Below are 69542 nucleotides of genomic sequence, written 5' to 3' on the forward strand. Positions count from 1 at the left end.
TACAAGGCTTGTCTGCTATAGGCACAAGGTTTCAGGGATGGAAAGACTCAGTAAAGTTCATTTACTCCAACCACCCTTCCAGGGCCTGAAAAATATCCTTGCTGAGGATGCTCGAATCATTTTGGTGAGAAGGTGTGCATAAAAATACAGAAGTAACCATACTGGCTAACCTTTACCGATCACTTAGAGTGTATTAGGCGCTGTACTAAGGATTTCATGCATTATCTTGTCTCATTCTTGCTCTAGCCCTCAAGATGGGAGCTATTATTATTACTCCTACTTATTTAAAAAAATTTTTAAGTTTATTTATTTTGAGAGAGACAGAGACAGCGCAAGTCAAGGATGGGCTGAGAAAGAGGAGACAGAGAATCCCAAGCAGGCTCTGCTCTGCCAGCACAGAGCCTGATGCGGGGCTTGAACTCACAAAACCGCAAAATCATGACCTGAGCTGAAATCAAGAGTTGGACACTTAGCCGACTGAGCCACTCAGGCACCACATTCTTGCTCCGACTTTACAGGCAAGGAAACGAGCTTGCAAGGATGAAGTGACTCGCTCAAGGTCTCAGAGAGCTTATTTCCTTTGTCTATGAGCTGAACAGGAACCGTGAGCGTCTCCCAGATTGTCCCAGAGCCTCTGAAGCCTTCCCGTCTTCTGCCCTACCCACCCGCCTGTCTTTGCGGAAACAGGCTGTGGGATGACCATATGCTCCTGCTTCCCTCTCCTTAGCTGCCTCAGCCCACTTTTCTCTCCACTCAGCTTCTTAGTGCCGTGCCCTGGGCCTACACCTCGGGGCCTCCATTCCACTCTAGCAGGGAGCCACCTGGAGCAGAGGGGTAAGAACTGCCAGGAAGGTTTAGATGGAGGCTGAAAGTTAAAGGATGAAGGCTGTGCTTAGAATTACGTCAGTGTGAGGAGCCTTTAGGAGATCCCAGACTAGATCACAAGGTTAACTTCAGGGCTGGGGCTGGAGTCAGGGGTGATGGCTAAAGGGGTCAAGGGCAGTTTCTCTCTGCTTGTCTCCTCCCAGTTCTCCAAGGCACCGAGGGCCAGGCAGGAAGCAGGGGTTTCCTCAAAGCTGCTTCCCTCCTGGGGCAGAGTCTCGGTCACAAACAACCACCGCCACCCCACCCCGCCCCTCCTTCCCTCCGCTGTGAGCTCAGAGCTGCAGGACAAAGTGCTTGGGACAAGGACAGAGGCCCGAGAGCAGCCATGGGCGCTGGAGGAGCAGGCCTTCTTGGGGTCCCGTGGCCCCTGCCTCTCCTGCTTCTGCTTGTCACGGGTGAGTGTGGCCCTCCCCTCTCCTAGCCTCTGCTTCCTTGATCCGAGGCCTGGACGGGGAGAGAAGAGGCCCCCTTTCCTCCCTTGCTTCCCTTTTTTAGTGGGGGTACCAGATGTGGTGGTGATGGTGATGATGATGATGATGATGATGATGATGATGATGAGGTATGTGTGAGACAGAGACAGAGATATAGATTGAGCGCCCTGCAGACTCTTGCTTGGATGCCCTGCGTGCCAGCTCTCTCTCCTCCCAGCTAGGTTACTAGTAGATGTTATCTTCAGGCAAGAGAGGGCAGAAGAGATGTTCAGGGATTTGGGGGCCCTGTTGGTAGTCAGACTGGGCTCCGCCCCTCTTTCCCTTCCAGGAGGTATGGCTCAGGACTCCCCTCCCCAGATCCTAGTCCATCCCCAGGACCAGCTGCTCCAGGGCCCTGGCCCCACCAAGATGAGCTGCCGAGCCTCGGGCCAGCCGCCTCCCACCATCCGCTGGCTGCTGAACGGGCAGCCCCTGAGCATGGTGCCCCCAGATATACACCACCTCCTACCAGACGGAACGCTGCTGCTGCTGCGGCCCCCTGCCCGGGGACATGCCCACGACGACCAGGCCCCGTCCACAGATCTGGGTGTCTACGCATGTGAGGCCAGCAACCGGCTGGGCACAGCGGTCAGCCGAGGCGCTCGGCTATCTGTGGCTGGTAAGGCCTGGGAGGGGAGGCCCAGGGCTGGGCACACCCAGGGCCAGATGCCTGTGGTGAGGACGTACAGGCCGGTCTCTATGAGGGAAGGCCTGGGATGGGTGAACCGAGCAGGCTGGGGCTCTGAAGAGTGAACACAAGGCAGCGAAACGGTGGATAAACCAGAATGGGGCGTGTGTGGTAGGAGACGCCAAGGCAGGACCTCTGTGGAGGGGAGCACTGGACGCTCCTCCCTGCTGACCCTCTGTCATCCCTGCAGTCCTTCGCGAGGATTTCCAGACCCAGCCTCAAGATACAGTGGCCACTGTGGGCAAGCAGGTGATTCTGGAGTGTGGGCCGCCCTGGGGCCACCCAGAGCCCACAGTCTCGTGGTGGAAGGATGGAAAACCGCTGGCCCTACAGCCAGGGCAGCGCAAGGTGAGCAGAGCTCCACCCCCTCCCCCACCCCGTACTTTCTCTGGTCCTGAGCATAACTGGGCACACCCCGAGGGAGTCACAGCCCCGTGTCCTCTGCGGAATTTGAGGAAGGAGAGGCCATGAGGCCTTAAGCTTCCCTCCCCAGTCTGAGCCCCTCCCTACATGGGAGACCTCACAAAGCACCTGGCCCTGACAGGTCTCCAGGGGCTCCCTGCAGATAGCAAGAGCAGAGAAGAGCGACGCCGGCACCTATATGTGTGTGGCCACCAACAGCGCAGGACGGCGGGAGAGCCGGGCAGCCAGGGTGTCTGTCCAGGGTAAGTCGAGGCTGGTCGGCTGAAGTTTCAGCCTGGTTCTGGCTGGGGTCAGGTATGTGGGGGTCAACCTGGGATCAAGGTCAGAGTGACACGGACCCTATTTAGAGGCATATTCCCTCATCTTAGAGTGGACATCGGGGAGTTGTGATTGCTCCAAGTCTGGGGGATGTCTCACTCCTCAATCCCATCAGTCTGGCCTGTAGGGCCCAGCCCAGCCCTGTGCTCTCCACAGAGCCCCAGAACTACAAGGAGCCTCTGGAGTTGCTGGCTGTGCACATTCAGCTGGAAAATGTGACCCTGCTGAACCCAGACCCCGCAAAGAGCACCAAACCCGGGCCTGCTGTGTGGCTCAGCTGGAAGGTGAGGCCCAGGACCTAGGGGTGGATTCCAGTCCAAGGCTCAAGAAAGAGCCGGCTGCCAGCTCCTTGACTCCCCCCCTCCTATCTGTCCTCTGCACTCTTTCCCAGGTGAGTGGCCCTGCGGCACCTGCTCAGTCCTACACAGCACTGTTCAGGGTCCAGACGGCCCCAGGAGGCCCGGGAGCTCCATGGGCAGAGGCCCTGCTCACCGGCTGGCAGAGTGCAGAGCTGGGGGGCCTCCTCTGGGGCAAAGACTACGAGTTCAAGGTGAGACCATCCTCCGGCCGGGCTCAAGGTCCTGACAGCAACGTGCTGCTCCTGAGGTTGCCTGAACAAGGTCAGAGACAGATGTCCTCAGGATTCAACAGTGTACTCTCTGACACCTTCTTGTCTGTGGGCCCCTGGACTGTCCCACTCCAGCCTGGAGGGATGGTGGGCCTTACTCCTGGACTTCCCTCTGCCATGGCCAGGCGAGCAGAGCTGCAAGAATCTCCTGTTCTTGCCAGTGTGGCCTCTGACCGTGTCCCCGTCCTACATCTTGTTCCTAGAGTCCCCTCCTTCAGCATCCCTTACAGCCTCTCTTCCTCCCCTCCAGTGCCCAATGCCCCTCCCCGGGAGGTGACCTTAAAACCTGGGAATGGCAGCGTTCTTGTAAGCTGGGTCCCACCACCTGCTGAGAACCACAATGGCATCATCCGTGGCTACCAGGTACCCCTCCACACCTTCCTAGTGGTGCCAGGACATCCTCTCGCCTGGCATCCTGAGTACCCTTGCTCCGGGCACTGGGAAACAGCACCTGTGCAGAGAAACCAGGAACATGTGCCGTTGCTGAGCAAGTGTCTGCCAGACGCTGCCAGGCCCTTTCCTATGTGATTTCATTTCACCTCCCAGTCCGTCCTGGGTTATCGGCCCTAATGTATGGAAATGGAGAGTGAGGCCAAGGCCACAGGTACAGGAAACAGAACAGGAATCAAGCCAGGCCACTTCTGACTGTCAACTTCTAAGGCAGTGTTATCGGAATGTGGCTCTTGGACCAGCAACACCAGCATCACCCAACAACTTGTTAGAAATGCAAAGCCTTGGGTCCTTCCCAGGCTTCATGAATCAGAAACTCAGGGATGGGCCTAGCAACCTGGGTTGGTAACAAATCCTCCCAGTGACCCCAAAGCATAGTCAAGTTTGAGAGCCGTGGTCTAGCATCTATTTTAGCAGATCGCTTCCCCCACCGGTGTTCTGTCAGCCTAGACAGAAGGCTGTCTCATTCTAGGGAGAAGGGAATAGGAAGTGTGGCTACATCGGGTAAGGGAGTGTTCCCCCCGGGGAACAGCGGGGCAGGATGATCACATGCCCAGAGATGGAGGTTTCAGCCTCCGGGAAGGTGCAGGGGGACAGGTGGTGAGTGCTCACTTCCGCTTGTGCCTCAGGTCTGGACCCTGGGCAACACTTCATTGCCCCCAGCCAACTGGACTGTGGCGGCTGAGCAGACCCAGCTGGAGATGGCCACCCGAATGCCAGGTTCCTACTGCATACAGGTGGCTGCAGTCACTGGCGCTGGAGCTGGGCCCCCCAGTAACCCTGTCTGCCTCCTCTTAGGTGAGGGCAGTGCCCACCCATTCCCCGGAACCCCCATCCCCACCTTCCTCTCTCCCTCTTCCTGCCTCACCCTTCCATCTTATTGTCTGCATGACCCTCATAGCCCCACCGGCCCCTCCCACTGACCTCAAATTCTCACATAGAGCGGACCATGGAGCGAGCCACCCAAGAACTCAGCGATGGTCCCTGGACCCTGGAGCAGCTGAGGGCCGCCCTAAGGCGTCCAGAAGTGATTGCTAGTGGCGGTGTTGTGCTCTGGCTGCTGCTGCTGGGCACCGCCGTGTGTGTCCACCGCCGTCGCAGAGCTGGGGTGCACCTGGGCCCAGGTGAGAGGATGCACTCCCTGGGGTCCAGGGAGAACCATACAGGGGGTTAGATCTCTGGCCAGGTGTTAGACACTCTGGATTTAGCCTTCCTTTTGCTCTCTCCCAGGTCTGTACAGATATACCAGTGAAGATGCCATCCTAAAACACAGGTGAGAGATGAAAGGGGAGGGGTTTGAGAGGAGGGGGCAGGTAGAGGGGCCAAGGGACAGTGGAGCCAGGACAGAGAATTGGATGGAATACTTATCTCCTCTATCGCCAGGCAGTTTGGGATCCTACTACCCAAACCTCTCCTGAGCTCCAAGTGAGAATTAATTTCTTTCCTTAATGCTCCGATCACACCACTTGACAGTTGAGTAAATGGAGACTCATGACTTAAGTGACTTTGCCCAAGCCAACACTGCTAAGTAGCTGGCCTTCTGAATTCCTGATCCAGGGCTCTTGTCACCCACCTCTCACTAATCCTTACTACACTCTCCTGCTGTCTCATTCTGCTAGGTGGGGAATAACTAGCACGGGAGGACCAGACTAATTTCTAGTTTTCTCTGTACACCCAATGTCCACCTAGCAGTAAGTAGTGCCTTTGCCTTCAGAAAATCACCTACAGTGATCTCCTTCACAGTAATACCCCCAGTTCCAGCAGAGGGCGCTCTGCCCCTACGTTCTCAATTCTCACTCCTCCTCCATAGCAGGGTCCGCTTGCAGGCACACCTGCTTCAAGTGTCTTTGGCTGCCAAAGCAAGTCTGCGGTTATGAGACAAGATGCTAAGAAAGAAAAGATCCCTTTTTGTCCTACTGGCTGAGTCTTACACTAAATAACCATTTCATCTCTCTGCCCACCTTCTCCTGCTCTTTATCGCATTGGATTTCCTCTCAACGTGATTGGCTTCACGTTCCAAGTCTGCATCTTTCAACAGAAGTTTATCAAGTACCTACAATGTGCCAACCACATCCAGCCCTTGGGTTGCCATTTTGCTGTCAGTTTCTCAGCCCAGACCAAGGTCCCAAGTGGGCTGAGGCCCTATATTCCTGTATCATTCTGTGCTCAGTGACCTTTGTCTTCCAGCTACCTCTCGGCCTTTGTTCTGTCCCTGAACCTTCTCTGGCTCCCCTGGGACCTTATCCCTTGTCTTTGAAGGAGATTCCATTCTGATTACTCTGTTCATCCATTTCTTTAGCACAGGCTCCATCCACCAGACAACCATGCTAGCATATGAATACAATCGAGAGCTAGACGTGCAGAAACATGTAAGAGATACGTGGAAGAGGTGGGGTGGGGAAAAATTCCGCATTTACCCTGATGGTAAGAAGGGGGAAGTCAAAAGCAGCAGCAGGAAGAACTAGCCCGCTATGTTCCGAGGGAAAGATCAGCTGTTTGGTCTGACTAGCACATAGGGTACAAGATGCATCAGAGTAAAGGATAAGGTGAGGGAGCTGAAGGCCAGACCAGCAAAGGTCCTGTTCACTGTGCTAGGCAGCTGGGCTCTATCTTGGTAAATGGGGAGCCCCTGGAGGTTCTAGGCAGAGGAGTGCTTTGGTGTGATCTCTGCTCTTGAAAGATCACTCGGGCAGCCAGCAGGACGCCCGGTTCAAAGGGAACCAAACTAGAGGTAGAGAAGGCAAATTCCATGTAGCAAACTCTTACTCTGCCAGCTGAGTGATCTCACATTTCCTCATTTCAACTCACAACATCAGCCTTATATGGAAGCCTTTTTTGTTGCCCTTTTACAGATAAAGAACCAGGGCTTAGAGAGGCTAATAGACTTCTTTGCCCAGGGTTGCACACATAGGCTGTAGAAGATGGAGATTTTCACACCGAGTTTGTCTGTCCCGGATCTGTGTTCTCTTCGTCTCAACACATAGCTGTCTCTCTTTAATGCCTCCTCATTTTGGGCCCCTTGGGCTTCCCCCGGTCCCAGGAAAAGAAAGGACAGCTGAGTTTGGGGATGCCAGGTCAGAGATCTTAAGGAGTCTGTAAAGAGCTAGAAAGCAGCGAGAATAAAGCTGCTACCACCGTCTACTCAACCCCTTCTGCTACCCACTGGGCTGGAGGTCTTGGCCCATGTTCTCACCTGGCCCCATTTCTCCTGCCCCGCCCCCCCTTCCATTGACCCAGGATGGATCACAGTGACTCCCCTTGGCTGGCAGACACCTGGCGCTCCACCTCTGGCTCTCGGGACCTGAGCAGCAGCAGCAGCCTCAGCAGCAGGCTGGGAGTGGACCCCCGGGACCCGCAAGACTGCCGTCGCTCCTGTGAGCATGCCCAGTGGGTCCAGGGCCCTGCAGTGGGGCAGGGATCCCAGGGCTGGAGATGGGCGTCGTGGGGTGGGAGGCACTCACCGTAATTCTTCCTGTCGTTTTTACCACAGTGATCTCCTGGGATCCCCGAAGCCCTGGTGTGCCCCTGCTTCCTGACACCAGCACTTTTTATGGCTCCCTCATCGCTGAGCTGCCTTCCAGCCCCCCAGCCCGGCCAAGCCCCCGGACCCCAGCTGTCAGGCGCCTCCCACCCCAGCTGGCCCGGCTCTCCAGCCCCTGGCCCAGTCCAGATAGCCTCTGCAGCCGCAGGGGACTCTCTTCTCCGCGCTTGCCTCTGGCCCCTGTGGAGGCGTGGAAGGCCAAGAAGAAGCAAGGTAAAGATGGGGAGCATAGAGACAGTCTGAAGCAGGTGGCAGGAGGATCAGGAGTGGGAATGCAGTGGGACCATGGCCGGGGGACCTGGAAGCGAGACGTGCGCTCTACCCCACCCACGGTCCCCCAGTTCCCTGCTCTGCTGGACACGGGGTCTCTCCGCTATCACCAAAGCACTAAGCCCGGGGTGTGCTGGCCTCCATTTTTCTTTACATTGTTCTCTGCTTCCACTTGGCCCACGTCAGTAGTGGGCCCTCTTTCTGCATTCAGTTGAACTTGGCAAACATTTCATAAGCACCACTGTAGGCCAGACGTGGGAACACAAGAGACAGCTCTTGCCATCCAAGGGCTCAGAGTCCGATGACAGTGCCTGATCGGCACGTAATTAACTCTAAACCTGGCGGCGTGTGACCAGTGCTAGCTCGAAGCCTCATAACCTCGTGCACTGTGCACCTGCCTCTCCAGACACTGACTCCCCCACTCACTTCCCGGAGAAGAAGAGTAATTCCTTTCTGCCCAGATTCCTCACCGGACTTCCAGCTACTCGCTTTGCCTTTGCAGAGGGAAATAATTACAGTCTCTGTTTCTTTAGGAACTGCTCTGCATTAGGTGCTTTATTTGTTGTTTCGTTGAATCCCCCCAACCTACTGGCTAGATATTCTTCCTCTAATTTTGCAGATGAGGAAAGAGGATCAGAAATGAGTCCCTTGTTCAAAATCCCACAAGTCAGTAAGCTGCCGAGCTCAGATTTGAAGCCAGGCTGGTCTGCTTCCTAAGGCCACCCTCTGGGAGTTCTCTTAGAAGATTCTATTCTATCACTGACTACTTTCTCTTGTTTCTGAACACAGGCCTGCGCTCCACCTGCTGTCTTCACAAGCCTTCTGTGCTGCTTAGTAAGACTTAGAAATGTCCTGCAGCCAATTCTTTTTTTTTAAGTGGATATAATCCAAATTTCACAGAGACAAAGATGGATACAGAGTAATTAAGAACTTGTCCAATATCCAGAACTTTATGACTCTAAATATTAGCAAAGCTGGCATTCTTTCCAGCTTCCCCGCAGAGCTATTGCATTAAGAATCCTCGGTGGGAATGAAATAGCAGCTAAAAAGGGGTTGAATCAGGCTCATTTACAACCCAGCCTTCCCATGGAGAATGACACTGACTTGGACTTAATATAGAGCTCATCTTCAAATGTTAAAACTGCCGGGGAAAAGTGAGTAGTTTTCTACAACGAACTCTTAAGAAAGGTTCCAATTTCAAGATGAGACTTAGGTCCTCATTCCACCCTGTGTCTTTTCACCCCAGCCCTGCTGGTTGACCATAGTGATGCCCCTGGGCTGGTGGACACTTAATAGCCCACCTCTGGCTCCTGGGACCTCAGAGGCAGCAAGAAGCACTATGGTCTGGTCAGAGCCATGGAGTTGGGTCCACTGCTGTGAGTCCTAAAGACTGAGGATCCTTTGTCTTCTGGCAAGCAATCTCAGGTCCCCTACTCCCCTTGGCCTGTTTATTCTTTTTTCTTATTATTTGCCCTTAGGTGGGTTTTTGTTTCTCCACCACCTCCGTGCCCACAACTGTACTCTCCCATGTTTCATCCATTATATAAGGGTCTTAGTTCCACTCTGCCAGATGTGTCCATTGAATATCCTAATTCGTTCATTCATTCATTAATACAAATATTTATTGCTATTCAGGTGTGCCCAGTGAGATTTGACCTCACTGTCATAACATTTTTCTTGTGTAGTTGCTCAAATAACAGCGAAATCCAAATAATCTCAAGCAGGGTGGAAGGAGACTTTTTGTTATGAGAATCCTTTAGAGGAAATGAATGGGTTGGGACCAATGTGGCCTTTTCTAGGACTAGCCTTTCCTCTTCCTTTTCCACACAAACCAACCAACCATCATGTGTCCCCATTTCTGAGCTTACTCAGGAAGCCAGGCACTAGACGAGACAAAGCCATTGAGAGCCAAGTTGGAGCACCTGAAGTTGGCCTCCAGAACTCCCCAGGTCATACAACAACTAAAGGAAATTAAAAAAACAAAGCAGCCTAGGTACAAAAGGAAATGTTAGTGGAGGAAGTCTAGCCATTGTGTGGGTTTTCATCCCAGAGGCTCAGAAGGTCTGGCGACTGTATATGGGTTCCCGGGGGCCCCAAAGTCTCAGTGAATGCTGTAGTCTTGATCTCGTCCCTGCTCTGAACCTGCCCTTGGTGGCATCCAAATCTTTGAGGACAGCTGTGCCTTGAGGGTCCTGCCTGGTCTCCGGTTTACCAAGGAAGGAACCCCTTTCCTAACTGAGCTTCTGATCATGTGGTACTAATCTGAAGACTGTTTCTTTTTTTTCCTTTACTTGATGGTTTTTTTTGGTTCCTGGTCTTGAGGAAATCTCTTCCCTCTACCACCCTTCCAGTTCTCTTCTGGTTTAAGCTTAGATCCATTTGGGTTTTGGCCTGACCAAGAAGCATACTCTAGGGTTACTGCCCCCAGCTGGGTCTGTTTCTTCAGTTACCTCAGCTTCCCTACTGTCAGAGTTCACTGAGAGCCCACTTAAGTGGTCATGTGGCAGCCTGATGGTAGCCACCATCTTGTGATTCTTCTCACCTTGTGTTTATATCCACATCTCTGATATTATCCATCCATTTGCTTATTCATTTGACAAATATCATTGAGTATCTACGGGTAGGGCACTGCCTCCTGGGTGAGGCCAACACATCTTCCTTATTCTAGAAGTTCTCTCTTCTTCAGTTGACTCCTGTCACACCCAGCATGGTGTAGCATTGTCTTATCTACTCGGCTCAACCCTTCCTCCCAAGTGGGAAACACTCAGGTTTCTCGGGGAAAGGTTATCCACAACCACATGAGATATTTGTAATGTGAGAAATGGATATTAAGTTTCTCTTTAAGAAAAGAAGGGGTATTTGTCTTCACAGAGCCAGAATTCATGAGAAGAGGAACAATGTGGGGGTATAGAGATCAGGAAGATTAGGATGTGTACATAAGGAAAAGAAAGTTGTCAAAGTATCTTTTAGGCACCAGGAACTTTCCAATCTGTTTTTATAAATAAATTAAATTTGGCAAAACTATGGTTTGACTGGATGTTCCCAAATGAAACTGGACCTCAGAAAATTTAGTGGCTTTACCTGAGGTCACATAGCAACTATATAACTGGGCTGGGCTGTGAGGGTAGGTCTTTTGACTCCAAGCCTAATGCCACCTTCCTCCCTACCATAGCTGCAGGGATGAAGGTGGAGGGACAGAGGATGCAGGGAGATTCTTCCTTCTTGTGTCTAGGTTGAGGGACCCTAAAGCCTAACTGAATGACAAGGCTGAATATAGAGCCTGTGGTTGGGGTCTGAAAGGCCCACCATGGCTTGCCCCCCACCCACTGACTCTTGCCTTTGCAGAGCTGCACCAAGCCAACAGCTCCCCGCCTCTGCGGGCCAGCCACCCTATGGAGCTCTGGGCCTGGGAGTTGGGAAGTAGAGGCTCCAAGAACCTTTCCCAAAGCCCAGGTGAGAGGAGGCCCTGAGAGGTGAGGCAGGGTGTAGGGGCCACTACAGATGGCTGCTCCTGTCCCTGAGGAGGCTGAGTGGGTGGGGTGTGGGAACAGGAAGCTGGGAGGACAGGGTGGGATCTGGGGCTGATGGGGGCTTTCCCATTCTCACCCCTAGGCTTTTGTTCCCCAGGAGCTGTGCCCCAAGCTCTGGTTGCCTGGAGGGCCCTGGGACCGCAGCTCCTCCGTTCCTCCAATGAGCTGGTTTCGCGCCCTCTCCCCCCAGCACCCCTGGCTTCTCACCATGAAGCCTCCACTCAGAGTCAGCAGATCCAGTAAGAGGGCATGGGGTTAGGAAGCAGGGGTGGGGGATTGCGGTGTGAGGGGGGTATTTGCTGCACTTGGACAGGGGCTGCAGGAGGGGTGGATAGGGTCTGCAGTAACAACCCTGTCCTCACTCTCTTACCCCCATCAGGCACCCGGCGGAGCCCCAAGCTCCCTCCTCCCTCCCACTGCCAGCCGCTCCCCTCCCCCTCCCTGTCCCCTCCAGTCCCCCCAGCCCCTCCAGCCCCCAGGCCTCTTCCCTCTCTGGCCCCAGTCCACCTTCCAGTCGTCTGTCCAGCTCCTCGCTGTCATCCCTGGGGGAGGATCAGGACAGTGTACTTACTCCTGAGGAAGTGGCCCTGTGCCTGGAGCTCAGTGACGGTGAGGAGACCCCCAGGTGAGTTGCCTGAGGGATGACCCAAGGACTACAGATACACACACAACAGGAGAATGCTTATCTCAACTGGAGTGTTTCTGCTGTGCCGCGGACCCACCTCAACCACAGCACTGTCTCTCATCTTGCCTTTTCTAGGAATAGTGTGTCTCCTATGCCAAGGGCTCCTTCACCCCCTGTCACCTACGGCTACATCAGCATCCCGACAGCCTCAGAGCTGGCAGACATGGGCAGGGCCGGAGGAGGGGTAGGGTCCGAAGTGAGGGGCTTGCTGTGCCCACCGCGGCCCTGCCCCACCCCCACCCCCAGCGAAGGCTCTTTGGCCAATGGCTGGGGCTCAGCCTCCGAGGACAACGCCCCCAGCGCCAGAGCCAGCCTCGTCAGCTCCTCTGATGGCTCCTTCCTTGCTGATGCCCACTTTGCCCGGGCCCTGGCAATGGCTGTGGACAGCTTTGGCTTTGGTCTGGAGCCCAGGGAGGCCGACTGCGTCTTCACAGGTATGTGAGCCCACCCTGCCTTACTCCTCACTCCCACCTCTTGGAAGGGATTCATCTCCTATAAGAACCCCTCCTTCATTTTCCCCAACCAGGAGGCAAGTCTTCCTAATCATTGTCTTTGTTTTTTATAAGTTTGTTTCTTTATTTTGAGAGAAAGAGAACACCCTTGGGGGAGGGGGGGGTAGAGGGAGAGAAAGAAGTGCAAGCAGGCTCAGTGCTGTCAGCACAGAGGCTGACATGGTGCTCGATCTCACAACTGTGAGACCGTGACTTGAGCTGGAATTAAGAGGTGAATGCTAAACCCACTGAGCCACCGACGCTCCCCCCAATTATCGACTTTGTGGTTATCCTTAAAACAGCTAATTCATTTTATTGAATGATTACTATGCCCCAGCCCCTATGATAAGTGCTTTATATACATTCAATATTAACAACTCTATGAAAAGTATTCTTTATCTTTCGTTTCCAAATGAGGGAACTATAAGTCAAACAGGTGTTTTTTTTTTTTAATGTTTTATTTATTTCTGAGAGAGAGAGAGAGAGAGTGTGAGCAGGGGAGGGTCAAAGAGAGAGGGAGACACAGAATCTGAAACAGGCTCCTGGCTCTGAGCTGGCTGTCAGCACAGAGCCTGATGCGGGGCTCGAACCCACGAACTGTGAAATCATGACCTGAGCCCACTGAGCCACCCACGGTTTTTTTTTTTTTTTAACTTGCCCAAGGTTGCACACAAGAACAAGGTCAAAATGTTCAAGTCTAAAGCCCAGAGGCAGCCAGTTGTATTACCCTCCCTCCAGGTCCCTGGTCTTACCCAGACACCCATCACCAGGAAAGATTGCTCCCCACCTCTTCTATTTACTATTTTCTCCAACCCACTGTTTCAGATTCTCACTATGGGAAGTTCTGTTTTCTCTCTTACCTCCCACTGTGCTTGTAAGCCCCTCCTCTTGCCCTGTCTGTGGCTGGGGTAAAGAGAAGCGGGGCTCACTCCTTCACATGTCTACCAGAGTGGGACAACTATCTCCATGGCAACAGAAGGTAGCTCAGGGCCCCCCGTGCCCTTTCCTCATACTCTCTGTCAGATCCCCTATCCCCATCTTATGAACCCTAACTCTACCCTTTGCCCCCAAGAAAAACAACCAGGCTTGTGGTAAATGGGAAAACAAAGATAATCCAGGGTAGAAGTGCCCATAACAGAGGGAGAAGAAAGATGCCCAAGGAGAAGGAGGGCAAAGGGAGAGAGTATGGATGGAGGGCCAGAGATGGGGGTAAGGGGGTGCCTGGGTGGCTCAGTTGGTTAAGCGTCTGACTCTTGGTTTTGGCTCAGGTCGTGATCTCATGGTTTCCTGGGTTTGAGCCCCACATGGACAGTGTGGAGCCTGGTTGGGATTCTCTGTCTCCCTCTCCCTCTGCCCCTCCCCCCACTCACTCTGTCTCTGTGTCTCAAAATAAATAAACAAACTTAAAAAGTCCAAAGGCCAGAGCTGGGCTAGGAGGAAACAGTTCAAGCCATTCCCCCTAAGAAACCAATGGACTCATTCCAATTGCCCTCAGAATTGATGGGCCGAGTTGGGGCTAGTTTATCTTCCGGGTTGGATATATGCCTTATGCAGGTTCTAAACATTCTGCCCTAAACTGGTCCCTCAGAGTGAAGGCCAGCCCTTCACAAATAAATCTACCCTCCCTGACAGATGCCTCCTCACCTCCCTCCCCGCGGGATGACCTCTTCCTGACCCCCACCCTCTCCCTGCCCCTGTGGGAGTGGAGGTCAGACTGGTTGGAGGACATGGGGAACCACAGCCAGCGACTGGGAAGGGGGCTGCCTCCCTGGCCCCCCGACTCTCGGATCTCTTCTCGAAGAAGTCAGCTCAGCAGTCCTGAGCCCAAGGCCGGCAGTAAGTGCCTGTCTGCCTAACTCTTGGAGGGATTCTGGGGAGGAGCCTAGAGGGGAGCTCTGGGGTTGGAAAGGTGAGATGAAGGTAACTCCACTCTCCTTCAACTTCCCTGAAGCCTCCTCATGAAGTGCTTCCAGACAAGAGATGGCCAAGAAGAGAATCAAAACCACCCCGCTGTGGAGTTTCAGTCTTGGCCTGTAGTTCTCCACAGATCTCTGCAGTTGGGGAATGACCTTGCCTGGCCCCCAGGACAGTTCTCCTCTCGGGATTGTGAGAACAAATGAAAGCAAAACAAAGTAAGAGCAAAGCAGACCTGGAGCCTGCAGGGAGCAAAGTCATCTCCACCTTACCCCCACCCCTTGCTTTCTCCTCTGCTCGCTCCATCCCACAACTGGGTCTCCAGGCCTGAGAAGCAGCCTTCTTTCCTGATCTCCCCACCCAGTCGGATCACTGGAAGCGAGAGGGCCAGAGATCTTCCCGGAGGACAACTTGTGGGACAGGCTGGTTGGGAAGGAGCTTTACAGAGCCCATGCCTCTTGGGAAGCCACCATTCCTATGTAGGCAAGCTCGCCTCTCCCCAGCCACACCCCATGAAGGAAGGATGGAGGAAAACCCAGTGAAGCCCAACCTTGGTACCAAGGCAGAGGGTCCAGGATGGACCTAGGGAGGGAGCAAAAGGAAGGGAGGTGGGAAAATGTGGGACCAAACACCTTCTTGATACTGTGGACTCTATGAGCTTGACAAATTGATACCATTAAACTGAAATGACTTGAGTTCGGTGAGATCACCCCCCAGAGCACCATTTCTGGGGAGGGTACCCGGAGGTACGGGAAGAATTCTGAGTTAGAACAGAACTGAGCATTCATCGGCACTCAGGGCATGTCACTTATTTCTGTTCTGTAATTGAGGGAAGAACGACACGCGTCCATCGGATTTTCCCTCGGGCTGCTGGTCTTAGCAACTGGTCCTGCTCTCAGCAGTCCCAGCGCCCCCTCCCCAGAGACCAGTCCTGGATGGTTAAGACCAGGCGTTTTCTTAAAATAGACAAAGTAACTAAATTCCACAAAAGGTAGAACCACCTGTAATGGTGGGCTGGTGAGCCCCCTTCAGACAAAACAACAGAACAGAGAAATGGAGCAGGACCGCCAAGCCCGAGCCACAGAAAGCCGGGCAGGTGGCGCCACGTCTTGTTTCTAACTTGGTGGGAAAGGCAGGGCAGGACACACAAGCTGCAGGGCGTGGTGCTCCTGAACGTGACCGGGGCCACCTGAGGACATCCTCAGGGAGGGCCGATCAGGAAGCAGGCCCTCACAGGGGGTGATAATCCCCCCAAACCAGGGTGGCTCTACCTACCCGGAGGCCACTCTGAGCTCAGAGGCTGAGTGAGGCAGGGCCTGGGGGACTTGGTGCTGCCTGAACTCCCTTAAACCAGCCGGTCTGGACTGGAATGTCATCATCTCAGGATGAGAAATCAGTGCTCCGGATACATATCCGTTCCTCTCTGTTTGCTTTTCCTTTTTTGGATTTTGTTTTTCTTTTAGCTTCCTGGTAAAATTCCTTTTGAAAACATTCCAACCCTGTTGGCCAGTCCAAAGGAGAAAAAAGAGATTTGTGCACACTTAGGTCATAGGGGCAGGAGAGGTCACAGGCCTAGTTTAGGGGAATGAGGGTGGGGGGGTGGGAGGGGTAGTGGCCATTCCCTGAGAGCCCAGAGCAGTTCCTGAGCCTGGGGGCAAAGAAATGAGAAGGAAACAAACCGCAGAAAACCAGCGAGTGGAATGGGCTGTGGGTGAGGGAGCAATGGGCATTACGGCATTCAGAGCCAACATTTAAAAAAATCCTATGTCGTCAGCCAAACCCATCATATCGGGGCCTCGTCTGGCCAAGAGGTATCTGTTTGCATACACCCTCTGTTGAGGGGGGTTGGGGAGCCTGAAAAAAGGCTGTTTTTCCTTCTTGGCTGGGGTTTCCCCCATTAACTCCTTTCCATTATTATTGTGAGGGGCAAGAGAGGAGATAGACCCCAGAGGAGGGTGCCAAGGGCCTGGCTTGGCTGTCTGAAGATGGGACAAATTTCTCATTGCTGGTTATTTGGAAAGTCCCTCTGGTTGTTTTTTTATTTAAATATTTTATTTATTATTGAGAGAGACAGAGCATGAGCATGGGAAGGGCAGAGAGAGGGGGAAACACAGAATCTGAAAGAGGATCCAGGCTCTGAGCTGTAAGCACAGAGCCCAACATGGGGCTCAAACTCAAACCGCAAGATTCTGACCTGAGCTGAAGTCGGACGCTTAACCGACTGAGCCACCCAGGCGTCCCCAAGTGCCTCTGGTTTTAACTGGGGAGAGAGGGGGCTTCAGCTCTTTCAGGAGGCAGGCCAGGCCAGCATCTCTTAGCCCCTGTCCTCAGCTGGTGCTTTTGACAGGAGAACTTCAAGGGAGTGCTTTGATCTACACTGTTTCACAGCCCCTTTCTTCCCCACGTCCCGCATGAAACCAGACAAGCAGGGCTCAGGGCTCTGATCAGACTCTTTATTTGTCCCTTTTACAGATGAGTTTCAGGTAGAAAGAGGCGGGAAGGGAAGAGCTGGCTCTCTGGCTTTTAAGCATCATTGCCAGGAGGAAAGAGGGCACCCCTGCTCCTCTCTGCTCACCCCCATTTACCAGGGGGAGAGGCTCCCATCCAAGGCTCCCAGCCCAGGGACAAGCCCTTCCCCATGGAACTCCTGATATCCTTCCTCATCCAGGGTCATCTTGGCTCCTAGAGAGAGAAAGAGGCTAGTTTGCAAGGCCGTAGGCCCGGGCAAACAGACTATAGGAGGGAACATGCCTCTTCTCCTCAGCCCTTCTCCTGAACCCACTCTCCTCTGGGGAGCCCAGGCTCCTCCACTTATCACCTTGTCTTCACCCTTTGTTACCTATTCTCCATGACCCCTCCCTTCCCCCTCACCCACTGGGTCCCCTCCTTTTTGACACTTGCTCAGACAGCCCTTCTCTCCTGCTTCCACTCACCCCTTGGCTCGCCTGGCCTAGTTGTAGTCTCCCATTGTTTGCCTACCCCAGCCCCCACCTGTCCACGTTTCTGTCCTGGCCTTTGGCTCCGGCTCCGGCTCCGGCCAGGGCCCCGGGAGCCTCGAGAGCTGCCGGAGCCTCTGGAGGAGTTGCTGCCAGCTGTGGAACAGGTACTGGTGCCCTGGCCCCGGGACAGGAAGCTGGGTCGGCTGTAAGGGAGCCAGGCTTCTTCTGCAGCACAAGAGAGAAGGGCCACCAGGCCGGGGCGGAGAGCAGAACATCACTGTTCGCCCACTGCGCCCCACTGACCGCAATTCCAGCTCTAGAAGGAGAGTGGAGGGTGAGTACAGACGGCTCAGGCCGTGGTGGGGGCTGAGGAGACACACCGCCCAGCACGTGGCCTTGACATAACACCCACTCAGAAACCCAGAGGGAGCTCCTGGACAGAGAGAGCCTCGGGAAAGGAAAGACAAAACACCCAGCCCCACTCTTGTCTCGTCTGGGCTTCAGTCCTGGGATTTATACAGCTTGGGAACTTGAGGGCATGTGTCCCAGAGAGCGCTACAGAGACATGCATAGGTTTGGATCAAGCACACAAACCCACTGCAGATGAGGGGTGAGCTGGGGTGAACATCAGTCCTTCATGGCTGTACTACACTATTAGCCTTCAGCCCCCCCCCCCCTTCTTGTGTACAGTGACCCTCTGGCCTTCCCTGGCCGTCCTTACCATCCAGGTGAGGACCCCGCTGGGGCCCCAGGGGCCCGACCTGCACCATCCTCCTCTCCCTGCTGCGCTCCCGTTCCCTTTCCAAGGAGGATGTGCTGCCTGCTCCCCTCAGCCCTAAGGCCCAGCTTGCCTCTTCCTCTGGTGGCGGCAAGGGTGGCGGGGGCAAGTCTGGGGAGAGACCTGTCTTCAGCAGAGCCTCCCGCTCCTCCCCACACCAGTCTTCCTCCCACTCCTACTCCCTGGCACCAGGAGGCTACGACTGAGCAGCCCAAGATTTGGGTTCACCTGCTTCCTCCTCCAGCACCACCCCCCACCCGAGCAGAGCTCACCCTTGGTTTCCTGCCTGTTCCCCCTACTTTCACCATCTCTCAGGCCCACGGCACCCTCACCCCCAGGACTGTGCTCCCGTCGGTAGGGAACAGCCTTGGGTTTCCGGGTTCGGGCACGGGGCGCTTGAAGTGGAGGAGTCATCTCCCCAGGCACCTGCCGGGTTCTCCCTGAAGAGCCAGTAAGACAGAGGATCGGGAAACAGGCTTCAGGGTGAAGAAGAAGGAAGCTTCAGAAGGGTATGGAGAGGTGGGGACGGGTTAAGGCTTCTGCAGACTCACCTGGGGCACTGCTGGCTGTGCTAGGGACAGGGCTGGGGCTGAGGTGATGGGAGGCTGTGGCTCCAGCACCCAGGCCAGCAGGCCTCCCTTCATGGCTACTCAGAGTGGGCTGGGATACACTGAGAGGGGAACTTGGCCCAAGGGGCACCCTCCTGCAATGACATGAGGCCTCAGCATTTGTTCACTGGACAGACACCAAGTGCTGACTACGTGCCAGGCACTGTGCTAGGCACTCAGCTGAATAAGGCACAGCCTGCTCCCAACAAGGTTCCCCAGCTAGTGAAGTGTGAAGAGAGCCATGTCTTTGAAATGCTTGAAAAGCTTGCAGAACCACTCCAGTGGAGAAACAGTCTGAAGGGAGTGAGAGACATTGCCAGCCTCCCCGTTCCTTCCAAATCGCACACTCTGACGTGGCCATGAGACCTCTGTGCCCCAGATTCACCCATCCATCCATTCATCTATCCATCCAATCATCCACTCAATAGGTATGTACCCAGGGCCTATAATGTGCAAGACATTATATACCTCCCTACCTGGGCATCTGGTGGAGATGGGGGATGTCAGTGGGGGGCTGGGGAGGGTCAGGAGGTGAGGGGGTAAGAGTGGCCGTGGACTGCTGTCCATAGGAAGATGTGGGAGACGGGGCTTCCCCTTGGGATGGAGGGACCAAGCACCCTCCACTGGAGCTGGGCTCTGCCAGGTGGCTTCTCTCAGGCATTGGTGGACACCACTCTTCTGGCTCTGAGCTGGGGGCAAATAGGAGTGACTGAGTAGCTTCCATACCTTCCATACCTTCCTGTTGCCCTCTTCCCTCACTCTCCCGGCACACCTGCCCTCCCCCTGCAGGAGGCCCTTCGGTCCCATCTGTATAGGGCATCTGCAGCAGGGTGCATCCTTACCCGCCCTCCAGCTCCTCCTCAGGCCCCTCGAGGCAGCTCAGTTCACAGGAAGGGGGAGGTGGAGGCAGGGCTTCTGGCCAGTTGAGAGAGGGCATCTGCACAGGCTTTCCCAGAAGCTTTACTTTGCCTCCCCTGGCTCCTGAGAAGGGAGGGGGACACACTGAGGTAAGAGGCAGAGAGAAATGTCAGAAGAAAATGCTGGGCTAGGTGCCAGAGGGGAAGGGGAGAGGATATCCTTTGGGGATACTCTGCTCAGAGCTAAAATGGGGGTGTTAGGAGCTAGAGTCATACCGCTGTCCCCCTGGCTCCATTCTGGAGGAGCATACTGGCTCCAGGTGCCTGGATCCCCTGAGGGATTTGGGGGGAACCCCCCGTGGAAGGTCTGCAGCTCCTCCCCAGCTGGGTCGATGGTGCTGTAGACAGGACCCTCAGTAGGGGCGGCGGTGCCCCGGGCCGTCTGAGCCAGGTACAGGGAGATTCCCGCTTCTGAGGAGGAGAGAGAGGGAGGCCAGGGGGAGAGGCAAGGGGCAGGGGGCGGAGACAGAAAAATAGCGGACAACAGGAGAATGGAGGGCAAAAGGAGTTCCCGCCGGAACAACTTCTCCCCCCACCCAAACCTTACTTCCCAAACCAGGGTGAAGGTTAGGCAGGAGCGAAGCTCCCCCAATTCATATCCTCCCCAAGGACTGACCAACCTCGGGAAGACTGGCAATCCTCGGCTCCCTTCAGTTTGCCCCAGTAGGTTGAGAGGAGAGAAGGGTGTTGGGGGCAGGTGTGCCCCTGAGAGAATTAGAACTCCTCACCATTGTAGTATCTGTCGTCTGGGTCAGGATTGCTGGGGCAGCAGCTTCCCCTGGGCTCCTGGGCTGAGGGGCTTCGAGATGGGTGGGGCCACGAGTCTGCGAGCCATGGGTAGGGGGCGGGGCCAAGGCCCATGGGTGGCCTGAGGGAAAGCACGTGGAACACTGGGGACCCAGAGCCCCAACAGGCCAGCAAATGTAAGGGTAACCAGGAGTTGTAGGGCAGTGATGGTGAATTGGGGGGGTGACAGGTGGGAGACACCATGGGGAGGCACGGAGGCCTGGGTTGGAAGGAGAATAGTCTCTTGATGGAGGGGATTATCCTTGAGAGATGAATTAAGAGGATTACCTGGAACTGGCTCCAGAAAGGCCCTCTGAGTGTGGGAAGGACACTGGGGAAGAGGAGGGGGGCACTGAGTGAGAGAAGGGCCCGTACTTGGGGTCTGAACCCCACTAGAGCAGAGATAGCTTACCTGCAGGTGTGTAGGCAAAGGAAGCTTCCGAAAAGGAATCCATGGGAGAAGAAGGAGGGTAAATGGAGAAAGGGTCAGAAATACTCACATTCTTGTCCCCTTCTTGGCCCTGGTCCCAATTCCACCACTCAGCCTGTACCCTGGACCAATTTCATCAGAATTTCTAGGAGTGGGACTCAAGCATCAGTATTTTTCTAAAGTTCCCAAGTGATTCCTATGTGTAGCCAAGATTGGGGCCCCCTGACCTAAAAGACCTCAGAATCTCTCCAGAGATTACCAGGACGCAGCAGAAATCGAGTAGCCCCTTTCAGCGGGCCCCACCTTTCCACCCACCCAGACCCCGCCCCACAATTTAACCTCCAGGATCCTGGCCACCCACCTGCCGCCAGGGCCCGCCCTTCCGGAAGTGAGTTTTCCCCCTCTCCAGAACTGCCCCTTCTATACAGAGGCTGATGGCAAAGCCCGAACTCCTATAGAGGGATCTTAGGGGAAGATTTTACCCCTCTCCCCAGACTTTGGTCCGGTCCCCTTCGGACCCCGCCCGTTCCCGGCGTTGCGTTGGCTCCCTGCCCCACCTTTACGTACCCTGCCCCTCTGCAAGGGGCCTAGCTGTGGGGGCGACCCCCCCTTCTGACCCTGCCCCCACTCACCGAGCGGTGAGCCCCTCCGGTCCCGCCTGCCTCCCTCCCTGAGGGGTGAGAGGGTCGGGGGTCGGGGCTCTGGATCTCCAGGCCCCGCCCACCCCGAAGCCCTCCTGTGGATCTTCCCAACGCCCAAGTGCGCCCCTCTGCCCGCGCCGCCCCACAGGCCCGGCTCACCAGTGTAGTGACTGAGCTCCTTGCGCTGCCTCCGGCGCCGGTAGAGGACGCCGCAGAGCCCGAGCAGCAGCGCCCCGCACGCGGCCCCGCTGCCCGAGAGGAAGGCAGGCTCCCGCAGCACCCTCGCCAGCCGCTCCGCCAGCCCCGGGCCCACCTCGAGCCCGGGCTCCAGTCCCGGCGGGGAAGCTGTGGGGGTCAGAGAGGTGAGGGGACGAGGGGCCTGGAAAACCGGGAGCGAGGAAGGGGTCGTCCCTGACCCCGCAGGCACAGCTACCCTAGGACGCCACTTCAGTTCCCCGGCGCGGCCTGCCCACCCCCACCCCCGGACTCACGCAGTTGCACCGACACCGGGGCACTGGCCACGCCCACGCCCACGCTGGTGGCCGCCGCGACCTGGGTCCGGTAGAGAACACCGGGCAGCAGTCCCCGCAGCACCGCGGAGCGTGCCCAGCCTGCCGCAGACCGGTTGAGGTGGAAGCGGCTGTCATTGCCCAGGCACCAGATCTGGGGAGGCGAGACCCAGGTTTGGAGAGTCTGAAATGGGATCGGGCCTCACGTGGAGACTTGACGCTCTGAATGGTAGAGGGGGCTTAGCCAGGCATCGTTCGGCCCCAGAGGGAATACTCTGAAACCTCTTTCCTTTCCTCCAATCTCATCTTCAACCCCAAAGCCAGTCCTGGGTTTCCTTCTCCCTAACCCTAGCCCCTAGGTCCTCCCTCTCCCTCCCGTCTGCAGTCGCTTCTTGAACCCTGTACCTGGTATTCCTTGATGACCCCATTTTGCTGGGAAGGGAGTGGAGGTTCCCAGGACACTGTGACACTGCTGTTGCCTTCACCCCCCAGGGTGACTGTCACTCCCTGGGGGGGACCACTGGGGGCTGGGCCAAGGTGGAGCATAGTGAGAAAGACACAGTCATGCCAGCCACCCTCCCTGCCCCAACCTGCCCCCTCCCAGGTCTGACACCATAGGGAATGGAGGTATCCCTTCTTCCCACAAGTCCCCTTGCTCTTCCCCTGCACACCTTTATCCTCCCCCACTCCCTATTTCCTGTTGTCTGTTCATCAGCTTTGTGCAACACCTCCCTTACCCTCCTCAGGAATGCTTCTGGTCACAAAGGGACTTTCGGGCCCCAGCCCCTCCTGGCCTTGTGCTTGCACCTTGATCTGAATTTGGGTCCCTGGGGGGAGTCCTCTTAGCACAGTACTTTGCTGGCTTGGGGACTGTAGGTCCAGTACTGTCCAGAGTCCCCCATCAGGGCCTGCTACCCTCCAAGACACTCGGAAACCTTGCACCAGCTGGACTGGGCCATCTACCTATAGGAGACAGGACAAAGCATACCAGGAGCGGCAAGGGCCATACAAGTCCTCTAGGTCCTGTCCCTCCTCCACTCACCTTGTCCTCCCCAGCCCCTCACTTCCCACTCTCCCGTACCCATTCTTGGAGATCCCTACAGCCCCCATCATCATCCCTGCCCTTAACCTCATCCCCATGCCCTACTCACAGTCCAGGACACCTGCAAGGTCCGGGGCCCAAGGACTGTGGGCTCCTGCATACGCACGGCCACTTCAGCCAGTCCCCGCTGGCCTCTCCATGGGTCCTCCACTGGCCTGGATGGGTTGCTGTCTGTTGACCAAAAGGCCCCCCTCAGCAGGAGCCGCCAAGGACAGAGTCAGACTGAAAGTGTGCTTGTGTCCATCCTACCTCTTCCCTGTCCCCACAGACTGTCCTCAGTACTCCAGAGCACAGCCTGGCATCAGGAGGGGGCCGGTCAGGGGAATGGCTTCCAGAGGTGGGCCTGGGTGTGAATGGTGGGCCAGCTAATGTGAATCTACTTTCTGCATAACCATATATGTCGCCTTGAAAGACCTCAGTTCCTCATCTCTAACATGAAGATGAACTCTCCAAGGTCCCTTCGAGTCCTCATAAGCTATGTTATCTGTGGGTAAAAGGCTCAGAAGTGCAGGGCCACCAGGATGACTCAATTTCCCTCTCTCCCCTCTTCTCTTGTTCCCTAGATGCAAGGGAGGCCTGACCTACTTCAAGCTGGGCCGCAGTAGAGATCTGACACAGCAGGAGGGAGCGGCCCTGCTCCCATGGTTTGGCGGGAGGCAAGCTCTGCAGCGTTTCACGTCATAGCCATGAGCCAGGGACTCTGGCCCTACTCACCCCGGGTGCGGACAGGCTCAGAAACGGGGCTGGGCTCACTGAGGCCCCAGGCTCCCACAGCTCGTACCAGGAACAGATAGATGGTGTTGGGCTGCAGACCGCTGACAGTGTGCGTCTCCAGCTGCACACCATCTGCCACTGTCCGCCACGTATTGCCAGCTGCTTGGCTGCAACAGGAATGGGGCGACAGAGTTGTCTGTGCTCGGGGACCCCCAAACTGTCTACTCCCTCTCCTCCGTTCTCTATGGTCCCCTACTGTCTCCTGCCCCTGGGAGAGGGAACTGGCAAAACTCTCTCCACCATAGCAAAGACCCTGAGGACTTAAGATTCCCTTCTTTCAACTTTCCAGTGTTGCATTCAAAACTTTCTCCGTACCTGAAGGCTTCTATCACATAAGAGGTGACCGTGGCCCCCGCCTGCAGGTTGGGCTTCCAGGTCAGGGTAATGCTGTTCTTGGTGATCTCAGTGACCAGTGGCCGAGAGGGAGGCCCTGGGGGGGTACTGGGCTCTGTAGGGGGCTCTGATGAGACTCCCCAGTCTTCTGCAGTGAAGAGATAATTGTTAAGTAGAAGGATGGGAAAGGGATGGGCCCCTGTCACCCGCCTTCTTCCCAGAGAAGCTGTGGAGCCGTGGCAGCGGTAACGGTGGAGAGGGGGGCGTGGTTAGTAAACTGACCCACGCTCACGTCTGCCTCCCAAGGGCATCACTTGTGTCAAGCTCCTCACCACCACCATGGCCATGGCATTTGGAAGATAAATCAGTCCTGGGGATCGCGAGGTACTGACTACCTTGGAAGCAAGGATGAAGGGGCTGGCAAAGCAAAGGGACAAACAAAACTCACCCCGCCTCCTAAGCCAGCTACTCCATGTGGCCTCCCCTGCAGAGCTCTTGGCCACACAGCTGTAGAAACCCATGTCCATCTCCTGCAGGAGAGAGTAGAGGACTGGCAAACAGAGTGGATCAAGGTAGGACGAGGGGACGGTGGTGGGTGTACAGAAGGGTGGGGAGGGCATTGTACTCTTTGGGCGGTCTAAGCAGAGGAGTGGCAGTGGAGTCAGTCCCAGAGGGTACTTCCGAGATTTGGGCGTGTGGACTGCGTGGCCATTCTCAGTTACTCAGAGCCAGAGCCCAGGGGTGAGACTCACCTGCACCCTGGCGATGTACAGGGTACCATTGGCCATTAGGTTGAGCTGGAGGTCACCCCCCTGCAGCCACTGCCCATCCTTCTTCCACTGGATGCTAGGTTGAGGGTTCCCAGTCACTCTGCATGGCAGCCACACAGAGGAGCCAAGTGCCAGCGTCTGATTGGCTGGTCCCTGGAGGATGATGGGAGGCAGCCCGTCCAAGAAGGAGGCTGAAAGAGGAAGAACTTGGGCACCTTAGGAGAGGATCCTGGGTTCAGGAAACCAGCCCCTTATCCTCCTTCTCTGCTCCTTCAGCCCTCCTTCCCCTGGAGACTGGATGGGCTTCGGTAACCATCTGTAGTCCCTGCCTCGAACCAGCCATCTATTACTGGCTTCCGTAGCTGATTTCCAAACTTCAAGGCCATGTCTCAGGCCTCTCCCCTTGCAGACATATTGTATAAAATCCAAGAAAAAAAGGTGTCTTTAAGCCATTATTTCCTTCCTGGCCCAAGTCCAGGCCTATATCCATGAGTACCTACCTCCTTTCACCTCCAGCTGGGCCTTGGCCAGGACGCTGCCAGCCACACTAACAGCCTGACACACGTAGTAGCCGGCGTCCCCACTCTGCACATCAGTGATGTTGAGATGGCCTCTGGGAGAGACTGAGAAGCGCCCCTTGGGCTGAAGTGGTTGATTGGGGAAGAGCAGGACCTGTGGGCAAAGCAAGGAGCCAAGATAGGGAATGAACAGGCAGCTGGCAGAAAGATCCCATTCCCATCAAACCCCAGAGTTCAGAGAATCCCTAAGGTTCTAGTTCATTCATACTCGGTCCCCAGCCAGTTATATGACCTTGGGCAAACTAGTTAGATCAGCTCACAAAAATGTGGAAATTCTATTAGATGATTTTGGGGTGCACTTCCCAGCTCTGTGATTACTAGTTGGGAAGCTCTGAGCAAGCTATTTAACCTTCATGGGCCCCAATTTCTACACATTTGTCTCTTAGAGGATAGTCATGACGATTAAATGAGTCACCATTATGAAAATCGCTTAATACATTGCATGATAAATGTCAAATACTTTCCTCTTCTTTCTGGCTTTAACATTTTATGTTATGTAGATGCATGGAAGGTAGGGAAGGTGGTTGGGTCACAGGTAAATGGCACCAGGCTGATCTCCTGATGGATAGCTACTCCCACCCTCTACTACCACCAGCATTTTTATTCATTTAAGAATCTAGTTAAGGGGCGCCTGGGTGGCTTAGTCGGTTAAGCGTCCGACTTTCGCTCAGGTCATGATCTCGCGGTTCGTGGGTTCGAGCCCCGCGTCGGGCTCTGTGCTGACTGCCAGCTCAGAGCCTGGAGCCTGTTTCAGAATATGTAACACAATCTCTCTGACCCTCACCTGCTCATGCTGTCTCTCTCTCTCTCTCTCTCTCTCTCTCTCTCTCCTAGAAATAAATAAAACATTAAAAAAAAAGAATCTAGTTAAAATACAGCAATCCCAGATGCTAGAGAAGATGTTGGAAAATCGTGGCTGTGGATTTGAAATGAGGTAGTGGGAGAGCTGCTTTTCCACGGGGGTGGAGTTAGGAAGACTTATTTTATTCTACTGACCCTGTTTCCTAGGAGCAAAAATGCCCACCTTTCCCCTAGTGGGCACTACTCATGTTGTAACTTCAGTTAATATTCTTCCTGTTGTGTATTCAGCAGTTTGTTGGCTAAGGCTGGAGAGGGGTGCCTGTGAGCTCCCCCTGATGGAAGTCCCTTGTAAACAGATGAGCAAGTAATGCTGTACCCTGAGCAGCTTTGGTACAGTCCACACTTTCCAGACCAGCATATTAAAGCCCAGGCCCCAGCTGTCTGGGAGAGAAGGGATCGAAGTGGATTTGCTACATCTTCAGGACAGCCTTGCCTAAAATAGAAGGATTCTCCAAGGAATTACCATACAGGACTATTTCCTTTCACCTAAACATATTATTTTTTTAAGTGTTCAGTATGCTCTAGGCCTTTTTTATTCATTATCTCATTAGACCCACCCAAATAACTTGCCAGGGTTTCTGGGAGGACCAAACGTAAAACAGAGAGAAGTTTGCAGGGAATATAGAAGGAGGGAGGCTAAGACCCAGAGGAGAAGATTGTGGGAAGGCCCACCCCGCAGCTGGCCACCTACTTGACTTCCCTCCTTCTGCCAGAAGATGGCAGGTGGGGGGTTCCCTTTGGTCTCGCATTGGAAAGCCACGCTCTCTCCAGGAGCTGCCATCTGGTCCCGGGGCTGGGTCACCAGCTGGGGAGGGACTGGGAAGGGGGAGGGGCATAAAGGAACAGGGAGTCAGAGTACTCAGAAGGGAGACTGAGGGAACAGGAGAGAGAAGCCCAAGCTTGGCTTAAGTAAAAGCAGATATCCATCTCTTGCTCTCACCTCCTTTCTCTCCTAGAAGTGTCAAGAGGCACCCCACCACCACCATCATATCTCCCATTTTGTCCTTTGTCCCCCCATTCTCCTCCTAACCCCATCCTCCTTGGTCCCTCATTTCATCCCTGCTTCTGGCAGCCCAGGCAGGCCCTCACCATGAACACTGAGGGAGCCCGATGCTTCAGCGCGGCCCACGCTGTTCTCAGCCACACAGGTGTACGTCCCCTCATCGTCGGCACTCACACGCCCGATCCAAAGGCTGTGGTCACTCCGGATCTCATACCTGCTCCACTCCCCACCCCCAGGCTGGGTTGGCGACAGCTACAGACCCCTTCTCTCTCCCCCAGACAGACACCAGGATCAGGGTACATAAAGACAAGTTAGGCTTCAACAGGGCCAGAGGCTGGTACCCACGGACCCATAAAAGGAGATGGGGACGGGAGAGGGAGGGGAAACAGATTTCTCGTCAAGTAAGAGGGTGTCTGCCTTCCCCTTCTGTAGGGCAGGGTGTGCTCTTGAGCTGGTTGGGTCTCCTTACAGGCAGGAGGAGGGGGCTTCTCACCTGCCTGTGGGCAGTTCCCCATCTTCCTTGCGCCAGCGTAGACGAGGTGGGGGATCTCCCTGCACCTCACATGGGAAATCCACGGGGGCATCTGCCAGGACCACCTGATTCACCGGTCTACGCAGGAATGAGGGTCGCTCTGTGGGTCAGGAGTGAGGGGATCACACAGCTTTGTACTGCCCAGGCTGCACACCCCATAATTCCCAAAGTCCCTGTGCCTACCCAGTACCACGAGTTCGGCTGCCCCACTCTCTCGTTCTCCTGCCATGTTGGAGGCCACACACACGTACATCCCTGCATCACTCTTGAGTGTATGTGACATCATCAGCTTCCCTCCACGAATCTGCAGAGTAACAATGGTAACTTTGGGGGCGCCTGGGTGGCTTAGTCGGTTGGGCGTCCGACTTTCACTTAGGTCATGATCTCGCGATTCCTGCGCGTCGGGCTCTGTGCTGACTGCCAGCTCAGAGCCTGGAGCCTGTTTCAGTCTGTGACTCCCTCTCTCTCTGACCCTCCCCTGCTCACGCTGTCTCTCTCTCTCTCCTGGAAATAAATAAAACATTTAAAAAAAAAAAAAAAACAATGGTAACTTTGGTCTTTTGTAGCCTTCAAAGCATATTTATTTATTTGATCCTCCTAGTAAGCCAATAAAAACCAGTAAAGTTGACTCACCAGATAAGGAATCCTTAAGTGATTTGCCCAAGGTGGGGCTCAGGTCTATATTTCTTCCCCCAGCCCAAACCACCTCCCACGAGTGCTTGGGGCATCTTGCTCCCCGCCTAACTTATATCAGTTCTGTCCTATCCATCCTTAACTTGGATCCCTTACTTAATAGCTGGCTTTCAGTGTCTGGTCAGCTAACGCTCTGACCTTAAATCTCCTGCCTTATCACACCTAAGACATTATTCCTCCCTCCTCCAAGACCCTGAAATTCACGACTTCCTCCTTTGAGATATGCCCAGCCCCCTAACCCGTGGCCCCGCCCCTCATCATGGCTCTGGCTCTGGCCCCGGCCCCTAGTCAGACCGCAGCCAGGGCACCCCTCCTCACCGTGATCCTTCCCTCCTCCTCCTTGATTATTGCACTGTCCTTCTTCCAAGACACAGAAGGCTCCGGGTGGCCACGGGGGGGCACGCATTCCATTACCGCTGGCTCCCCCACTGCCACCACCACGTTTCCAGGAGGCTGCCGGAAATCATCACGGAGGACTGTAGAGACAGACAGGCAAGGACAGAGACAGAGACAATGAGATGGAATGAATGACCAAGGGAATAAACAGGAGTAACTGGGTTAAGACACAAAGCAAGTGTTTTGGGGGAGGGGTGTATCGCCGCAGACCAGAACTCTTGCCCAGGGGCGAAAATACCAGGACCACTTCCTCCCTCCTGCCCAGGCATGGATGTTAGAGACCAAAGATCAAGGTCTCCCAAAGAAGATGCTGAAGGGGCTGAGATCCGGGTTGGTTCTGGATCGGGTTATCTGGTGTGCCTCCCTTCCCGCCTCCCCCTAGGCTGTGGAAGCAACCAGCGCACAGTGTGGACTCTCACCCGCCACTTCTAGCGAGGCATTTCTACTAGCCGCTGCCCCCAGGTAGTTGCGCGCCACGCAGGTGTAGACACCCTCGTCGGGCCGCGCGCGGCGCCCGTGAACGATGCGCGGGAAGAAGAGGGCGCCGCTGGGCAGCAGCAGGCGGTGCGCGCGCGGGTCCTCTCGCGCGGTGGCCACTCGCGCCCCATTCTTGTACCACTCGATGTTGGGCCGCGGCCGGCCTTCCGCGCGGCAGGGCAGCGTAGCGGGCTCGCCTCTGGAGACCAACAGATCCGGCGGCTGCTCCACGATGCGCGGCATCGCATCCTCCGGCTCCACCCTTGACACTGAGAGTAGGGATGTTGGCACAGAGCATTTAGACCGGGAAATTAGGGGAAAGATTGAGGCTCCACAGAGAAAAACAATCACACCTGCCCACCCTGTCCCCCCTTTCTCTGTAGGGTCCATTATCTCCTCTGGGAAGACACCACCACGTTCTTGGGCTGGAGAGGATACTCCTTACAAACAGGCAGATCAGTAGAGGAATCAGGACACCAACTCCTAAGCGGGCATTCTAGGCTGCCTAAAGACAGACACTAGTCTTCTCTCTGGCCAAGGTTAAGTGACAGGGCCAAGTCTGGGTTGCCCCTCCAGCCCACTGGTATTCAGTCTCCGCCCCCGCTGGTTTTCAGATTGTTCTTGCTCTCTGAAGCGGTTCACCAGAGCCAACACTCGGTCCTTGGCCTCTGCATGGTCACGGGGCCAGAAAAATGGAGAATGTGGAGGAGACTCGAATCCCTCCCTTAGGAAAGGATCACGACAGTGATCCAACTACAGCCTGGACTAGAAGGGGTTCTTAACCTGGAGCCCATGAATGGACATGGAGCCCTTCTTCTTTTTTCATTTCTTTAAAAAAAAAGGTTTTTTATTACATAAGCTCAATGCCCAATATGGGGCTCCAACTCACAACCCTGAGACCAAGAGTCATGTGCTCTCCCAACTAAGTCAGCCAGGTGCCCCTCTTATTGACACCCTAGAAAATCATGCTTGGAAGAACCTGAAAAATCACAGGACTTGAATGAAAATGGTCGTGGAAATGTTAGTAACGGCTCCCTTTCTAAGAGGTGCAAAGTTTTCAACAGATTATTCTCTCGGTTGATGTGACTTAGAGAGGCTAAGAACCACTGGGAAGGGGATTCCTCTCCTTCCTTTGTTTCATCAGATCCTTTCACGTAGATGTTCTCTTCCTGCCTTTCACTTGGCCTGCAGACTTCTGCTGGCTTCATCCTCTGCACATGCTTTGGGATCCAGGATCCTGGAATCCATTAGGCTCAGACACTTCAGCTTCGTCGGAAGTGGATTTGTAACCCATGGCGGCCAGTAGGCGCCGCTGCTGCCTCACGTAATCTGGTGTCCTCCGATAACCAGGACTACCCCCCCCCCCCCCCCCCCCCCCCGTCCCCGCTTCTATTCTCTCCCTTACCCTTCCCCGCCCTCACCCCTCCCACTGTTCCCAAATCCGCAGGGACCTCTAGCTCCGCGTTTGGGGTGAGAGTGGGTTTCATTTCCCCACCCCTAGTCTGAGAAGTTCGTATGGAGACTAGGCCGGAGAGGGGTTGCCCCATGCTGGTACTGTCCCGGGGAGAGTTTAGTTAACTGGCTAGAACCAGATTAGTGTCCCTCCTACTTAGGGAGGGGAGTAATTTTTCTCCATTTCCTTCCTTCCAAATGGAAATCTCTGCTTCTCGGTCATCTCTTCCCCCACATCTCATCCCAGTCCAGTTTAGGCAGACCTCCATCCTGAGGGACACGACTGCGGTGAAGACTCAGGGGTCGTCCTGGAACCAAGCAGGGCTGGGATCTCAGATTTGACACTTCCTAGCTGCAAGAACTTGGGCAAATTGATGAGCTTGTTTGAGTCTCAGTTTATTTATTTTAAATGTGGAGTAGTGGCAGGGTTGTCTTCAGACCATAATATATGTAAAGCAATTGAGGGAGGGCTCACTATATATGGCAATTCTGTGATTACTTGAGGGCTCTCCCTCCCTAGCCCACCTTACCTTATCTTGGCTACTATAGTCTCTACCTAACTCCGATTCTAGCAGGCCCCAATATTCCTTTCTTCCCTTTCACAAATTATTAGAGTGTAATGGAAATAGGTTTGTTATTGCTAAGCTTTACATTACTTCTGTGACCACTGGGGTACTTTTCATCTTTTCTAAATTTGTTTCCTCACTTGCAAAATGTGGCCATCAGTGCCTTCTCTACCCTCCTTACATTCTCCAGCTTGAATGAGACAGTGTATGATGGAAACATTCTGTAAGAGCTTTGGGGGGCGGGGAGGGGGGCGGAGGTGTGTCTGGGTCTGTGCTTAACCTCCTGGGAATCTACAGCGGGTCAGGAACGTGGAGACCTCTGGCTCATTTCCGACTTTCTTCGTTCCTGCTCCCTCGTGTACACACCACACCCTTCTGGTCGGCCCTTTCCCCCTAATTCCTGTAGACACAGCTGCCGGCGCCCTTTCCCTGGAATTTCTTCCCTGTCATTCCCGGTCTCAGGAGATGCTCCGACAGCAGCTAATGAATAGCTAATGATCATGCTAATGGAGCTCTGGGGCTCCTCCCCCAGCACCTGGAGTACCCCACACACAAGCCATACACGTTGTCCTGGTCTCCTTTATCGTCATCTTCGACTTTCCAGGACCTTGCTGCCCCTGGATTCGAGTGGGTGGATGTCAAGGGATGGGGACTGGGGAGGAACCACGGGGGGAATCACCGGCCAGGAAGTCCGGGAAAGCGGGGAATTCTCGACACGGCCGGAAGGGGGCGCGATCGGGCCGGAAGGGGGCGCGATCGGGCCTCTCCCCAGACTCTCGGAGATCGACTCCGGCCGCCTCCACGCCGCGCTAGCGGCGAGCGCGCTGTCTCAGTCATTTATTAATCACCGTAATTAGCGGTAACGACATCGCCGCCGGCGCAGCCAGCCCGCCGCCGTTCTGCGGGGTGGGCCGCGGTGAGCTCCACCTCTGAGCGGCAAACTTCTGAGTTTCCCTAAAACGGCTTCAGCGTCCGTCGCCCTCTGTAGTAAACACATCCAACATTTTAGCTTCCTCACCCTAATCCTAAGTGAGCTCTTGGAAAACCTAGGGTCTCGAAGGAAAACTTGCTACCTGGGTGGGTCGCTGAGTGGGGCGGCTTGGTCACCGCGTTCCCTCCTCTGCCCTCCCTGCAGTGGGTCCCAGCCACTCTCAGCTCCGTACTTGGCGGTCACCAGCCACGGTTCGCCCCGCCCCCCCCCCATGGGGTGGCAGTGGCGATCGGTGGGGCAGGTGGGGAGCAACGGACTCAGCAGCCATCTCCTCCCAAGCCCTTGATCTTCCGCCGATACCTCCACTCAGGTGCTAGAAGCTCCAAATTATCCTTGGTCCCCAACCCCGAGGAGGCGCTAGGAGGCGCCGCTAGGTCCCAGGTACTGTGGCAGGAGCGCTTTGGCCTCCCCTTCCACGACGCCCTCCCACCTTACTCCATCCCTTGATCCGACGTCCCCACGGGGCAAGGTCTTACCGTTGAAAGAGGGATCGCCGGGGGGCAGCAGGCTGTGGTTGAGCGCCGCTACCGTGGAGTTGAAACCGAAGAGCAGGTCACTGGAGTTGGAAATGTCCCCCGCCAGGGAGTCCGCGAACAAGTTCATCTGCAGCAGTGTTTTGAGCAGGTAGCGCAGCATGGCGCGACCCAGCCGGGACCGGGGCGGGGGGCTCGGGGCCCAGCCCCTGGGTCTGAGACCCGCGGGCCGGGAGCCGTAAGCCCCTCGGCAGCCTCTGCGCACTGCCCCAGCCACGGTGCCGCTCTCCCGCCGGCGCGCCTGGGTACGGTGCGTGCCTCCGCGCGCCCTCCTCCTTCGCTCGTCCTTCTCTCCACCCCCCAGTGCCGGGGTCCCCCGGGAGCTGGGCGGGCGGAAAGCAGGTGCCACGCCGATCACAGCGTAATTAAGGGATTAATCCGCCTCCCTCCACCCTCCCATCCCCACCCCGATGGCCACTAGCAGGGCCAGAGACTAGAGTTGCGTAGCGCGCGAGTTGGAGTCCCCGCCCCGCGCCCCGTGTCCCGGGTGGGGTTCTGGACACCGCAGGAGAGTTTCCTCCTTTCTCAGGGCAGCCAAGATGAGGGGTGAGGCTCTGTCGGATTCTGCCCTTCTGACTGACTTTAAAACAAGAATCCCAACTCTCTTTTACCCGCCCTTAGTAAAAAGAGCAGGAACACTCCTCTAGCTATCGAAGCCCTGGCATTCATTTCCTCCCAAGTCCCGCGTCTTAGCAGCGAAGCGCTGGACACTGTGCTGGTTTGGAGCAGTAGTTACGGGCGGGGGGGGGGGGGGACGCAGGGGGACGATAATTGCATGGCATTTCCACGCCTTTACCCCGCAGTCGCCCGTTTTGCAGCTGAGAGGCCAGGGGACAAAGTGCCGAGTCTTGAACCGGAATCCTGCTCCAGACGCTCTAATCTAGTACTTCCTGCAGGAGACTCAGGACAAGAATAAAACTGAAGGGGGAGAGCCCAAGGAAACCCAGGCATTTAGCATCTGTATGCATACCTCTGGCATCTATTTGCATACTTTTACATTACTGTGCTCTGACATTGTCTGTTAAATTGTTTTACCTTCTTGAGGAGACTGAAGGAACTAGATAGTCCAGGACAAAGACAAAGGAGAGCAACATTGTTCCCGTAAAGGCTAGTGCAAGAAAAGAGAAGGGGTTGACGCAAAACTCATGCAAATTCATTCAAATCCGATATCGGTGTGTCCTTCCCACGGGGAGCAGTGGGGAGAAACCATGATACCCTCTCCTCCGTCCAGACTGCTTATGAGATTTCTGCAGTTCTTTTTACCTGAAGATCGAGTCCCCCACCGCCCATCCACCCACCCGTCCACTGGCGCATGTACACACACACTCACTGGTTCACTTTCCTAGGCTGGAGATAGCATTAGGGTGTCAAGGGGAGACCCGGCACTTCCTATCTGGAGCAACATCGTGTTGATGGCTGAGCGGTGGGGTTCTAGCTCAGTCATCAGTTTCTGTATGATGAGATCACCTTAGTGGGGTGGTTGCTTCTGACCTGGGAGGCGCTAGATGAAAAGGTCCAGATCCAGAGAGGTGGCTGCTATCTGATCGTAGAGCCCACAGTAAGCACATTCAAGAGTTGGAGTATTTGGGCAGGCAGCGCTCAGGTGAACCAGAGACTTTTGACTGTCAGTCCACACGCTCAGTCCACACGCTTGCTAACCAACTAACCGATGTTTGGGTGTCTTCCTATCCACTCGAGTCAGCTTTACCGGGAATTTAGCAAAGCCGGAAGCAAAAGTGCTGGGGAGGGGGAAGAGGAAAGGGGAGGTTGGGGGCAGAGATAGCACTGTGGAAGGCAGCGCCCTGGGAGCTGTTCTTTCAGCACCTCCTCTGCCTGTGCTGAACTTGGGGTCTGACGCCCCACAAACGGTTTAAACCTGAAGACTATAAGTCTAATGAGTTGGGGTAGAGATGAGAGAGGGGGTGGCGACACATTCTCTCTAAAGCACCAGGATACTAAAAGATGGGATTTGACGTCTGTCCCTTACCCCAGGGCCAGGCTGCTTTCAGGTAAGAAGGATTCTAAGGGATAGGTTTCCTTCACCAGAAATTAATCTGCTCAGGAATGACCAGCCCAGAAATGCGTTCCAATCCCATATTTGCCAATTAGAAGACATCGCCGCTCTGAACTTTAATTTCCTCATCTGTTAAGGAAAAATTGTACTATTTTCTCTGCTCTGGTGCTTCAGATTTTCATCTGCAGCTCCCTGCTCTACCTCCTGCTGACTGGGGTCACCCAGGTTCCCTCACACTAGGGCTAAAGCAGGACAGAAATCCAGGGTCCTGGCACCTGGCCCTGCTGTGGGGTGTGGAGGGTAGCAACAGACAGGAAACTGCATCCCACCATGTGGCTCCTGCTCCATCCTAATCCCCTGATTTGCTCCCTGTCGGCCTCTCTCGCAAACACAGTGCCTGCCAGCGTCTAGGGGCTTGTCACCCTGTTAACGGATTTGTTCCCAGAGACGGCACAGTTAATTGGCCCTTTATGTGGGGATCAGGGCGTATTTGCTCAGGGTTCCCTGAGCAGAGGCAACAATTCAGCCCATGGGTGAGGATGCTTCCTAATCCCTGTCATCCTGATTTGGAGGTTTGACAAACAGTGGGGCCACTCTCCTTTCCGGGACTCTCCTGGCCTGACTCTCCTGTTCCTCTTCTACACCCCACCCCTTCGTGGTACATTCTTTTTCCTATCCCCACCTTTCTTCTTGTTTCTCTCTGGCCTTTCCGTGCTTTGTATTCTCTTTATCTTCAGAATAGTCTCCCATTAAACCAACTCAGACCTAATGACAAAAGCTGGTAGATACTCAACTGGGGGTATACTGGAGAACAAATACCTCCCAAGTCTAAGTTCCCTTCCCCTGCCCGAGTGTTCCTAGAGCCCTGAGTCTGGTGGAGGGTGGGGCAGAGAGAAGACATAGAAGGCCCAGCAGGGGTCACAGCTTCCAGTTCTGCAGCCCACTCTTTCCCCTCATTTCTTTCCTTAAAGTAAGTGGAGCGGCCTGAAAACTGGTCCTGCACGTTTTCAAGTTCAACTTTTCTCTGGGCTGTTCCCAGAGGCCATCCTAGAAGAAGTTTGCCTATTTGTCTCCTCACTGGCCGCCCCTCCCCTCCCACAAAATACCAAACTCTGGCTTCTACCTCTTATGTAGGGAGAGTAAATAACTCACTGCATCTATCCCCATTTCCTGACTTGTAAATTGTGGGTGCTTGTGTAGAGCCTAAAACACTCTGAGTATGTGCACTGTAATCACAGGGCCCTTGTCTAGGGGTCCATTCCATTGATTTATATGTCTAGGGGTCCTGTCAATTGATTTATAAGTTTCCACCTTAGGCTGAAGAAAGAATCAGAGTTGAGTTCTGGGCCCATCCCTTCTACTGTGTCAGATGACTACTTCTTTTCCAGAGTCTTATCAGCAATACAGTTTGCACTTTATTTTTTTTTAATGTTTATTCATTTCTGAGAGGGGGGAGGGGCAGAGAGAGAGGGGACAAAAAATCCAAAGCAGTCTCTGAGCTGACAGCACAGAGCCCAAGGTGGGGCTCAAACTCATAAACCCTAAGATCATGAGCTGAAGTCAAACTCTCAACTGACTGAGCCACCCAGGCACCCCTATAGTCTGTACTTTAAAAGGGAAGTGTAAGGTAAGGAAGAGAAAGGGAGGTTTGGAAGTTAGCAGACAAGAAGAGAGAGTAGCAGCAGGCAGAGAGGATGGGGAAAGTTGAGCCTGTGGAGAAAGAAGTTTGTTCTGACAGGGTTATTGTATCTAGGAGGAAGTGTGTGTGTGTGTGTGTATGTGTGTGTGTGTGTGTGTGTGTGTTGAGGGAGAGAGTAGTTACCCCAGGCCAACTTATTTGGCCTCGTGCCAGCACATAGGCCAGAGAATGTGGCTGGGAATTTTCAGCAACCAACCTGGGGACTGTATGGGAGGCTTCTTGGTGGTCCAAATCCTGCATGACAGCTGGTAGTGGATGAAGCTGCTGGCATGTAATTGCCCAGGAGGGTAGTCTGAGGACAACCCCCCACTCCCACATCTCACACCGATTACCGCCACTGTCTGTCTTCCCAGTATGTGCATGTGTGCACATGCGCGCGCGCACACACATGTACGCACGCACACACATCGCCCAGTCCATTTACATCCCCTTAGAGCCTGCAGCCTCCCATTACTCTCTCTGCCTGGACCCCTTCCCAGGACACTGGTATACATTGAGCATATGTGTGTGTTTTGGGGAGGGGCAAGGAACTAACATCTGTCCCCCACCCCCACTAGGCTATGCCTGTGAATGGCCCAGCACGGTTGCTGGCTTCAGAGTGAGGATACCAGGGGGCAGTGACCCAGCCGGCAGGGGCCAGAGGGCCAAACAGGAGGGGGAATCAGAGAGCAAAGAGCAGACACCCAGTTGGAAAGCAGACAGCAGGGGCCCGCCCCGGCAGGAGCCAGAGTTTGTTGGCTCAACCCCTGTAGCTGCTGAGATAATAAGCCAGGGCCCCCTGCCCAAGAGTACCCCTCTCCCCACAAGCTTCCAGTGGAAGAGCCTGCAGGGAGACACTTTGCAACCCACTCCACCAAGTCTGGAAACCTAGAGGCAACTGGGCAGAAATATCCACACCCCAGTACTAATGGAACAACACAGGCTGGGGGAGAAAGAGCTTTCTTAGTTCCTTTTATAAAACATGGGATGGAGCAAGCACTGCATAAATTCTGGTTTAGTGAACACATCTGATTAACTACTTAGTCCTCACAACGGCCCCTCGGAGCCCATTAGCCTTCTCTGCCTCTTGGCCTCCACCCTACCCCCCTTCTATTATTTCTGAGGGCTGCTGTTATGAAGTACCACAAACTAGTGGTCTCACACAGCAGAAATTTATTCTCATAGTTCTGGGGGCTAGAAGTCTGAAACCAGTGCATCAGCAGGGCTATGCTCTGTCTGAAGGCTTTAGTGGGGATCCTTCCTTGCCTTTTCCAGCCTCTGGTGGGTGCTGGCCATTCTTGCCTTTCACAGCATCACTCCAATGCCCGCCTCCATCTTCACATGGCATTCTTCCGTGTGTGTGTGTGTGTGTGTGTGTGTGTGTGTGTGTGTATTATAAGGACAGCAGTCACTGGATTAGAGCCCATACCAGTACAGTGTGACCACCTCTTAATTATCTCGCCAAAGATCCTAATTCCAAATAAGGTCACATACTGAAGTTCTGGGTCGATATGAATTTGGGAGGATACTATTCAACATCATATGCCTTATTTTCCTGTTTCTCTCCTTCCTTCTCCCCTCTAGTGTTCCTGATACTCTCCTAGGGGCCCTATTTTGCTAGTTTTAAAAATAGTTTTTTATTATAGGTATGATACATACATGCACATGCAAAAATATCCAAGCAGAATAAGAGTGTGATGTGAACAAAGTCCCCACAATTCTTTAGTCCTTCTTCATCCTATAGACTGATTTGCCTGGGGTAGCTACTGAAGGTTTCCTGTGTATCCTTCTAGACTTTTAGAAAGCATATATGTTGCGGGGCGCCTGGGTGGCTCAGTCAGTTAAGCATCTGACTTCAGTTCACGTCATGATCTCACGGTTCATGAGTTCAAGTCCCGCATCAGGCTTTGTGCTGACTGCCAGCTCAGATTCTGGAGCCTGCTTCGGACTCTGTGTCTCCTCTCTCTGACCATCCCCTGCTCACGCTGTCTCTCTCTGTCTCTCTCTCTCTCTCTCAGAAAGAAATAAAACATTAAAAAAACTTTTTTAAAAAAACATATATATTGGGGCGTCTGGGTGGCTCAGTCAGTTGAGCATCCATCCAACTTCAGCTCAGGTCATGACCTCACAGTTCATGGGTTCGAGCCCTGCATTGGACCCTGTGCTGACAGAGCAGAACCCAGAGCCTGCTTCAGATTCTGTGTCTCCCTCTCTCTCTCCCCCTCTGCCACTCATGCTCTGTCTCTGTCTGTCAAAAATAAACATTAAAAAAATGTTTTAATAAAAAACGTATATATTTCTATCCTTTTAAAATTATGATCATACTATTTGTACTGTTTTGCAGCTTGCTTTTTGTGACATCAATATTTTTTAGGGCATTGTTTCATATCAGTATATGTATCTCCATCTTTTTTACTTTAATGACTGCATAATATTCCATTGTATCAATTTATCATTCAATTATAATCAGTCCCCTATTTATGGAAATTTGGATTTTTTTTTAAATGAGCAATGTGAGAAATAAACACACATATACCTTTGCACACATGCATATCTATAGGGTAAATTCTCAGAAGTGAAATTGTAGGGGCAAATAATAGCTGATGTTTACTGAGTGGTTCTATTCCTTCAACCACCCAGCAGATGTTCACCAGGCACCTACTATATGCCAGATGTTTGGATGTGAAGGCTACCAGTGTGAGAAAGATAGACAAGAAATCTGGCCTGAGTATTTTAAAAGCACAATCTTGTGCACTTTTCACAGGAACCCTATGAGGTAGGTACTAATACCTTGATTTTTCAGATGAGGAAATTGGGCCTAAGAAAGGATAGTCAGTAATTTTACTTATGGGAACTGCCCAAAGTTACTCAGGAAAGTTTTTGAGCAGAAGAGTAACATAATCTGACTTATTTTAGATAGGATTTCTATGGCTACCACGGTAGAAATATGCTGAAGATGGGGCAAAGTTCGAGAAGGGAAAACAAAACAGTCGGAAAGCTTTTGCAATAACAGTCAGGTGATGATGGTGATTAGGACCAGTGTGACAAACAATAGCAAGATTCTAGATATATTTTGAAATTAGAGCTGGTAAGATTTTACTGAGATGGGGAAACTCAGATTCAATGCATAATATTAGGGAATTGGGTTTGGGGCAGGTTAAGTTTGAGATGCTTGTTAGAAGTCTTGGTGGTATCATCACATGGGCAATTGGATGGATGACCTGGCTAAACCTACAGCTGGGTGCTTAGTGTATCACAACCCTGTGAAAGACCCGCACCTGAGGGTAGCAGAAGGAAGACATCTCCACTTCCTTGCCCAACATTCTACGCTTATGTATAATTCTAGTGACAGAATTACTTCACAATCGCTTTGCTGAGTATAATCCACTAAGACATCCAGATCTTTTTCTTCCATTCTGTTTTTAGTTCCTAAATTCTTTAGTCCCTGGTAAACCTGCTGTTCTTTGTATTTACTCATTTCTGTAATTCTGATACTTTCACAGCTTCAGGGAACTCAGAAATGGACTCTATTCCTCCCTCCCTCCTTTTCTCTCTCTCTCCATGAGTATCAAATTCACAAAGGAAGAGACTAATTAAGGTCTTCAATTCCTCTGTATCCAACAGAGGATATCCCATATTTCAATTAAAGATGACTGTTCCCTTGCCTCTAACGATTTACATTCAGAAGGAAATGCTTCCGGGCACCTGGGTGGCTCAGTTGGTTAAGCAGAAGGAAATGCTTTTGCATTAAATATATGTGAACGATTATCCACCTTACATTACTAAGTCTTTATTCTCTGTGTTTCTTTGGATGCTTGTGTGTGCGTTCATAGATTTGTTTATATTTACCTTGAATACCATACCTATCTCCTGTGTTTGCAGGGGTCCCTCTATCTTGGAGTCCATGGTTCTACACCGACCTTAGGTTTTCTATACCATAAGGGGCTTCCTTTCATGATATATCCTGGAGCTCAATTGCTTTGAGTGAAGATGACTCTGAGATCTCTTTGGGTCCCACAAAGAAGCACAGTCTGACCAAGGAAAGTTCAGCTTCATTGTGACCTCATTCCCCATCTACACGATGAGTAGAGAATCACCTAGATTTTAGGAGCAGCAAAGAAGTCACCATTCTGACCAGTAATGAGAACCAACCTTCCTTCCTTCCTTCCTTCCTTCCTTCCTTCCTTCCTTCCTTCCTTCCTTCCTTCCTTCCTTCCTTTCATGTGCCCCTTTCCTTCTCCCATGGCTTCTCTGCCATGTCTCTCTCCTCTGCATTTTCCCTACCCCCATCTTGCTGCCTGTTTATTTTTAAAGCATTACCTCCTAGGTCCTGATTGCATAGCTCATAAATATTCAACATTTCCTAGAAGCAACCTCTGAATGATATTTCACTGCTCAGTGTTGTTCCTTCATCTAATCAGAAATGGGGCTAGACTTTTCTCAGGGTCACCTGCCTCCACCCCTGAGCCCTGTACTTATCAACCGGGAGCCTTACGTTCCTCTCCATGATCTTAATCATAAGGGGATTGCCCACTATGACTTTGGAGACCCTCACTGGCTCCAGCCTTGATAGGCCCTGAGATCTCTGTCTCTCAATGTGAGAATTCTCAAATATCCCACGATGAGAAGTTTTACCTATTCTAGGGTGCTGACCCCCGCATTAGAAGAGGAGAAGGAAAGATAGGAACAGATCTGGAGTTATGATCAGGGTAGAGAAATTACAAGCACTCTGCTTGACCCATAGAAGACATTTAGCAAATATTTTCATTGTGTTGATTGATATCCTATATGCATATAAAAATGGAAAGAGGGGCACCTAGGTGGCTCAATCAGTTGACCATCCCAACTTTGGCTCAGGTCATGGACTAGTGGTTCATGGGTTGGGGCTCTGTGCTGAGAGCTTGGAGCCTGGAGCCTGCTTCAGATTCTGTGTTTCCCTCTCTGTCTGCCCCTCCCCCACTTGTGCTCATTTTCTCTCTCTCTCTCTCTCTCTCAAAATGAAATAAACATTTTTAAAAATGGAAAGAAAGGGGTGCCTGGGTGGCTCAGTCGGTTAAGCGTCTGACTTCGGCTCAGGTCATGATCTCATGTTCTGTGGGTTTGAGCCCCACATCAGGCTCTGTGCTGACAGCTAGCTCAGAGCCTGAAGCCTGTTTCAGATTCTGTACCTCCCTCTCTCCCTGGCCCTCCCCTGCTCACACTGTCTCTCTCTCTCTCTCTCAGAAATAAATAAAATATTTTTAAAAATGGAAAGAAAAATAAACTGAAATATAAGCAATGTTTGGTTAGGTGTGAGGGAATATAAACAATGTTTCCATCTTTTCTCCATTTAATAATATTTTGTTAATTAATAGTGGAAAATACAAAAGTATTTTTATTTTTTAAAGTTTATTTATTTTTTATTTTTTTTATGTTTTATTTATCTCTGAGAGAGAGAGAGCATGAGCAGGGGAGGGTCAGAGAGAGAGGGAGTCACAATCTGAAACAGGCTCCAGGCTCTGAGCTGGCAGTCAGCACAGAGCCCAAAGTGGGGCTGAAACCCACGAACCGTGAGATCATGACCTGAGCCAAAGTCGGAGGCCCAACCGACCGAGCCACCCAGGCGCCCCTAAAGTTTATTTATTTTTGAAGGAGAGACAGAGTGCGAGCAGGAGAGGGGCAGAGAGAGAGGGAGACACAGAATCTGAAACAGGCTCCAGGCTCCAAGTTGTCAGCACAGAACCCGATTCAGGGCTTGAACCGACAAACCACGAGATCATGACCTGAGCCGAAGTCAGACGCTTAACCGAATGAGCCACTCAGGCACCCCTAAAATTATCATTTTTAAAGTGTTAAGTAGAGGAAGGAAGACAGGGAGATTATGGGTCCAGGACTCTCCTCAGGACATAAAGCTCCTGCTTCAGAGCAGCCCAAGCCTAGGCAGCACCCAATCTCAACTACCCCCCATTGGTTTGGAAAAAGGCTCAGCAAAGCCACCAACTCTTTGCACTGGGGGGGTAGGGAGGGTGGAGGGGGTGAGGAGAGGGAACAGAGATGTGGGAATAGGACATAAATGCAGGGAATCAAAGAGTGGTAGGTCCTTTTGCAAATATCCTCCCCAAACTTCCCTCTATGACATTTTAAACAGATCTCATGCAGCCTTGGCTTGAATCCTTCCAGAGACAGGGGGCTTAAAGCCTGGCAAGGAAGCCTAGTCCATGATGAGGCAGCTCCAACAAAGAGAACAGCTCTTGTCTGCTGATATCTGCTACACTCCTAGCTGTGTCTCTAGCTGAAAAATTGGTCAGGAAGTGGTTCAGAAGAGAAATGAGATCAAGGAACAGAGGTAGAATCCAAGAATCAAGGAAAAGAAATCTCTCGTTAATAGTTGAGACATCCAGACTGAGAGCCAAGCTTCCCCTTTAACATTACCTTGAGCCATCTCTGCCCAAAACTCACAAGAGGACCTAGATTGGTATAGGTCAGGGATGGTGTGAACAGCAATGACTTGGGCCAGTGTCCAAAGAAGCAGTTTCATGGTCCCCATTTGGGTCCTACTTTGGCACAGCTTAGGTTGGAGAGGGGAGTGTGGCTCATTCTATGGGGCTATTTCAAAAGGCTAGGGCTGCTATCAGAGGAAGCTGTAAAAGTGTGTGTGTGAGGGGGGAGGGTCGGTGTGGGGACAGGGCCCATGTGTTTTGGGCTCTATTAACTAACTCCCTCCCATCCATCACAGCCTCCCCCCGGGCCGCTGCAGCCCTGGCAGCTGGGTCACCCCGGGGAGGCTGGGCTGGGGGTCCCTAAAGGGAGCCAGGCTTCAGGCAGAGGAGCGGAGACACATGTGTGCCTGGCTGGGTTGGGGCTGGCGCCTCATTGAGAAGGGGGCTCTCCAAGCTGGGCTTCATTAGGGCAGTGGCACTAATAGGGGAGGGGGTGCAGGGGGCTGGGCTGACAGCCAATTAGTTGCTCGTCTGCATTATGGATTAACCCATCTGGGCCTGGGAGATTGGCTCTGAAAGGGGCACAAAAGGGGGGGCGTGACCACAATCACACACTGAATTATCCTGTCTGAGCGCAATTGTCCACCAACAAACAGGGCCTCAGGATGGGTGACCCCCTTGGGTTCTCTCCTTCCCCCACCCCTCGCCTGGCAAGAAGAGCCATAGAGAAACTGCTGCCTAGTTATAAAAGCCAGGGTCTGGGACAAGAACAAGAATGCTGGTCCAGAGAGGCGGGGGATTTAGGGGAGGAGGCCTGGTTTGGGATGAAGTCAAAGAAGCCAGGAGCCAAGCAAAAGTTCTCCCCAAGACCCAACGGACTTTTGTACTTCACTCCTCTACCTCGGAGGGAAGGCGTGACCTAAGAAGTTCCCCTATCTGAAATACCGAACAGAACCAAAGAGTAGAAGGTCTCAGCAGGGTCTAGGGAAAAGAATGAAAGGAAGGGCCCTCAGAGTCAGGTGTCTCACATCTCACCCATCACCCTTTCTAAGGCTAATTGATTCCACACATGAATAAGGGGTTCTCAGATGGGGTCTTGGAGGACCCCTGCCCTGCTCTGGCATCTCTGATGCTCTCCCAGTGGGAGTGCCCGCACCCTCCCCCACACCTCCTCCTCCAGGAATAAGCCCACGTGCAGAGTGAAGGAGAGAAGAATGGGAGGGGGTGGCAGGCAGGGGGGCTCTCTCTGGCTAATCCCCTCATTACCATCTCATAATCAGAATCACGCTTTCAATGTAAATGGGGATGTTAAATATTGGTTTCTCTAGGCACAAGCTCCTTTGGAGAAAATTACTGATGCTCTCCTTTTGCCTGTGCTGGCCAGCTCCCACAGTGAGGGGGGTAGTGTGAGGCATTAGTGAGGGCTGGGGGCTTCACAGCCCAGTTGATGGGGAAAGTGGAGGTGTCTGACAAGACAGAGCAGACGGATTTGTTTTTAGTTGGCCTGGACAGCCTCAGTTTCCGTGATTCAGCAGAAGAAACTCATCCAGAGGAGACTGGCTCCTTTCAAACTCGTCAAGACTTTGTTGGAGCTGATTAGCTTCTGGTCTCACATCACTCTGGACTGGAGATCAACATGGAGTTGTAGATCCCAAAGTCAGATTATTGGGGTAAGGGAGGCATATTCATTAGGAGCTCAGGCACTGTTGCTCATTGCTAGAACTGCCTGGCACCCCGGGGGAAGTGACCTGGGCTTTCCTTCCAGCCATTTCCAAATACAGAGCACATCAAGTTACAAAGGCTTTTAAATGCAAAGCTTCGCGCCTGCATCAGTGCCATGAAATAGGTATATGGCTGTTATCAGTCCCAACTGGCAGGCTCAGCAAGCAACTCACTCAGGTTCACATGGGTGGTCCATGGCAAATTCACACTGTAACATGGGTCTTCTGAGTCCAGCCTTTAAAATTGAGGCTACTGGCTACTGCTCATACGCCACTTGTGGGGATATGGAGAACACTTGATGTGTCTGTAGTCTGACCATAGAAGTATGTGCCTGGAGAAGTAGGTATGGGGCAGGGGGTGGGGGTGGGGCCGCTCATACAGAGGCCATTTTCCGTTCTTCTCTACCAGCCCCTGAGGATGCAAGGCCACAGACCGTTGGAGAGGCCATCACACTGCCCATTCTCTCTGTTCAGGAGCTCCATCCCTCACTGCCTCCTCTCTACCCCGGGGTTCAAAACTGGGAATGAAAGAAATATTTTCATTGTTTTTAATTTTTTTAAATGTTTATTTTTAAGAGAGAGGGAGGGTGGGGAGGGGCAGAGAGAGGGAGACACAGAATGGGAAGTAGGTTCCAGGCTCTGAGCTGTCAGCACAGAGCCCCACACAGGGCTTGAACTCGTGAACGGCAAGATCATGACCTGAGCCCAAGTAAAAGTCAACTGAGCCACCCAGGTGCCCCAGGAATGAAAGAAAGTAATGTCAATATTAATAATGGTGGCTTCTTCTCAGGTTTGCTTAGCATTTTAAAGTTTACAAAGTTCTTTTCATGTATCACATGATTAGATCCTGGCAACCACCTTGTGAACTAGCACCATCGCTTAATGCTTAAGGACACGCGTTCTGTGGTCACACTGTGAGACCTTGGTAGCTGGGTCATCCCAAGCGGGCAGCTGGGTGACCTCAGGCAGGTTATGTCCCATTCCCTGCCTCAATGTCCTTATCTATGGAATACAGATGATAACAACAGCCTACTCCCTAGAGTTGCTGGGGGCAATAAATGAGATTACACATGCCACACGCTTAGTGTCTGGCATATATCAAGTTCTCAATCAGTGTTAGCCAGTTTGAAGGGGGTAATAAGGAGGATTACCCAATTTTCCAGATGCACAGACTGAGGCTCAAAGTACTAGGAACTTGATTAAGGTTACCCAGTTGGTAACGACAGAGCTGATTTTTAATTCCTGCTGGAAATGGAATCTGCAGGTGGTCTGGGACTCCTGACTAAACGTTCCTCAAGGTGGAAAGAAAAAGGGCGGGCGATCTTCTGGGGTCCTTTGTTGTGTTGTGGTTGGCAACGGCGGGTTCTTTTTCTGTTTAGCCAAGTTAGGCGCACGCAGAGGAAAAAGAAGCGAGTCCCCCGCTGCGGCCAGCGTGCGGCTGCAGCGACCTCTCCTCTCCCCCGGCCAGAGGCGGTGCACGCAGCCAGCGGCACCATGTGGCTTGCGTTCAGCCTCCCCTGAAAAGAGAGGGCGGGAGATGCCTTCGGAGGGGCTCCCTCCGGGGCCTCGGAGGTGGCTTCCGCCGCTCAGCTCCCTCCGTTTAGCTTTCTCCTCATTAACTCCCCGGCCTCATTAATCAGCCCCGATGAAATGCGCCCCCGGGAACGCGGCCGGCCAGCTCCGCCGTTTGGCGCTTTAATTATCCTCCCAGCGGGAGGAGGCGGGGTGGGCGAGGTGCGCGCGGGCGAGCGCACACACACACACACACACACACACACACACACACGCACGCACACCGGTCTGGGCGCGCGCGCACACGCACGCACGCGTGCACACACACCGATCCGCCCGCGCGCTCGCACGCACACACCAGCCCGGGGACGGCCAAGCCCAAGCAGGTCCTGGGTCGTAACCCAGCCAGGGCAGCCGACACCGGGCTCGGTTCCCAGGAAGCTTCATCAGTCCCAGGCAGCTCTAGCTTCTACTGGGCGTCTGTCGAATGAGTCTACTATAGAGTTGTCACTTACATCAAGTCCCCTTCCTACAAGGGGACTCTTCATTTACTCATCAAAGCCTCGCTGAGCCGCCTGCTGTGTGCTGTGGTTTTGGGTGCTGGAGATAAAGACACAGTGGCTGTCAGGCTCCAGGGAGTTCCCGCACCATCCTGGAGGGAGACAAATGGGAAAAAAAAAAAAAAAAATCCAACCCAACTTGAAAACGCAACAACAATAAAAACAAAAACCCACCATGGCAAGGTGATGTTCTTAATAAAGCAAGCACAGGATTCTGTGGCAGCGCAGAGCAGGAACGGGAATGCAGCCAGGAAGACCAGAAAACTTTCTCCTAAGAGGATCAAAGCTTGAAGTGGGACGAAAAGTCTAAATGGGAGTTAGCTGGTGCCGGAGTGGTGCAAACAGCAAACACAGAGAACAAACTACAGACAGCACTGTGGGCGCAGAGCCCTGTGGGTCATTTCATCTGGCTGGAGGACTGGGTCCTGACCAGGGGACAGCTCCCAGGTGATGAGGGGCCTCATGTGCTATGCAAAGGAAGTTGACTCAGATGTAACTTAAAAGGCAATGGAGGAGTTACAGATGGGTTTTAAAGCCAGACAGTGACATGATTAGACTAATGTTCTCGAAAAACCTCTTTTCCAGCGAGGAAGAGGATTTGGAGGAGGACAGGAATGGAGGTAGGGAGGCCAATTAGTAAGTTAGGTGACTGACGGGGTGTGGGAGGAGAAAGAGGGGGTTTTCACATATTCCCAAATTTCCTCTGCAAAGGGTGGTTGTGGGAATTGGGAGGAAGATTCTGTTGAGGTATTCCAAGGTGTCTGACTCAACTCAAATGAGAGAGAAGGCAGACTCCAGCTCCTTCTGCCCTCATGGGGGGCAACTAGAAGACTTATCTTCTAGTTAGACTTATCTTCTAGTGCTGGGTAAATCATTCACCTCATCGTCTCTCTCATCCATAAGAGGAAACACGCAATAGATTGGGTTTACAAACTCACATCTGCAGGGGCCAGGAAGATAAAAGAAAAGATCTAAGCAGGCCAGGGCCAGAATAAGTTCCCACTAAGGAGGGCAGTGCCCTTCAACCACACTACTCCAGCCATGCTGGAAAGGGACTCAGGATGACCAGATCATCTACAGGAAAAGCCAGAGCTCAATATTTTCTTTTTAAAGATTAAAAAAAATTGTTTAATCTCTACACCCAACGTGGGGCTTGAACTCAAAACCCTGAGCTCAAAAAGTCACATACTCTACCAAGAGATCTAGCCAGGTGCTAGAGCTCAGTATTTTTTAATATGGTATCTCCTAATTTAAAAATGCCCATGCAGGAGTGCCAGGATGGCTCAGTCGGTTAAGCGTCTGACTTTGGCTCAGGTCATGATCTCACAGTTCCTTGGTTCGAACCCCGTGTCAGGCTCTGTGCTGACAGCTAGCTCAGAGCCTGGAGCCTGCTTCAGATTCTGTGTCTCCCTTTCTCTCTGACCCTCCCCTGCTCACGCTGTCCCTCTCTCTCTCTCTCTCTCTCAGAAATAAATAAAACATTTAAAAAATACCCATGCAATCAAAACATACTTGGTTTGAAACACATCAAATATATTAAAATCCATGAATTCATAATGATATATTTATTTATTTTGAGAGAAAGGGAGCAGGGAGCAGGGGAGGGATAGAGAGAGAGAGAGAATCCCAAGCAGACTCCCTACTGTCAGCACACAGAGCCCAAAGTGGGGCAGGGGCTTGATCTCATGGACCCCATGAGATCATGAACTGAACCAAAATCTAGAGTTGGAGGCTTAACTGACTGAGCCACTGAGGTGCCCCCATAATGATATACATATTTTTTTAAAATCATTGCTCACCTTTAGATGATGCTAAGTAACCAACTCATTATTTTGAGAAATGAGTGAAGAGAGAATCAAGCATTTATCCTACCTTTCCTATTCAGGATGTACCTCAGGATTAACAAATAGTCGATGACAGGTTTTCTTTTCTTTTCTTTTTTTAAATGTTTATTCATCCATTTTTGAGAACAAGACGAGAGCACAAGCAGGGGAGGGACAGAGAGAGGGAGACACAACCTGAAGCAGGCTCAGCACAGAGCCAGATGTGGGGTTGGAACTCACGCACTATGACACCATGACCTGAGCTGAAAGTCAGACACTTAACCAATGGAGCCACCCAGGTGCCCCGAAGACAGGTTTTCTTTAGAGAAGTATTCCAGCTAATAAATGAAGAAGGAATCACAGGATTAGAATGTCACAATTTGGCAATCCTTAATGAAATAATGGGTCTGGGCAATGATCATTGCCGGATGCTAATATAACAACACAACAGACAAGCAGCCATTACTCTTGGGACAAACAATATTGCCTATGAAGTATTCGTGCAAAAAAAAAAAAACAAAAAGCAGGCATTAATTGATCAGGCTTCTATATCTAGCAACCAATTTACAGAAAATATAGGGGCAAAAGAACATGCTAAATGACACCATGGGGATACATTCTCACAGTATCCAGACTGTGGAAAACTCTACAGAACAAATGACTCAGGTTTTCAACAAATAAATTGCAAGGGAAAAAGAGAGAGATTAAGTGGAGAACATCAGGTTCAAAGAGTCATTGCACGGTACAGACTCATTTGGATTCTAATTTGAACAACAATACTAATGAAGAAAAATAATTGAGACAATTGGAAAGGTTTGAGCGTGGGTTATAGATGATGATATATTTTAGGCTGATAATGGTATTGTCATTACATTATGTAATGAGTCCTTACTTTGTAGAATGACATTGAAATATTTACAGAAGAAATATGATTTCCAAGATTTGCTCCTAAATCATGAGGTGAGCGTGGGGGTATAGATGATGGAGGTTGCCTTTGAATGGATAAGTGCTGAGGCTTGGTGATGGATATACAGGGTTACATTCTATTCTCTCTAATTTTGTATATGTTTATTACCCACAATATGCTCTTATCCATAATAGAATGTTTCAAAAATACTTTATGGGCCAAAATGTGTCTGTTGCCTGAATTTGGCTCATGGGCCCCCAGGTTGTGGTTCCATTCACTCTAAATTGCCCTTGAACCATACCATCAGTGGTGAGAACCTTTATTACTAGACCTCATCATCCCAAACCTTTTTTCTGTTCCCTTTTCAGCTTCTTTCCCAGAGGTGCCCATCTCCCAGGGAACACTTAATGGCGTGGCAAAGAGAAGCACCAACAAAGCCATGAACACTAGGATAAATTCCCTGGGACAGAAGACACAGGGATTAGGAGGCCTTGGAGCTGGAAGTGAAGAGCTGTCACAACCTAGTACCCTTCCTTAAAATCCCTGCCTGCTTATTCTCATATTCCACTCTTTCAACTCAACCTTAAAGGTACACACAACATCTGGCCAGACCTCCCACCTTTTTACCTCTGTGTTCCAGAACCCAAAGACATCCACTGGGAAGGAAGGAAGGAAGGAAGGAAGGAAGGAAGGAAGGAAGGAAGGAAGGAAGGAAGGAAGGAGGGAGAGAGAGAGAGAGAGAGAAAGAGAAAGGAAGGAAGGAAGGAAGGANGAAGGAAGGAAGGAAGGAGAGGAAGGAAGGAAGGAGAGGAAGGAAGGAAGGAGAGGAAGGAAGGAAGGAAGGAAGGAAGGAAGGAAGGAAGGAAGGAAGGAAGGAAGGAAGGAAGGGAAAGAAAGACAAAAAGAAATAAAGAGAGAAATAAAGAGAGAAAGAGGGAAAGACAGACAGAAAGACAGACAGAAAGACAGACAGACAGACAGACAGAAAGAAAGAAAGAAAGAAAGAAAGAAAGAAAGAAAGAAAGAAAGAAAAAGAAACGACAGGAATCTTCCCCCTGGAGTAGTTCAGGTTATAGAAGAGCGTTGTCAAAACGGGGAGACAGAGCATTTGGGGCAGTGGCGGGGACCGCGTAAAAGTCCCCTTATCCACTAGCACGTGGGTGGGGGGACTGTGTTGGACCCAGGCTTAGTGCTTTTTCTGTGCAGCCTCTTCTGGTTGCATTCTCTCCTCCCTCCACCCCGACTTCTCCCTCCGCAGTGGACGACCCTTCCCCTGGCACGTGTCTGCGCTGCTAGCTGCTCATTTAGAGCCGAAGAGGCGGGCTGGGAGAATGAATTACCGTATCTGAGGGCTGGGGGTGACGGCGGGGCCGGTACTCGGGGCGCCAGGCGGGCGCGGAGGGGAGACGGACAATAGGCAATCAGCAGACCCCGGGGCTGGGGCGGGGGTGGGGACGCCCACAGGGAGCGCGCTCCCACGCGTCCCGGCCCTCCCCAGCCCGCAAGCCTCTATTGTTCCTTGGCTCCTCCTCTCCCGCCCGGACCTCGGAGCCCAGCTTGGCACCGGCCGTAGGGAGTTGGCGAGGGTCGGTCCCGGCCGCTACAGAACCGGTGTCCTCTGTGCAGGCCTCGCCCCTCCACCGTGGCGCGCTTCGGCCCAGGGGTCTGCGCGTAACGGTCATACGGCCCGCCCTCCCTTGCTCCCAAGTCTTTCATCATCGGCTCCCCGGCCGGTTCCGGTAATGAGCTCCTGGTCCCGCGCCATTGTGTGCTGTTAGGGTGAAGCCGGGTCTCCGCGGTGCGATGGAGGGTGACCGCGCGCGCGGCTGCGACCCCCGCTTCACACCTGCTCCCCGCCCCCAGCCCGGGGCCAGCGCGGGTGTGTCCTCTCCCTCCCCGCGGGAGGGGTCTCAGCTGGGGCTGCACTTGGTAAAGAGGCCGTGGAGAGGACGGCGGCGGCCGGAGGAGCAGCTATAAATTTGGAGCAGATGCGGCCTGACAGTCACCCAGCCTGGGGAGGTGGGGGGAGGGCTCTGCGCCCCTCCCAGGCCCCATCTTGGAGTCTGCAGCTGAGTTAGACGCGCTCCGGGCCGAGGTGACCCGGGCCTTTGGACAGACGGAGACTGTCCCCTCGACTCACCCGCGCTTCTGCCCTTTGTGTGTCCACGTGGGGGGAGGGGAGGGGAGGAATGGAAGTCAGGCAGATGCCTGAATAAGCTTATTATTTTTTCCCTAAAAAGAGTGGTGTGTATGTGTTTGTTTGTTTGTTTCCCAGAAGAGACTGACAAAGTCTTTGCCCCTGGCTTTGAGCTGGCACTTCTGAGCAGCAGCTACAGGAAAATATGGGCAATAGCCAAATATGGGCATGCTTCAGTTGTTCTTTCTACACTTTTTTTTTTTTTTTTTTATCAAGTGCCCATTTTGTGTTAGCAATGCCAGTTAGGGAGGCTCAGGCAGACAGGATGAGGGAGGGGAGAGGAGAGTGGGAAAGGATGGAAAAAAAAAAAAAAGAACAATGCAACAATGCCTGCCCTGAGTATTATATATACAGCAATACTGTACATTTAAATAGCATTTCCTTTAGTAAGTAGTATTCTCTCCATTCAACAGAGGAGGGAGCAGCATCCAGAGAGGTTTGGTGGGGTTACTATTCAATCCAGGCATCCAGAACACTGGGGGGGGGGCTTGCTTGCTGGAGGAGCTTACACTACCCCACACTGCCAGGGGGTCCAATGGGAAGAGAGCGGAGAGAGTTGGAGCTGAGCATGGGTACAGGTGGCTTATGTTACCTGGCCTGGACGTTGTAGGGCTCCCTCTCCAGAGTAGCATGAATTGAAGGCGGAGTCTATGTTTCTAGCGTGAAATCATGGTACCATAGTCAATCTGATGTAGAGTGAGTTTGGGGGTTAGTGTCCACAACACAGAGTTGCCAAAAGCCTCTGCAATGACTCTGTCATCCCTCTTTGCAGGTGTTCCTGTGCTTCTTCTAACGCTGTGGGGCTAACTGGATTGGCTTGTAGGATCCATTCCTCTTTCCCTTCCCTTCCACTCTCACCTGTCTTGCTGGTCCATGCCCAAAGCATTGCTAGACAGTGGCTCTAGACTTTAACTTGCATCGAAATTATTCGGAAGGCTTGTTAAAAGACTCCCAGTTTCTGATCCAGTCAGTCTGTTGTAGGGTGTGAGAATTTGCATTTTAAAAAGTTTCCCAGGTATGACCCTGCTGACGCCTGGGACCATACTCTGAGACGAGCCTAGGCAGAAAGGAAAAATAGGGGCTGGTAAATGAGGAAAGGACTGAAGTACTGTATGTGCGGTACTGGAAATGGTTATTGGTGGTTCAGACTCTCAAGGGTACTGGGGTATCTTCTGTGTGGGGGACAGATAGACTAAATCCCCCAAGGAATTGTGGGCAGAGTCCTGAATTAGCCTAGTGTATACTTTCCTGGAGACTTAGCACTCCCCCTAATGGACTCTAAGGATTCTGCGCTTTCCTCGGCCTTACAAATGGCAGCAAGAATTACCCTAATTTATTTTCCCAACCTAATTTGGTCATCCACTCATCTCTGTCACTAAAGGAACAGGGGTGTTGTCATATACATTTCTGTTTGCAAACTGCTTAGCATAGGTTTTTGCTACTCAGCAGTGAACTAATGTGTATGAATAAATTATGTTTTTTCTGTTCTTTAAGATAGCCCTAACACTTACAAGTCCTTTCCTCCTCACTTTTGCTTCTCCAACCTGTTCTAAAATACTTTAAAGGTGATTTAAGATGGTTAAATTCCAGATATTTGCTGGAAAATTCTCTTTGAGGTCTCAGTATCTTTACCACCACTTAGAAGCTTTTGGCAGGTGGCAAGCAAGCAAGGTTTAAGTCAGAGGCTGAGGATGGGTTTGTAATAATTGAATTAAGGGTGGGTTGCTTGGGTGGCTCAGTCTGTTAAGCATTGACTTTGGCTCAGGTTATGATCTTATGGTTCACTCATTGAACATTGGACTCTGCACTGACTGTGCAGAGCCTGCTTGGGATTATCTCTCCCCTCTCTCAAAATACATAAACTTTTAAAGACAGAGAGGGAGGGAGGTGGGGAGGGAGAGAGACAGAAAGAGAGAGAGAGGAAAGGAGGGAGGGAGATTTGATGAGAAAAGCAAGTGGCATTTTATTTCTTACCACCAGGTGGCAGACCTTGCCTCATGAATGAGAAGAACCTTACATTTGAAGCTGGGACTAAGCTCTACGTTTTTCAAATCTGAGCGAGGACAAAAGGGCTGTTTCTCTTATTAAAAGACTTGGGAATTGAGGCAGGGACACCAATTGCTTGCAAATACCTTAGTAACTGCCGCCAAGGTACTTGAGTGGTTCCCTGAGCTTCCTCATCAATGAGAAAGGAAGCAATGGAATGTTTTAGTTTTTCCTTATGGAAAAGAGGTACACCCTCTTGTAGATTTAAGAACATGGGTTATTTAACTAAAAAAAAATACAAAGAATGTAATTTCAAACCAGAGGTTTCTGGTGCCTTAAAGACATGCGGCAACCCTAAGCCACTTCATAGGCACATTGTTTGGCTTCTTTCTCCCGGCCATTGTCAGAGGCACCCCTTTATTTCCTACCATCCAAGAGTTCTTTGTTCTGTTGTTCGTACTTAACTTTTTTTGAACATAAAATGAAAGCTTTATTCTAACTCTAGAATCTGCTCAGGGGTCTTCTTACTAAATTCCAGGTGGCAATCTAAGGGACATGTGGATCATGTCCAAATGATCATGACCCTCAGATGATACTCAACTGTAAACAAAACCAAAATCCTACAATAAGTCAGTAAGAGTTACACACGTACAGCACAAACATATGTATACATATCTTACAGGAGGGCTCAACAAAAGTTTTGAGAGAAGGGAAAGTGAAGATTTCTGTTTTATACACCTTTCTCATCTCAGGTGTACCAACAGATAACGAAAATATAGTCGTATCCACCACAATGTCAAGGTCCGAACAGATTTATTCCTTACATAGAAAACGGGAAATTGTACAGTTGCCTGGGTGGCTCAGTCGGTTAAGTGTTTGACTTTGACTCAGGACATGATCTCTTGGTTTGTGGGATAGAGCCCCGTGCCAGGCTCTGCACTGGCAGCGCGGACCCTCTTGGGATTCTCTCTCTCTCTCTCTCTCTCTCTCTCTCTCTTTCCCCCCCTCCCTCTCCCTCTCCCTCTCTCTCCCTCTCTCCCTCTCTCTCCCCTCCTGTCACTCCCCCTCAATAAACAAACAAACAAACAAGCTTTTTTTAAAAAAAGGAGGGAAAACAGGAAATTGTATATAATAGTATCAGGCTCTCTGACATAGATGGGATATTATCCTGTTAGCCTGCAAGGGACATTACTTCTCTTAGTTGATCAACTTTAGGCTTCCTCCCTCATTCAGGAGTGGGAAGATCCCAGGTACATACTGACCCTCTCAGACTAAGCAAACTTCCCAGCCCAGAGTACATCACTGATCAATTCTCTGCCATTGAAGCAGCCTCCTTGTTCACTTTCAGTGTTTATGGGTATGGGTGGTAAAGACAGAGACCAGGAGGAAAAACAGGATTTAAATAGTACATATTTGCTTGTTTGTTTTTTCTCTGTGGGTTAACAAAGTCACTCAAAATATATTTATGGAATGCCCTCAAGGCACATAGCATGGTACTTCACCCTTCATTGAAAATCCATTAAAACAATTACCAGGTCATGCTTGGAAACTTTTTTTCACAAAGGAATTTGCTTTAGTTGCTGGGTTAGCAGCAACTAATTTGAGATGCAAAATTAACAACCCCATTTGTACTAGGAAGGCCTTATGTAAACCTTCCTAGGTTTACATAAGGCAGACTTTGGGGACCCTCTCTCCATCTCTACTTTTGGTCTCTCCTCCTGTCCTGAGAAGGCAGGGGATACAGTAGAGAATTTTGGATTAGACGCTGGTTGCATAAAGATTTGGGACCCCACACTTGTTTCAAACTACATCTCTCTGCTAGATAACTTGGGCTTTTCAAGATGTGGGGAAAGGTCTATTTCAGCGTCTTATGTAGGCAATGTAAATTCCTTGTGAAATGAATAATGAAAGAAGACAGAACCAACTTTGTATACATACAAATGCTAATAAAGGTTAAAGTTAGCAGTGGGAAAAAACAATTACAAATTAATCTCATAGACTCGATGTTGGTTTGGATGAGTCTGGTTATTTGCCTTGATCAATTCTCAGTAAAAAGTAGTGTGTGTATGTGTGTGTGTGTGTGTGTGTGTGTGTGTTTTGAGCCTAGTTTTCTGGTATGAGTCAAGAGGATATGACATTCCATAGTGTTCTAGATGTGAACACAATTTTATTTACTGGCGGTCATTAATGGCCTATAACCAGGGCACAACCTTCCAGGTAAACATTTAACTTTGGAGCATTAAATCATTTAGAAGATGATTTGCTAACTTCTAAAATCATTCTTCCCTCATATGAACACCATCTCATTAGACCTATAGATTTTAAATCCATATACTCAGACACAGGTATGAATAAATTTACATATATTGTTTTCACTGTGTGACGGTGGGTTTGCATTTGGGGCACCTGGGTGTCTCAGTTGGTTAAGCATCCAACTCTTGATTTTGGCTTAGGTCACAATCTCATGGTTTGTGGAATTGAGCCCCAAGATGGGCTCTGTGCTGTCTGCACAAAGCCTGCTTGGGATTCTCATTCTCTCTCTCTCTCTCTCTCTCTCTCTCTCTCCCTTCCCCCACTCATACATGTGGTCTGTCTCTCAAAAATAAATAAACTTTTTTTTTAAAAAGGAGACACTTTGTATCAAACTGTAGAGCTGACACAAGGTGATTAACATAAGGAAAATAATTACAGGTTTAGAGCATAAACTGGTATCAGATAATCTCAGGTTCAAAGTTCAGATCCACCACTGACTGGTGATATGATTTGGGGCAAGTAATTTAACCTCTCTGAGCTTAAGCTAACTTCACTGTAAAGTGAGGTTTAAATAAGGTAATGCATATAAAATGCTTAATGTAGTGTCTACTAGAAAGCATCAGTGAATGAAAGCTCTTAGAATCCACCAGTCCCTAAGCTCTGTGACAACAGAAGCCTATTTCACCCCTGTGGCTTCAGGTGGTTTCTGGCAAACCTTTACCTGTGGTGGAGAGAGTATGAATGGACTAGCAATACAGCAGAAAGCTCACTGAACTGTCAGTAAACCAGGATACTACATCATAGCGACTTTCTTTTCAGGGCGGGCGGAAGCTCTGTTTGGAGTAGCAGTCAAAGATGAGTAAGACCCTCTCCCTTTCTTCTAATTGTTGGTAGGTTAGGTAGGGTCCTTCCAGAGGTAGACACTGAGACAAAGATCAGAGAGCAAGGAGTTTATTTGGGGAAGAGGATTACCAGTAGGATGACAGAAGCATGGGAGAGAAAGGAAAACGATAAAGGGTGGATTGTGGGTACCTGGCATTTAATGTCATCAGGGTGAAGAGCCTGAAATTAAGTCCTCCATTAAGAGCAACCTCAGGCTGCACGTAGCCCCAGTTCCAGTTCCAGGAAAAGCCTCAGATTGTTCAAGGCTAAAGCCATCCTCGGACCGCCCTCAGATCAGCTAATCAAAAAAACATTCCTATGGTCTGAGTCAAGGCTGGGAACTGCAGACAGTTATTTTATACAAACTAGCCAATTTCTCACCGCTTGCCTGAACCCCACGTGGGCCCTTTGAACTCACCTCATAATTGGTCATTTTCAAAGGATTCTCAAAAGTCATGATTGGGTCCCACCAAAAGTGATGAACACCTCACAGATACTGAATGGTCAAAACTGTTACCATGGGTGCTGCTGGACAATTATAATTGGTGCTTATGTGATGATGCTACATGTACTGTAACACCCCCGTCCCTTACCCCCATAAAAACCCTACTCGCTATTGTTCAGGGCTTCACCTTGCTGCCACTACACCGGTAGGCGGGTGAGCCCCTGCTCGAGCTTGTAATAAAGACCCTTTTGTATTTGCATCGGTGCTGGCTCCTTGGAGGTCTCTGGGACTCGCGATTCGGGCACAACAAGGGGATTCTGGGAGATGATGCCACAGGACACATCTCAGAGTTATACCATGTGAAGAGCAAGAAAGTCGGTATATTTACTACCAACTCTCCGTTCAGCATTGGTTACGATCTGCTTTTGGGAACATTTAAAAGGATGGACGTGCAACAGAACCCTCAAGGTCTATACCACAGCTTTCCTAACTAAGCTTGCAAGGCACTACATGGCCCAGGTGTCCACAACAAATGACACCAGGCCTGGAATCTACTAGTCATATGGCCTAAGCAGTATGGCCAGTGAAACTGCAGCCAGAACCTGCTGGAGAGAGTCTGCTCTTGCTCTGAGTCTCCCTCAAAACTTGTTCCTCTATACACAGATTGGAGCATACATATCTTGTCACCAAAGTCCAAAGAGGCCCACCAATAGGGTAGCTCTGAGTGGTAGCGAAGGCAAGTCACATGTCCCCAAACTTGGTGTGGATGCCTTGGCATCCTTCAGACACCTGGCCTCATGGAAACTTCACTGAAAGTGGTAGACACCTGAATCATTTTAGCATTTGTTTCTTCCCCTTTGTTTTTTTTTTTTTTAAATTTGTTAATGTTTTATTTTTGTGAGAGAGATAGAGACAGCGTGAGCAGGGGAGGGTCAGAGTGAAGGAGACACAGAATCCAAAGACAGGCTCCAGGCTCTGAGCTGGCTGTCAGCACAGAGCCCAACACAGGGCTCAAACCCACAAACCGTGAGATCATGACCTGAGCCGAAGTCAGACGCTTTACTGACTGAGCCACCCAGGTCCCCCTATTTCTTCCCTTTTGTTAAGTAAACCAATTAACATAATGCCCTCAAAACAGGGGAACTTTGTGGTGTTATATATATGGTCTTTTGGGCAATAGTTTGAGGCTGCTGTGGGGAAATATCTTGAAGATTCCAGAAGCCCGAGTCCAGAGAGCCCTTTAGACATTACCTTAAATCATTCAAGGGTCTTAACAAGGGTTCTTACAGCCGTACCCTTGATTTGGGTTTTGGCCTCAGACTCTTATTATTTTTTACTAAAATTTTTTTTTAACATTTATTCATTTTTGAGAGAGACAGAGAGACAGAGAGTGAGTGGGGGAGGGACAGAGAGGGAGACATGGAATCTGAAGCAGGCTCCAAACTCTGAGCTGTCAGCACTGGCATTTAATCCCAGCTGGACTCAGGGCCAGAACCCACGGGCCATGAGATCATGACCTGAGACAAAGTCAGACTCTTAACAGCCTGAGCCACCCAGGCATCCGGGCCTCAGACTCTTTTAGCTTTGAGAAGTTTTTACCAGCTGGGAAAACTGGGGTGAAGAGTTATGTTTTCCAAACCATCAAATCCTTGGGCTTCGAGACACCCTCAAGATCCTTCTTCTAAGTGCCATAGTTCTTCCTTTTGCTCATATCTCCCTTCCTGTCCATTAGAAGATGGTTAGAAGCAGCCAAATGGCACTTCAGCGTTCTGTCTGGAAATCTCCTTAGTCCCATTTCTGGAAGTCTATTAGGTACCTTTTCTATCTTTCATGTTTTCACAGGCGACGGTTTGCCAATTATCACAGCACTACACAACAAAAGTTGCTCTGTCTTCAGGCTCTGATAACCGTTTTCTCATTGCCTTCCCAGCCTCCGGCAACTGTTTGTCTTCCATTCCTCCAGCCTTTGCTAACAGCCTCTTTGGTGTTTTTCCAGCCTCTAACCACCAACTGGTCCAAGGGCAGAATTCCAGGAGCATGAGTATGGAAGTTACAAGCCTCTTGAGGTTAGGCTCTGGAACAGCATCACTTCTGCTACATTTTATTGTAGCAAGCCGCAGGGCCATACCAAATTTAAGGTGTCTGGGGAAATAGACTCATCTTTTAATGGAAAGGGTTGGGAAATATTGTGACAGTGCTTTTCAGTCCACAGCAGACATCTTTACACTGATGGGAGGATACATCTTTAGAATAAATTCCTGAGAGTGAACTTGCTGATGAGTCAAGTGCAAATATGTATTTGTGAAATGTTGCCAAGTCACCCTTCATGGAGTTTATACAAATTTTGAAACTTACCAGCAACAAAGATGCCAGATGAGGTGTCCCCAGATCTCACAACACAATGTGCTTTCCAAATTATTTTCTCTGACAGTCTGACAGGTAAAAGTGACATCTTCTTGTAGTTTTAATTTGTATTTTGCATACTATGAGTGAGATTGGGCATATTTTATTGACAGCCAATTGTATTTTCTTTCCTTGAAACCAGCCGGTCATATGTTTGCCATTTTCCATTTGGTTTGTAGGTATGACACATCATCTTTCAATGCGCTTAAGAACTTGCACATGTTAGTAGTGGGATACTTGGATACCAACTCTGGGACAGGTTCTCTTGAGTCTCTGAATTAAGAGATTTCTTACATACCTGATTTTGGTCTTCCTGAGGGTAACACATTTTCTCCCTTGGGAAGGGCCATTAGTATGAGGAGACCATAAATGAGCTCTAAGGAAATATGTAGTTCTCTAACTGGAGAAGACCCAAGTTTCTAGACATTCTCCCCCAAATCTCATTGCCCCCAAAGGAGAAAATCAGGTGGGAGGGAATCCTGACTCCTAAGTCTAGAGGGACCCAGGTGCCTTCAGTTTCTTAAAAGGTGCTAATGGATAACTGATCGTAAAGATCCTCATCCGGCAACACTCCCCTGCCCCATATGTGTTGTAACTGACTTCTATAGCTCATGGGCTCTGGTATGAAAAGCTAGCTGTGCATCAAAGTAGAACACCTATGTTTGAGTCTAGTGACTTCAGATAAGTGTCTTCCCCTTTACTTCAGTTTCTTCACCTGTCAAAGGAGTGTGATATTACCTGTTTTGAAGCTCAGCTATGAAAGCAATTTGCAAAGGTAAGACATAAAAATATATGCTGTTATGATGTTTACCTAGAGGTTCTAGATGCCATCCAGGATCTAATGCAGGATGTGAAAAGCCAGTGATTCTAAACCATCATTGACTGTAGGACACCACCATATTTCTCAAGCTGAGATACTAGATATTCCTGCCTAACTTCTTCTAGTGCTACCATGAATAGCCAGACCTTAGGGTAAGGACACACTCCTCTGGGCTTCCAAGCATATCTAAGACTCCAGGCACTAGCTGCAAGTTTGGAGACCCCCCCAGGACCACTTTTACTTCAGATCAGCTGGCTACAAATTAGGGGGCTCTCATGACCACCATCAGGTTCAGTAATTTGCTGGAATGGCCAACAGAACTCAGGACTTATGATTACGGTTTTATTATAATGAAAGGATACAAATTAGAATGAACCAGAGGAAGAGACACATATGGCAGAATCTAGAAGTGAGAGGGTTCCAAATGCAAACTTTTGTGTCCTCAAGATTGGGCCTCCCTCCTGGCATTGATGTGTGGTAACACGCAGAGTGTTGCCAATCCAAGATGCTCCTCCACATGCCTTGTGTATTCAATATACAGCAAGGAAGCCAGTGGAACTGGAGGTTGGAGGCAGCAATGAGAGATGAGGTCAGAGAGGTAACTGAATGGAAGCAGGAAGACCACTTAAGCAGTTCTTGAAATAATCTAGGCAAGAGATGATAGTGACTTGGAATGGCAGTGGAAGTTATAAGAGGTGATATTTTGAATAATTTGGAAGGTAGACCTAACAGGATTGGCTGATAGCTTGGACACAGAGTGAGAAAGAGTCAATGACAATACCATGGTTTGTGGCCTTTGAGCAGCTAGATGATGAGGCAGACTGGAAGGAACAGGTTTGGAGAAGAAGATCAGAAGCTGTTTTGTACATTCACCTTGAGAAACCCATTAGGTGACCGTGTGGAAATGTCAAGTAGGCAGCGTGTTATATGAATCTGCAGTTTGGAAGAGAGGCCTGGCCTGGAGATGTAAATTTGAAAGCCATCAGCATATGGAGGATTACTGAAAACTCTGAGACTGGAGGAGATCACCATGGAAATGAGTGTAGATGAAAAGGACAAGAAGTCTAAGAACTGGTTTGGAGGCACTAGCAAAGGAGACTGCGAAGGAGCAACAAATGTGGTCCCAGGAAAACTAGGAATCAGGAAGAATGTAGTGTTATGAGAGCAAAGTGATGAAAACGTTGGAAAGAGGAAGGTGAGATCAACAGTGTCAAATATGGCTGCCAGTTCAGGTAAGATGAAAATGAGACCGTGCCTATAGAACTTGGCAAGATGGGGGTGCCTGGGTGGCTTAGTCGGTTAACCGTCCAACTTCAGCTCAGGTCATGATCTCACAGCTCGTGGGTTCCAGCCCTGCATTGGGCTCTGCGCTGACAGCTCCGAGCCTGGAGCTTGCTTCAGATTCTGTGTCTCCCTCTCTCTCTCTGCCCCTTCCGCTCATGATTTGTCTCTCTCTCTCTCTTTCAAAAATAAATAATGTTAAAAAAAAAAAAAAAGAACTTAGCAACATGGAAGGCATCAGTGACCTTGACAAGAGCAGTTTCACTGAATTTGTGAGGGATCAAAGCCTGACTGGAGTTGGTTCAAGAAAGAGTTTGGGGGGGCACCTGGGTGTCTCAGTCGGTTGAACGTCTGACTTCAGCTCAGGTTGTGATCTCATGGTTTGTGAGTTCGAGCCCTGCGTTGGGCTCTGTGCTGACAGCTCAGAGCCTGGAGCCTGTTTCAGATTCTGTGTCTCCCCCTCTCTCTGTTCCTCCCCCACTCGTGCTCTGTCTCTCAAAAATAAATAAATATTAAAAAAAAGAAAGAAAGAGTTTGGCAGGGAGCAGGAGGAAGGAGGTAGGAATTGAACATGAAACACTTAAACACTTTTGAGAAGCTTTGCTTAAGAGGGAAGGAGAGAGGATCATTTCTGGAATGGTAGTGTGAGGAGCTCTGTGGATCGTCTCTGCAGTGAAACAGCCATAGCTGGTGAAAATTATTTCTTAAAAAACAATCTTTCAGTCCCTCTAAATTGTCCCATCTAGCAGACAAAGAAATATTTATTCGGGAAAAGTGTATTAGATCTCTGTTTGAACAGGGAGAGTCGGTGGCACTTAAGCCACAACACCCCTCCCCCTCTGGGCCACTCTTCCATCTCAGCTGGATGGAGACTCTGCATGGCAGCAGTGGCCATGAAGACAGGGCTTCCTTTCTTCCCAGCTCCCAGCCACTGACTGTGTTATCTCTCTGTGCAGGGCAGGCCACAGCACTTTCCATACCTCCAAGCTCTGTGTGGCAGAGGTTAAATTCCAGGCAAGTGCTGCCAAGACGCTGAAGTCTCTCTTCCTTCACCTGGCCTCTTGTGTAGGTCAGAGGCTCTACGCAGGCAGGGTAGTCCTAGAACACGGGGCCCTTATCACTCACAGATCAGAGGTTCCACATGGCCAGAGGCAAGCCAAGAAGATCAGATGGTTACTGCCCCCACCCTGTGCCCTGCAAGGGAGCTCTGAAATAATTGGACCACTGTCCCTGCCACCCCCAATAGTGTAAAGACTTGGCCCAGGAGGAGAGGTGGGCCACAAAAACAGAAAGTGCCAAGGCTCTCACCAAGGGAGCTCGCTTTATTTGGGACACTGGTGTGAGGAAGTTCAAGTCTAAGGGCACATTTGAAAACAATGGAGATTTTGGTGGTAAGCAATTAAAATGCCCGGTAGCTCCAGGAGGATGATAAGCTAAATTGTAAGCCAAGTTTACCAGAGAGAACTGGGGAAAAAGAGTCAGCTAAGAACAGCACTCCTGGGGGCCAGACAAACCTCAAAAGCTACCTCTGCAGGGGGAGCCTGGCTGGCTCAGTCAGTGGAGCATGCGACTCTTGATCTCAGGGTTGTGAGTTCGAGCCCCACAGTGGGTGTAGAGATTACTTAATGAAATCTTAAACACACACACACACACACACACACACACACACACAACCCCTGCAAAGAGGACCAGATTTGACTGGTTCCCACCATGGGACAATATGTGTCCTACTCCATTATAGAAAACAGTAGACCAATCAGCTGGCAATTAGTGGAACCTAACTGTCAAGTATGAATGTAGATGTGAAAATCCTAAAAAGATAAAAATGCCAATAAACTGAATCCAGCAACATATATAAGGGATATTCTAACCAAGTAGTATTTATCCCCAAAATACAAAATTGTTTAAACATCTGAAAGTTCATTAATATAATTCACCATATCAGTAAAGGACAAAAAGCACATGATCATCTCAATAGAAGCTGAAAAAGTATTTGACAATATCCAACACTCTGATATCCCTTCATGACAAAAATATTCAACAAACTAGGACTAGTAGAGAATGTCCTTAACTTGATAGAGGATATCTACCAAAAGCTCATGGCGAACATCATTAATGGTGAAAGACTGAATGCTTTTCCTCTTACCATCAGAAATAAGATTCCGATAATTACCTTCTAGCCAAGGCAATTAGGTAAGAAAATGAAGTAAAAGACATTCAGATTGGAAAAAGAAGTAAAATATCTCAATTTTTAGATGACATGATCTTGTATATAGAAAAACATGAAGAGTTGACTAAAAAATTATCAGAATAAACAACCTCAAAAAGGTTGCAGGCTACAGATCACATACATCAATAAGATTTCTCGATACTAGCAATGAACAATCTGAAAATGAAGTTAAGAAAATAATTCCATTTGGAGTAGCATCAAAAAGAACAAACTACCCAGGGATATATTTAACCACAAAAAGTATAAAACTTACACTCTGAAAACCACGAAACTTGTTGAAAGGATTAGAGAAGACCTCAATAAGTGGAGAGATATATTATTTTCATTGATTAGAAGATTTAATATTGTTAAGATGGAAAATTGATATGCAGATCTGTTGCAATTACTATCAGATATATGCTGGCTTTTTTGGGAGGCAGGGAGAAGCACAAATTAACAAGCTGATGCGAAAAATTCATATGGACGTACAAGGGACCCAGGATAGCCAAAACAATCTTGAATTTGAATAAAATTGGAGGACTCTCTTTACAATTTCAAAACTTACTATAAAGCTACAGTAATGAAGGCAGTGTGATTATGGCAAAGTGATAGAAGATCAGTGGAATAGAATTGAGAGTCCAGGGGCATCTGGGTAGCTCAGTCAGTTGAGCATCCAACTCTTAATTTTGACTTAGGTCATGATCCCTGGGTTGTGGGACCAAGCCCCATGTAGGGCTCCACGCTGAGTGTGGAGCCTGCTAAGGTTCTCTCTCCCTCCCTCTGCCCCCCTCCCCTGCTCACACTTTCTTGCTTTCTCTAAAATAAATAAATAAATAAATAAATAAATAAATAAATAAATAAATAAATTTATTTAAAAAATTGAGCATCTAGAAATAAACCTCACATTTACAATCAATTGATATTTGACAGGGAGCTGGGCAAAACAATTCAATTGGGAAAGAACAATCCCCACAAACAGTGTCACGACAACTGGATACCCAGATGCAAAAAAAAAAAAAAAAAAGTTGGACCCCTTCCTAATTTGACACAAACAAATGCATCAAATAATCTAGTCGTGCAGGAAAGTGAGAGAATGAATGAAATACCATGTTCAACCATATGAAGGGGCCGCTTGAGGCCAACAATCACCATTTAAGTGATAGACAGACCAGTCATTTTGCTTGGTGGTTTTCTCCAACCACCAGCAGGTAGGTACCACTATGATGCAGGGTGCAGAGGCAGGCAGCTGGATTTAAACAGGATTGCGATTTTGCCAATGAGTGCTACAAAGACAGAAAGGAACAAGTGAATGAAAGATAATGGCCCTCATTTACAAGGGCTGAAGGTGCAAGATGGGGACAGCCAGGGTTGACTAGGAGCGAGAAGGTGTACAGAAGGGTCAGAGAAGAAACTGAGGATGTAGGGAGTTTTTCGACCACTGATCACAAACACCAGAGGACACAGGAGTTTGAAGGGATGGGCAATGGAATCAGGAAAGAGAATTTACAGTGTCTCAGGGTTATTAATTTCCAAGGCTTTTAAGATGTCCTTATATTCCTGTAAGGAGTGACTTAAACAGGGAAAAGAGCGTGATGAGATTAGTTCTGTTGGTCCCAAGTCTGAGAGAGGTGGCAAGGCTGTCACTGTTGTGTTGGGTCAGGGTTTGGGGTGGGAGCAGCTATCTTCTATTCTTTTTTAAGTTTATTTATCCACCTTTAGAGAGAGAGAAAACGGACAGGCACGTGCCCACACACATACACACACACACACACACTCCCTCCGCCTACCCCCTGCACGTGAGTTGGGGAGGGGCAGAAAGAGCAGGAAAGAGAGAAATCCCAAACAGGCTCTGTGCGCTATCAGCTATCAGCGCAGAGCCCTACAAGACATGGGGCTTGAACTCCCAAGTGAACCGTGAGATCATGACTTGAGCTGAAACCAAGAGTCGGATGCTCAACCAACTGAGCCACCTGTGAGCCCCAGTAATTATTCTTCTATTAAGTGCACTTGTTATCTTAACTATGCTTCATACTTTCCCAAGAGGTAGGCATTATGTTCCCATTTGGGAACAAATTGTCACAGTGCACCTTCCATGTTACAGTGCCCACAAGTGCTTACAGCATGGGGCAGAGGGAAAATTATTGCATTACTTCTTCCAACACTTCTTTTTACATTAACTGGGTCTTAAAAAGCAGAATTAGACCTGTAAACTCAAAGAACAGCCTGATCGTTGCCAGAGGGGAGGAGGGGTGAGAGGATGGGCAAAATGGGTGAAGGGGAATGGCAGGTACAGGCTCCCAGGTATGGAATGGGTCAGTCACGGAATAAAAGGCACAGCATAAGGAATACAGTCAATCATACTGCAATAGTGTTGTAGGGGGACATATGGCAGCCATACTTGGTGGTGGGCACGGCATAACGTTTAAACTTGTGGAATCACTATGTTGTACGCCTGAAACTAATGTAACATGTGTCAACAAAATTAATTAAAATAAATAAAAATTTAAAAATTAATTAAAAAATAACTGACTTTGTTTCCTTAGATATCATGAAACCATCATTTTTTTGTGTGAGAAAACAAAAATCAACAGCAAAATGAAAAGCCAGAATTAGATATAACCAGTTTTAGACCCTGTTGCATATCATTTCAACACTTTTAACAGTTAATAAATTGTATGGAAGCCTATTTTTCAATAAATTATTAATAAACTTTTTTCCCCCTTAGAGCAGCTCTTGGTTTACAGAAAAATTGAACAGAAAGTATGGACATCCTCCTCGCCCTGCAGTTTCCCCTATTATTAACATCTTGCTTTCCTGTGGTACATTTGTTACAATAGATGAACTGGTCCTGATACATTACTATTAATTAAAGGCCACAGTTTACATTAGCATCTGCTCTTTATGTCCTAGGATTGTATGTGTTTTGACAAATGTATAATGTCAGTATCCATGCGTATGTCAGTGTCATATGGAATATTTTCACTGCCCTAAAAATTCTGTGCTCCACCTACTGCATCCCTTCCTCCCTTCCTGCCCAACCTCTGGCAACTACCTTTCTCGTTCTTTCCTCATTGTCTCCATTGTTTTGCCTTTTCCAAAACATCATATAGTTGGGATCATGTAGCTTTTCATGCTGGCTTCTCTCACTCAGCGATATGCATTCCTCTGTGTCTTTTTATGGCTTTATAGCTCATTTCCTTTATTCGTTGTGTGGATGTACCAGTTTTTTGTTTTGTTTTGTTTTTTTCCATTCACCTATTGGAGGACTTCTTGGTTGCTTCCTGCTTTGGGCAATTATGAATAAGGCTATTACAAGCATTCCCATGCGGTGTTTGTGTGCACGTAAGCACCGCTGTTGGATCTCGTGGTAAGACTATGATTAGATTTGTAAGTGTTGTACCATTGCCTTGAAATCCATTGTTTCATATATTTTGTCCGGTTTTCTAGCTACTTAAGATAGGAGGGTATGTCTAGTCCCTGTTATTCCATCTTTGTTGATGGTGAAAGCTTCCCTGACACAGTTATAAGTGCTGGACCTATGAGAAGAGAACAAAATGGACACTCTTTGGCTTCAGACAGTTTTATGTTCTAGAAGGGAAGGGTAGACAATAAATACATGAAAGAAAAATAAATATGCATAAATAAATGATTTCAGAAAATGTGCATTTAAAAAAATTCTTTTTATTTATTTTTGAGAGAGAGAGAGAGAGACAGAATGTGAGCGGGGGAGGGGCAGAGAGAGAGAGGGAGACACAAAATCTGAAGCAAATTCCAAGCTCCGAGCTGTCAGCACAGGGCCCTACTCGGGGCTGGAACTCAGAGACCGCAAGATCATGACCTGAGCCAAAGTCAGATGCTTAACTGACTGAGCCGCCCAGGAACTCTGAAAAATGTGTATTGATAAAATAAGATGGTAAAGTGATAGATAAGCAGATAGAAAGGCATCTCTGGAGAGGTGATGTTTGAGGAGACAGATTACAAGAAGGAGGCTACCGCTTGAAGAGTTAAGAGTGTTCTAAGACAAAGGATCTATGATAACTCCAAAAGCCTCAACACAGAAGGAAGCTTGACTTGTTTGGTAGGACATATACAAGGCCAGTGTGGCTGGAGTATATTTGGGAGATGAGGTTGGTGAGGTAGGTAGGTTGAGCTTACAGTAAAAAAATGGCCTTGTAGACCACTGTTCCCATTACCTATCACTGCATAACAAAATATCCTAGAAGTTAGTGGCATAGAACAACAACAATCATTAATTTTGCCCATGAATCTGGGGACACCTGAGGTCAGCTAGGCAGCTCTTACTGTGGGGTCTCTCACAGTCAGGTGGTGGCTGAAGCCAGGATTATTTCAGAGCTTCTGCATTCACATGTCTGGCTAGGAGACAACTGGAAGCTGGAACATTTCTGGCTCCTTGGCTTTCTCTCTCCACATGGACGTGGGGTAGCTCAGTTTCAGTGGCTAAAGGTTTTCAGAGCAAGAGAAACTGGCAGAAGCTTCAGGGTACTTCCAAACCTATCTCTGAAAGTCACACAGTGTCCCTTCTACCATATCTGGTTCATTGAGGTAGTCACAAAGATTCACTCAAGTCCAAGGGGGAGGGAAAGCAGACTCACCTTCTTGGTAGAAGAGTGTCAAATAACCTGTGAATGTGTTTTGAAGTCACCATGGTCATTCGAAAGGGTTTGGATTATATTTTTACAATGAGCCGAAATTGGATGTTCAACCAACTGAGCTACACAGGCGCCCCATTGATGGGTTTTTAACAAGGGAATGACATGTAATGACTTACAATTTTAAAAGACTGTTCCATCAAGATTACTAGATACAAAATAAAGACGCAAAAATCAATTGTATTTGTACACATCAGCAAAAACAATTAGAAAATAAAATTTAAGAAATAATACCCTTTATAAGAGTGTTAAAAAAATATACTAACTACCCAGAGATAAATCCAACAAAATGTCTAAGACCTTTGTGTAGAAAACTATAAAATTTTACTGAGAGAAACTAAAGACTAATGAAGAGATATCATGCCAAGGATATATTCCAAGAGATATGATTTCTTTTTCTTTTATTTTAGAAAGAGAGTATGAGCAGAGGAGAGAGGCGAAGGGAGAGAGAACCTTAAGCAGGCCCCATGCTCACTGCGGAGCCTGATGCAGGGCTTGATCCCAGGGGAGAGCCCAATGTGGGGCTCAATCCCACAACCCTGGGATCATGACCTGACCCAAAATCAAGAGTCAGACACTCAACCAACTGAGTCACCAGGCGCCCTAAGAGATAGCATTTTCAAGGACTATAAGACCAATTATTATAAAGATGCCAGTTTTTCTCAAATTGGTCCATAGATTCAGTGCAATACCAATCAAAATACCATGGCTTTTTCTGGAGAAAAATTCTAAAATTCTAATTCTAAAATGTATATGGAAATATTAAGGATCAAGAATAGAAAGCCACTCTTGAAAAAGGA

At 50.3% G+C, this 69542-nt stretch overlaps 2 protein-coding genes and 1 long non-coding RNA gene across 4 annotated transcripts in view; 1 reads left to right on the forward strand and 2 right to left on the reverse strand.

Annotated features, from left to right (window-relative positions):
• Positions 1–762: 762 nt before the first annotated feature.
• ROBO4 (roundabout guidance receptor 4) lies at positions 763–14988 on the forward strand. The gene is made up of 19 exons (XM_039250270.1): positions 763–834; positions 1029–1280; positions 1645–1974; positions 2234–2391; positions 2588–2708; positions 2941–3068; positions 3176–3404; positions 3663–3775; positions 4492–4660; positions 4804–4986; positions 5093–5135; positions 7100–7236; positions 7353–7616; positions 11019–11126; positions 11301–11442; positions 11583–11828; positions 11964–12322; positions 14012–14215; positions 14331–14988. Exons 2-19 carry the CDS (start codon positions 1211–1213, stop codon positions 14339–14341), a joined length of 3015 nt encoding a protein of 1004 aa, XP_039106201.1. The 5' UTR covers positions 763–834; positions 1029–1210; the 3' UTR covers positions 14342–14988.
• Positions 14989–16726: 1738 nt separating this feature from the next.
• ROBO3 (roundabout guidance receptor 3) lies at positions 16727–33253 on the reverse strand. 2 transcript variants are annotated; one of them, XM_039250223.1, is made up of 28 exons: positions 32906–33253; positions 29363–29689; positions 28866–29023; positions 28038–28158; positions 27816–27954; positions 27409–27536; positions 27011–27135; positions 25381–25552; positions 24863–25071; positions 24559–24640; positions 24093–24258; positions 23718–23884; positions 23053–23174; positions 22639–22864; positions 22307–22428; positions 21884–22055; positions 21552–21737; positions 20734–20757; positions 20610–20652; positions 20264–20403; positions 19752–19946; positions 19461–19599; positions 19095–19307; positions 18562–18713; positions 18283–18450; positions 17954–18121; positions 17285–17457; positions 16727–16975 (listed from the first exon to the last, which is right to left on the reverse strand). In XM_039250223.1, exons 1-28 carry the CDS (start codon positions 33063–33065, stop codon positions 16964–16966), a joined length of 4209 nt encoding a protein of 1402 aa, XP_039106154.1. In that variant the 5' UTR covers positions 33066–33253; the 3' UTR covers positions 16727–16963. The 2 variants fall into 2 exon arrangements, with proteins under 2 accessions (XP_039106154.1, XP_039106155.1); XM_039250224.1 differs by having other exon boundaries at positions 18343–18450; positions 32906–33252.
• A 12218-nt stretch (positions 33254–45471) lies between these two features.
• LOC120243929 overlaps positions 45472–69542 on the reverse strand; it is a 29777-nt gene continuing 5706 nt past the window's right edge. The window contains exons 2-3 of the long non-coding RNA XR_005531437.1: positions 46822–46958; positions 45472–46311 (exon numbers count right to left, since the gene is read on the reverse strand). This is a non-coding gene — a long non-coding RNA (uncharacterized LOC120243929). The remainder of the gene's footprint in view (positions 46312–46821; positions 46959–69542) is intronic.

This window comes from Hyaena hyaena, unplaced genomic scaffold (genome assembly GCF_003009895.1).
Source record: "Hyaena hyaena isolate Hyena2069 unplaced genomic scaffold, ASM300989v1 scaffold_364, whole genome shotgun sequence".
In the NCBI taxonomy this organism is placed as follows: Eukaryota; Metazoa; Chordata; class Mammalia; order Carnivora; family Hyaenidae; genus Hyaena; species Hyaena hyaena.

What these genes read in the sequence shown, in the direction of transcription:
- ROBO3 (XM_039250223.1), bottom strand. Translation starts at nt 33,065, where the DNA reads ATGCTGCGCTACCTGCTCAAAACACTGCTGCAGATGAACTTGTTCGCG. An exon ending in GGCAGAAGGAGGGAAGTCAA is followed by an intron (nt 25,553 to 27,010) that starts GTAGGTGGCCAG and finishes CTTTGCCCACAG; the next exon opens with GTCCTGCTCTTCCCCAATCA. An exon ending in CTTTCTGGAGCCAGTTCCAG is followed by an intron (nt 20,404 to 20,609) that starts GTAATCCTCTTA and finishes GCTTTCCCTCAG; the next exon opens with GCCACCCATGGGCCTTGGCC.
- ROBO4 (XM_039250270.1), top strand. Translation starts at nt 1,211, where the DNA reads ATGGGCGCTGGAGGAGCAGGCCTTCTTGGGGTCCCGTGGCCCCTGCCT. An exon ending in CCTGAGGTTGCCTGAACAAG is followed by an intron (nt 3,405 to 3,662) that starts GTCAGAGACAGA and finishes CCTCCCCTCCAG; the next exon opens with TGCCCAATGCCCCTCCCCGG. An exon ending in GAACCTTTCCCAAAGCCCAG is followed by an intron (nt 11,127 to 11,300) that starts GTGAGAGGAGGC and finishes TTTGTTCCCCAG; the next exon opens with GAGCTGTGCCCCAAGCTCTG.